This window comes from Gordionus sp. m RMFG-2023, chromosome 1 (genome assembly GCF_954871325.1).
Source record: "Gordionus sp. m RMFG-2023 chromosome 1, tfGorSpeb1-WG-v2, whole genome shotgun sequence".
Classification (NCBI taxonomy): Eukaryota; Metazoa; Nematomorpha; class Gordioida; order Chordodea; family Parachordodidae; genus Gordionus; species Gordionus sp. m RMFG-2023.
In genome coordinates this window covers 92,473,244-92,545,332 of record NC_088775.1, presented here as the reverse complement: position 1 = coordinate 92,545,332, position 72,089 = coordinate 92,473,244, and the positions used below count along the sequence as shown (strand labels likewise).

General features: G+C 29.2%; 5 protein-coding genes and 1 non-coding gene across 6 annotated transcripts in view; 1 reads left to right on the top strand and 5 right to left on the bottom strand.

Moving 5' to 3' along the window:
* The window catches only part of LOC135931205 (uncharacterized), a 5,869-nt gene extending 5,694 nt beyond the window's left edge, over positions 1-175 (top strand). The window contains exon 14 of the mRNA XM_065468151.1: positions 1-175. This exon is cut by the window's left edge and continues 168 nt beyond it. The gene's annotated coding sequence lies outside the window, so the exon portion shown is untranslated.
* Positions 176-11,956: 11,781 nt separating this feature from the next.
* Positions 11,957-12,037, bottom strand: Trnas-cga (transfer RNA serine (anticodon CGA)). The gene has a single exon. It is a non-coding gene; the product is annotated as a tRNA-Ser (tRNA).
* Positions 12,038-18,430: 6,393 nt separating this feature from the next.
* On the bottom strand, positions 18,431-28,539 carry LOC135931038 (TATA box-binding protein-like 2). The gene is made up of 5 exons (XM_065467899.1): positions 28,255-28,539; positions 28,131-28,213; positions 23,879-24,046; positions 20,937-21,031; positions 18,431-19,463 (listed from the first exon to the last, which is right to left on the bottom strand). The coding sequence occupies exons 1-5, from the start codon at positions 28,534-28,536 to the stop codon at positions 18,787-18,789; spliced, it is 1,305 nt and encodes a 434-aa protein (XP_065323971.1). The 5' UTR covers positions 28,537-28,539; the 3' UTR covers positions 18,431-18,786.
* A 2,512-nt stretch (positions 28,540-31,051) lies between these two features.
* Positions 31,052-34,502, bottom strand: LOC135930950 (dehydrogenase/reductase SDR family member 11-like). Its single transcript, XM_065467754.1, has 4 exons — positions 34,371-34,502; positions 32,211-32,369; positions 31,865-32,156; positions 31,052-31,191 (listed from the first exon to the last, which is right to left on the bottom strand). Exons 1-4 carry the CDS (start codon positions 34,500-34,502, stop codon positions 31,052-31,054), a joined length of 723 nt encoding a protein of 240 aa, XP_065323826.1.
* A 9,722-nt stretch (positions 34,503-44,224) lies between these two features.
* Positions 44,225-56,780, bottom strand: LOC135922238 (26S proteasome regulatory subunit 8). Its single transcript, XM_065456653.1, has 13 exons — positions 56,599-56,780; positions 56,463-56,540; positions 56,340-56,409; positions 56,197-56,294; positions 55,553-55,678; positions 52,529-52,690; positions 52,156-52,319; positions 51,703-51,779; positions 51,428-51,504; positions 50,801-50,899; positions 50,228-50,338; positions 46,222-46,308; positions 44,225-45,041 (listed from the first exon to the last, which is right to left on the bottom strand). Exons 1-13 carry the CDS (start codon positions 56,692-56,694, stop codon positions 44,988-44,990), a joined length of 1,299 nt encoding a protein of 432 aa, XP_065312725.1. The 5' UTR covers positions 56,695-56,780; the 3' UTR covers positions 44,225-44,987.
* Positions 56,781-67,201: 10,421 nt separating this feature from the next.
* LOC135922934 (uncharacterized) lies at positions 67,202-69,109 on the bottom strand. Its single transcript, XM_065457468.1, has 2 exons — positions 68,967-69,109; positions 67,202-68,750 (listed from the first exon to the last, which is right to left on the bottom strand). Exons 1-2 carry the CDS (start codon positions 68,984-68,986, stop codon positions 67,226-67,228), a joined length of 1,545 nt encoding a protein of 514 aa, XP_065313540.1. The 5' UTR covers positions 68,987-69,109; the 3' UTR covers positions 67,202-67,225.
* Between the last annotated feature and the right edge of the window lie 2,980 nt (positions 69,110-72,089).

The window sequence follows — 72,089 nt, the reverse complement described above, 5'->3', positions numbered from 1 at the left end:
CGCAATCATGAACCACGTCAACCTTGTAAATTTTTTTTTTATTGGTTTACTGAAAAAATTAAAATCATGTTTTTTTTTAAAAAAAAAGAAGGTTTTATTCGTTTTATATGTTTTTTATAGATTTTTTTTTACCTTATAAAAATATAATTTAAAAAAAAAACAAAATATATAAAAACAAAGTGTTTTTTTTTTGAAAAATAATTTATATATTATTTTTATTATTTTATACAATTTTATAAATATAGATATTATTTATAAATTATGAAATTATTTATTTTTATTATTTTATAATTAGAAACGAATTTTTTTTTTTTTATAATAATAGTAAAATAATTTTTTTTTATTATATTTATCGCAAAAAAAATGTAAAAGAAGATTTTTTTTTTTTCCAAAATGATCATTTTTATATTAGTTTTTTATTTTTAGGAGAAATAAAAATTGAATCATGATTTTACCGGGGGAGAATAATGACGGTGGCCACTCTGAGCAGGACTGGCACCCGTGCATGATTGATTTGTCTTAAGATCAAAAATAAGAGGCTGGAAGTTCTTTGTACTAGTGTGGTTAAACGGCTCAGCCGATTTTTAAAAACGGCTAAAACTCAATATTTTATCCAGAAAAATATTATGCAAACCTAAAGATTTCTCTCATAGATGGCACATAGGAATGAACATCTTATTGGAGAAATCTCAACGCTTAAACACTATTTTCCTAGCTATAATGTTGCGTTGTTTAACAACACCATTTTCTACCACAATGTCAGTTTAATCCCGGCATTTTTATATTAGTTTTTTTTTGTGCAGAGAAATAAGAATTTAATCATTGAGGGGGAATAATGATTGTGGCCACTCTGAGCAGGACTGGCACCCGTGCATGATTGTTGTCTTAAGATCAAAAATAAGAGTCTGGAAATTTCTTTTGCCAATGTCAGTTTAATCCCGGCATTTTTATATTATTTTTTTTGGGGGGAGAAATAAGAATTTAATCATAATTTCAGAGTTTGTAACGCTCCTTTTTAAAAGTAGCTAGCTCCAGCTTCCGCTACTACATTTTTAAAAGGAGCTAGCTCCCGCTCCAAATAATGGAGTGCCACTCCATAACCGTTCCTTTGATTTTCATTATTTTAGAAGGTTTACAAAACAAAATCATATATTTTTTTTTATCAAGAAGCTTTATTTATATATTAAATGATCTATCAAAATATTTATAACCTTTTATTAGCCTTTAAAAGTGATAAATTTTCTAAATTAGAATCTAACAAACATCCACGCCTCTCCCCTAAAACCTGTTTTGCAATGCTAAATAGGCACTCACTAGAGGGAAGCTAGGTACTGAATTTTATAAAGATATTTTTTAATTCAGGGAATTTATCGAAAATAGTAATTTTGATTTAAAAAATATTTGTCCATATATTATCTTCCTGATGATCAATTTCATGGAATCCAAAAAAATCTTCCAAATCAATTTGTATTTTAAAGAAAGATTTTTTACTTTTAGATGCTTGAAAATTAAATAGTTTTTTTTTAAACACAAAAGACATTTTGCCCTTAAATTTGCTTGATCATTTGGATCAACATCTTTTAGAAGTTTAAAATATTTTTTGTACGATGGAAATGGAAATTCGATTTCTTCATCCATGATCTCTAAATCCATAATATCTAAAAACTATTTTTTATTATATATCTATAGAATGAATATTAATATGACTTACAAGATTTTCCAAAAAAATTTTCAATATAAAAAGGTAAAACTTGATGTCTACTAATATTTAAAATGATTAGATGAAAAACCAATATAAAACTCGGCTATAAACATTTAATGATGGATAATTTTAAATTAAATAAAATTTCATTTTTATTTGAATTTTAATTAATAATTAATATTTAAAAAAATAATTTAATTTATACATTAAATTTAAAGGAACGCTGGAGCGGCCCTCTTCCACTCCAGCCCTAAAAGGAGCTAGCTCCCGCTCCCCAATCAGGTGTTTTTGAAAAAATGTAGCCCGCTCCTTAACAACTCTGCATAATTTTACAAGGGTGGAATAATGATTATGGCCACTCTGCACTTGTTTATGTACAAATTTTTATTTTTTAAAAAACCCCCCCCCCCTCACCCATTATCCGATTTTTGTTATACGTTTAATTGAATGAATGGGTAATCGGGTAAATTCATAATTAGCTCTAATCAAGATATAAATAAAATTAAAATGAGTTGGCTTTTAAAAAATGGAGTTAGGTATTTATATTACCATATCATATACTATCCGTAGGAATGCAAAGAAAAACTGTTTTTTTATTATCCTTTATATCAGAGACCTCTGCAGGCCTGCCCCTAAGCCAGGCGGTATTTTAATTTTTTTTAAAAAAATATTCAGACCGGGTCTTATATTTTAAAATTAAAACCAAATATTTTAAATGACCATTATTAGTTATAACCAGAGTTGTTAAAAGATCTAGATTCTGTATCTAGATATAAAAATGTGGTATCTGTAACTAGATCGATTTTTGATTAAAATATTGGTATCTAGATATTATTTTAGACGATGTATCTGTATCTAGATCCATTTAAAAACTATCTTTTAACAACTCTGGTTATAACATTCAAAATTATATTTTTAAAAAAAATCCGATCCGGGCCTGAATATATAAAATCCGGGCCGTTAAAATGGTGTCTCTGCCTTATCTACAGATTAAAGAGGTACCATTTATCCGGTCCGGATATTTTTTTTCAAACATTTTTTTCCGGCCTGGCTAGAATTTTTTTTTTAAATATATTTTTATTTATTTCTGATTTTTGCAGCTAAAAATGGCGATTTCAAATATTTGGTTTTTAAAATATACGGCTCGACCCGGATATCTTTTTTTTAAAAAAAATTAAAATACGGCCTGGGTCTGGCCTAGCCGGGCTTAGGGCCGGGCCTGCAGGTCTGAAAGATATTAAAAAATTTAAATGAGGATAATCTCTCATTTTTATTAAACCGTTATTAGATACTTTTTTGAGCCAAATTATAATTATAAAGATCCAGGCAGAATATCCTAAGTAAAACTCGTCAGAATTTAACCGCGCTTATTTCCACCTTGCGTATTCGAAATAATCTAAATTTAAAACACTTAACGCCATCTTACGGAAATTTTTATATCAATTATTATTTTAAAAAAATATATAAATTAATATTTTAATATAAGTTAAGAAATATTTACTATTTTTTTTTGTGATACATATTATACGTTGACATATTTAATATGAACACACAATTTGAAGATGTCAATTTATTTAATATAATCAAAAATCTAAAATAACATAAATTAAACTAAAAATATAAAAAAGTATAATAAATATTCTTCTTAATATTACATTTTTTTTATCTCTATATTTATATTACTAAAATTTACGTCATATATTTTCGTTGTATACGTATTCAAATTTTTCATGAACCCTTACATATTCAACTTTATACATAAAAATATAATTTCCGTACTATTCAAATTTATATGAACACAAACTATTTAATTAAATGCAAAACAAAAATAATACCATTCTAATTATTACAACAAAACATATCTTTAAAAAAGCGTTCTCAAAAAAAATGTTTTAAAGTTTAAAAAATAACGCATCGAAGCTAACATGTCACATGTACACTTAATAGTCAGTCAATCATAAAAACTTTTATATCTCATTTGATAAATTTTTTTAATGTTACGTAGTAAAAAGAAAAAAATTTTTTCGGATTTGAATTAAAAACAATCGATGATAAATTATTTTCGTATTTCACAAAATAAAAATTATTGATTTGACATTACATCCTAAACAAATATACTGCGACACGCCAGTCATTCATACGCTCAGCGTCCATTTCTTCGTAGTTAGAATCTATTAATTATCGAAACATGTCGGAATTCGGCATTGACCCAGCTTTTAAGTATATTTTTTTTAGATTGAAATATCCTGATATTTAGCAAAAAGTCTTTTGATTTGGAGGTCGATATATTAATTATGTTAAATATAAAATAATTTATAAATTTGGTGAGTGAATTTGAATAAACACGAATTTCAGTACATTCTGGTACATATAAGTGACATTAAATTTGCAAGATTAAACATTTTTTTGTTCAAATAAAAGAATAATTTTATATATAATAGAGGCCATCTTTTAGATAAGATAGTTATTGGATAATTAAAACCTTCATCATTTATTTATATTTTCGATAAATTGTATTGTAGCATTTTTTTTTAGAAAATACTATCATATATCGAGATAATGAAAAAATTAATGGTATCCGATATTTAAATAAAAATTCATAATGTAGTTATACATATTTTGGCTAAAAAAAATTAATCATTAGAGTTCTCTAGAAGAAAATCTCAAGGCTCACAGGAACCCCGGGCTCATAAGATCCCCGGTGTTCCCCTTACATATTTTTTTATGTATAAGAAAAATCATCAAAAATATTTATTCGAATATCTTTAGAAATTTTAAAAAAAAAATGCGTCTAAAGAGATTTCAAAAGGTATTATATATGTATTTCAAAATAAATATATAGTAGGTAACAGAGTTGTTAAAGGATCTAGATACAAGTTGTATCTAGATAGAAAAATGTGGTATCTGTATCTAGATAGATTTTTGATTAAGTATCCAGATATTATTTTAGACGATGTATCTGTATCTAGATCCATTTAAAAAGTATCTTTTAACAACTCTGGTAGGTAAGTTGCCTTTTTGATCAGGCTGAGGTTTAGTATTAGTGATAATGAATCCTTTTGTTTCCATTTAAATTCTAAAATTAATTTTGTCATCAGATGATACATTTTATATCCTCTGAATAAAAATTTAGCTATATATTCAATTTTTTTTTCAATTCCGAGATTTGACATATCCTTAGATCGAAGGGTGGGTTATAAAGACATAGTATTTTGTAAATTGGATAGTCATTTGATAAATCACCAATCGTTCACATTGTTTTGAGTCAAAATTAAATCCAAAAGTGGAATATTAAGAGTTATTTTAATGATGATCCTCACATGGGTCCATGGAGAGATTTGTTTTTGTGAATGATCAAAATCATATAATTTCGCTTTCACCTCAACAATAACATAAATATCGAAAAAATTTTTGGATCTTTTTGGTCCTCTAAATATCCATCCCAGGTATTTTAAGGAAAATTATTTTAGGCCCGACCCAGATATATTTAAAATTAACTGCAGGTCTCTTATGTAAAGAAGATATATAGTCTAAAATGGATGTAGGATTTAACTCAATATTTTAGACAGAAAAGTATTGCCTAAGCCTCTAGATTTTGATAATATATGTCTGGACCTTTGTTCCTTCTATTAGCAAAATCTTCAGGCTTGATTAATATTTTTTCTGGATGAAATATTGAGTTAGCCGTTATCAAAAATCGGCTCAAAACGAGCCATTTAACAACTCTATCTAGGATACGTCGCCTAAAAAAATATTATATTATCTAGATTATTATCTTTTAAAATGAATTTAAACACAGATACAATTTCCCCTTTCCCCCAGAGATACATATTATATCATATATATAAGGTGCGCATAATCCCCAAAACCGATCCGACCAATGACATGTAATAATACCTAGACTGACGATTCATTCATTCATTTATTTAAATGCATTTTTTAAGCGTGAGAATTATTATTTACACTTTTTAATTATAATGGTACTCCTTTCATAAATTTTAAAAAGAATAACTTAAATCATAACCACTAACAACTATCGAAATATTGTGAATATAAAAGAGTTATTTTTTAGATCATGAATTCAATTAAAAACCCCTTCATTTACTAAGAATGCATGATTATAGCATTGTTTGACATGAATATGGTTTGCTAAGAATATCTAACTCTTTTAACTTGCCTTTAAAAGGATAGCAGAAAGTTTTATTTGGAAAATAATGTCTGATTGTTTTCAATATATAGATTTGGTCGATGATCAGCAATATCATTGTATTAGATCTATAACAAAAGTATTAATTTCTACGGCAATATATTTTGTCTTATTTCTTCTAAAAATTTAATAGATAACTCTCCAATAAATTTATCCAGCTCCCCTTAAAGGCGCCTACCCCTTACCAGCCCTCAAAAAAAAATTGGATGCAAACTGTTCCTCCCCAACTCCCTCGCTCATTTAAAGGATGGTTGAGGGTTACCATAACTTGGCTGTGACCTATGTCTACCCCATAAATGTAAAGGGTACGGGAAATCCTCCTATCCTAAGGCCGAAATGGTCTAACCTGTTTATATTCTAAAGGACAGTTCAGTCGCCATAGAGTTATTAACACTATAATCTCGAACAAATTAGGGTTAGCCAATTACCTAATTCCTCCTTGATCGTCCACTATCCCTGTCTGATGGGAAAAGACCAAATAAACTCACAAGCAATCCTTGGTTTGGGGGAAAACATCTTTCACTTGTGTTTGTGTCTCCCATTTTTTCTCTAACCCAAATATTGATCCAGCTGAAAGGTCAATTTCACTTTATCCCAATAGTTATGTCTATCAGTGGGTCCTAAATGTTACAATCAACTCAAATCACCGTGAAGTTGTCTCGGATCTCAATGAAGTCTTTTTTGCTCCCCCCCCTCATATATATTAAAGAAATATATATAGTTCTTATTTTTGTCTTTTTTTTTACATGATTTTTTACATGTTGTTTTAATATAGTTTTATTATCTATAATATATATAAAAGCCATGTCACAACAAATTCAGCCATTAGTATTCCTTTAAAAAATATTCGTCCAATAAAAATCATCATAAGCCAATTGCAATTTCTAATATATATTATTTTTAATATTTTTAAATGGTAAATTAATAGAATTGTTATCATGGAAGCAGATTTTAGTTTTGTTATTTAATACAACTCAATTGATAGCTGATATTTTTAAAATTTCGCCATTTATTACCATATTGGCTATCGTATAAGATATTCCATGTTATGCACGCAACTTTCAGCTAAATACCTCTCTTATCTTTTCTGATGATTTGGCCTTTCTATATGCATTCCACAGTTTTGTATATTTTCTCATCACTTCATAATTGTTGAATGTATGTCATTCATATAACTTATTATAACATTTTTGATTAAATGTATAACTTTTTTGGTTTACTTATATATAATTTGGCTATGATGATTGAAGTTAACCTCCTATTATTTGTTAACTTAGAATATCTTTTTATTTTTCTATTGTAATTTAATAACAATGTCTTAAAAATTTAATTTTATATATTGTACCTATGTAATAAATCATTTGTTATTTGGAGGGGTGGTATTTGTGTAAAATTTAAGTTAGATGAACATATTTTCACTGATTTTTATATGGCATGGTACTTTTATATTCATCAGGAGCTAATTAGTAGAATGATGGGTAAAACAAATATTTTCTCTTCATTTGATGATAAATTATTTTGAAAAATTTTCCCAATAATATAAAATGGCAAAAAAAAGTACATTCTTATAAATCCCTTACATCGGATATATTTTTCTGGATAAGGAAAAAATAAATTATTATGGGTTTTGCTGAGCTTGGAAAATATTTTTCACAATTAATATGAGCTTGTTGGCTTGAGAAAAATTTTTCAAAATTATTATGGTCCAGATGCTTGAAAATTTTTTAATTTTAAATATGGGCTAGACATTAGCCTGAAAATTTATTTTCGAAGACATGGCCAGGCATGATCATAAAACCAAGGCCTATACAACTTACATATTCTTATTGTATTTTTAATGCATTATTACTTTTTATATATTTTATTTCAGTTCTCAACTGCCAAAATTATTATGGTCTTTAACGGGTTTGAGAAAATATTTACAAGTGAATTTTTTAAATATTAGATATCAGCCATAGGTGTAATATTTAACACAGAACATTTATATGGAGGTAAACGCTAATTTAAATATATTTTTACTCAAAAAAATGTCGTGTTTGGAAGTTTTAGTATAAATAATAGTTAGATAAATATATTCAATATAAATCTAATAATACCTTTTAAAGATATCACTTCTAAGGATATGACTTAATTATTTCCAAATACAAATCCAAAATGAAAATCGAAAATGAATTCAATTTATAAAAATTACGAGTTTATATATAAAAAAATTTATATGCAAAAAAAAAACATTTTATATGCTAAATTACAATAATCTATAGTATTATTCGTACATTTAAGTTCGTTATGGGCTTTTATATTCAAAAAAAAATTGTTCATGCAAAATTTAAAATAAACAATAATATTCTCCGTACATTCAAGTTCATTAAGGATAACTTTAATATTCATCTCTCATTTAAATATTCAAATCATATCATAAAAAAAAAATACATTTTTTTAATAACTTTAATAGTATTCACTCTAAGTCTTAATGGGTTGGCCTTGATCTGGAATAGGGGTAAGCGGGATTAAAAAGAATAAAAAATAGATATATTTCCAGGCTTGTGAAAAAATTTTGAAAATTACTATGGGTTGGCCAAGCTTAAGAAAAATTATTTATAAAATTATTATGGTTTGGGCTGGGCTTGGAAAATATTTTTATAAATTATATTAAGCTGGGCTTGATGAAGATTTTTCAAAATTATTAGACGTTAGGGAATTTTTTTATTATCAACTAGGGTCAGAAATTGGCCTAAAACAAATTTTTTTGCAGGCCTGGGCTCGGCCTGATCAAAAAACAAAGGCCCATAAAAATCTGATTTTGATTGTATATTTCATTATGATTTTTTAAATATTTTATTTCAGTTCTCAACTACCAAAATTATTATGATCTTTCATTGGGCTTGGAGCAATTTTTTCAAAATTATTATGGCTTTGTACCTTGCTTGGAATTTTTTCTGATATTAAATATTAGGCATAGGTGATCATTAATATTTATTATTTAACAAATAATATTGATATGATCAAGTAAAAGCTTTAAATATATTTTGACTCAAACCATAGTATTCAACTTAGTTTTATTTTAATGGATTGAACCTGGCCTGAAGGGGATAGAGGGTAAAAAGAATATTAATTGGATATTATTTTCAAATAACACGTAACAACTATTAAACAATAACGATGAAATTAATCTAACGGAGAGATCTATTTGGTTTGGTTCGTACTCTTTCGGATAACGATCTTGAATTAAATCTTCTTACTCTCTCTCCTTTAGATTTTCATCGTTATTGCTTATAACGTCCTCTTTATTTAATATCTCTTCGGTTTTCTTTTCTACTTCGGTTCTCTCTTCAAATTCGTATTCTTCAGTTAATAAATTTTCGGTTCTTTTCCTTAATTGATCAGTATGACGTATAATCGTTCCTCTATACTTACTTCATATCGTAGTGATCCGAGTATGCTTTTAATAATTGTCTAAGCAATCTTGATAAACTCCTCCCATCTCGCGAAATCTTTTTACACCTTGATATTTTTTTAATCCTTTACTTATTTCAAAAGATTCAAATGCTGCCATTACAATTATCTCATATGCAGATATAAGTATCATATTAAATTCCTGAATACTTTGATAGCACTTTTCTAAATATGTATATAGTAGAACACAGGCACCAAACATTCAATATCTAATCATTATAGTTTACATCGGACGGCCATAATTTTATCATTTACTAATATAAATTTGTTGTACTCAGCTGTAATAGTTACCTTTCTATTCTTAATAAATTAGATTAACTTTAACTCAAACCCGTTAGAGCTATAATGGCTTTTTCCCCGTTCGAATATTTGGTCTAACAAACCTCTAGGTTTAATTTTTAGTAGTATTTCGGCGGGACTTTGTTCAGTTTCTGCCTCTGGTGTATTACGGTTTGTAGAGAAAATTAGCTAGACTGGTTTGTAAATCCCCCTCGTTTATTTTATTCATACTCTGTTTAAAGGTTCGAACTAAACGTTCGGCCATATCGTTAGTCTGAGGATGGTATGGACTTCCGTGTACTAATGTATTCCGTTTTTTTTGAAATAATTGAATTCTTTGCCTGCTGAATTGTGGCCCGTTATTAGAAACGATTATTTTAGGAAATCTGAATCTGGCAAAAAAATATTTCTTAATATTTTTATCGTGCTTTCGGTTGTAGTACTAATTTATGGCTAGCGACTGGTAGCATCTATCACTACTAACCAATAATGATTTTGAAATGGTTCAGCATAATCAATATGTAAGGTGCCATGCCTTTGGTGGTTTTGTCCAATTTTGAAATGATATCTTTTGAGGGATATCGTGTTGTTCCTGGCATTCTCTACATTTTTCGACCTATATTTCTATATCTTAGTTTATATTAGACCACCACACGTATTGTTTTGCTCTCATCTTCATTTTTACCATTTCAATATGTCCTTGATGTATCATGTCTGACACGTTATTTCGGTATTGTTGTGGTATTATCATTTTAGTTCCCCACAGTAAACAACCTCTCGCTGTTGTAATCCTCTCTCCTTTGGCTATACTCCTTTAAAAATGTATATAGAGATAGCATATCAGCATTGGCTAGTTGTCGACTACTTTTGAATTCTATTTCATATGGGTAACCTGCTAAAAATAAAGCCCATCTATGTATTCTGGCAGTATATGTTGTAGGTATATCTTTTCTTGGATTGATGGCAAGAGCTTCTCTTTCTATTTGGCTATAATTTTTCTCCGCTGCATTTAGCGTTCTTGAGGCGAATGCAATTTGCCTCTCCTTACCCCCTTCTGTATGTGATATTACTGCCCAAATTCCTATGGCTGGCGCATCTGTTGCTAATATAATGGGTAATTTTGGATCATAATATTGTAATATTGGAGTACTACTTATTTCTTGCTTTATTTTTTTTACGTGTCTTTGCATCCATTAGTCCATCCCCAAACAACTGCTTATTCTAATAATTTGTATAATGGTTTGGCTTTGACTGCAAAATTTGAAATAAATTTTGAAAAATATGATGCTGACTCTAGAAATGACTGTTAATTGTTTCAAATTTGTTAGTTCTGTATCTTTTTTTACTGTCTCAATATTTTTTTCGGTAGTTGTAATCCCGTTTTTGAAATATTATATCCTAAGTACTCGACATTTTGTTTGAAAAATTTACATTTTTCTATTTTTAGCTTGATTACATTTTCATCTAGACATTTTAGTACATTTTTTAAATTTGTTTAGTGCTTTTCTTCTTAAATAATCCCCTATGCGTATTAATTGCAAGATATTTTTGAGACTCTTCCCCCACTTTAATTTGAAAATAGGCATCTGAGAGATCTAATATTGAAAATTCCTCTTCTTTTCCCAAACTGGCTAATATCTTCGATTCTTGGTATTGGGTATGAATGAATCAATATTAATATTTTGATCTATAGTTTAAAATCCCCATAAATTCGTAATGTTTTATCTTTTTCGTAGTGTATTGTTAGTACTTAGTAGTAATAGAAATATAAGTCAATTAATAATTCTTGCAATTGTTATTAGTAATAAAAATATAAATGAATAAATAATTCTTGGAATTTTCTTTTCTTTATCTATCAAAATAATATTTTTTTTGTTATTCAAATTCATATTACTCATAATGTAAATAAACATTTTACAAAAAATACAAAAATAACAATTCAACACATATCAAATATCATAAAGGTAAGGATATCATTCTCATTCCCCGTCATTTTTGGCAGGCTATCTACTAGTATTAATATAAATATAATGTTTATAATATTAATATATTGTTTATAATATTAATATAATGTTTATAATATTAATATAATGTTTAAAATATTAATATAATGTTTATAATATTAATATAATGTTTATAATATTAATATATGGTTTATAATATTAATATAATGTTTATAATATTATTATAATGTTTATAATATTAATATAATGTTTATAATATTAATAAAATGTTTATATTAATAATATAAATGTAATGTTTTAGCTTGCTAAGCATACTCTCTAAAAAAAAATTAATTCATCACGAAAATAAAACGCAGTCGACAGGATTCGAACCTGTGCGGGAAAACCCAACTGATTTCGAGTCAGTCGCCTTAACCACTCGGCCACGACTGCGACTATAAAACTTACACTATATAAATATTCTAATAATTTTATTACACGTTAAATTTTTATAATTATGATTTTCATTATATAAATAAATTATTAATTACGCTAATAAAATTATATAAAATATATTCTAATCATCATGTGAGATGAGGCTGCCAATGAAGCTGATGTAATTGGCCCTGTGAATAGCTATTGCGAGTAAGAAGAAGCCTTCACGAGGTTCATCTGTTAGTTTGCGGATTAGCGATCCAAGTTCCTTGAAGAAAGAAAGAGCACGATTCCCAAAGGTAGTCAGGGTAGTGGAAATGATGGGAATGAATAAGTGATCTTGGGATATTTCTGAATATTTTGCAATTTTTAGAAGCTCCTTGTTCTCCAGAATGTTAAGGGATTGATTGGAAGGAGCCAATGGATCAATACAAGAGTAATCCCAGACCAAGAATTGACCTCGCTTCCAGTATCTTATAAATTTTAAATTAATGAAAACTTTTAACAAATTATAAAATTAATAAAAAGTAATATTTATTTTTATCAGTCTCAGTTCAAATAGCAATAATTACATGTTTTAGATATTCGTTGGCAGTAAAACAAAACCAGCTGCACATATTGATCTTCATATAATTCATCTCATTTATACAGTTATTGTCCACATCTATGCTTTGTTACATAATAAAAAAAATTATAATATAAACTTCTTTATCCTATAATTATTTATTTAATCAACGTGCCTAAATCTTTTCCCACAATCTCATACCAATTGCAGCTCCTATTGAAACAAATCTTTCAGACATAAAAAATCATTCCTCATACTTAAGGTGTAGTGGTCATAAAAATATTTCCATTTTTAGCCATCAATTATATTATATTAAAATAAAAATTGATTTAATTATAAATTTTAATATAACATTTATCTGTTCTATTGTAATTAAAGTTTGTAAAACTAAACCTTAAGAAATTTTCTATTAGGTTTTTTGGCCCAGCCCAAAATTATTTTTACCTAGCCTTGACTCCTAAAATATATTTTGTACAATTTCACTGGCCTGGCCCAAAAAATATTTTGCATGACCCAGCCTCTTGGAGCCAATATCTAATTGTAATATTAAATAAGTCATCTCCAATACTTTTGACTTGAAATAGATTATTTCTGAGTCTTATCTAACAACTTGGTACTTTCTTTTACACTTAGAAAGATTTGAACCTTGATTTTACAATTGATTTCAGACCACAAAAAAAATTTTGCTTTCATAATTTTTTTATGAATATAATTTTCAAGAATAACAACAATTTTTAATTAAAAATCTTGGTATCCTTCTCACCAATGAAGAATTTTACATCTCTATTTCACTTTGACTTGGTGCAATACCTCCCTTTCCAGGGGCGGACTGGGCTGGCCAGTAAGCTTAGTGGGAAAATCTCCCAAGAGGGCTCGAGATTTTACAAATTTGAGGGCTCCTTAGTAAAGAAAAGAATTTTTTTTTTTTTAAATTGGCAAAAATTTCAATAAGTTTTAATAAAAAAAAATTAAAAAGTATCTATTATAAATTTAAATAATTATTAAATATTAATCATCTGGTGGAATCATAAGGCCGTGACTGCTACTAACGCCCGTGATATTTAGTGAAAAAACTAAATATCACACCTGCGATATTTAGTGAAAATACTAAATATTAGTGAAAATACTAAATATCACACCCTCAATTATTAAATATGTGTTTAATTTAATTCTTCCATTTTTTATAATAATTTTTATTTACTTGAGAAAAACTACCAATGTAATATTTTATATTAATAATCTAAATGTAACAATGAAGAGGATAAACTGAACCATATTTTCAAATATCTATATCATTTATAAATTAATTTCAGCTGAATTCTATGAAAAATAATAGCCCGGTGTAATTCTGATATTTCAAATAAAACTATGATATAAATTTAGGAAGCTTGGAAGGATTAGGAAATAACTAATATAAAGTAATTATACCAAGAAGACCTACTTATTAACCTAAATTTACAAAATTAGAGTTATATATGCACAACACAATCTCTATAATAGCAAACAATCCATATTGAAAAACTAAAAAAAATATGAATATGGGTTTATAAATGCAATAAATACATTTTGATTATGCTTATTAATTGTAAAAAATAATTTGAACCCAAGTTTTTTTAAAAAACACCCTAATATTTAATCAAAGAATATTAATTTATAAAATTTTAATTGCCATATATAAATCTAAAAGACTCTAGTTTTTTTTAATAAATAAAAATTACAATTTTTTACATTTATCTGGTTTCCTAAATTTTAAGCCTCTACTTCTAAGGCATAAATTTGCATGTTCAAATTAGATATTTACATTTAATAAATATGACCAATAGTCAAAACTGATAATTAACCTTCTAAAATTTAATAATATATTATTCTAACTATTTTTCTTTACTTTTCATAAATAATTTAAAATGATAAATACAAAAAAAAACTTAATCCTTTATAGCATAGAAGGGGGTATGAGGCTAATTGTATAAAAAATGTTATTACTTATTTTTTGTATGGATCTTTTATCTTAATATTTGTAAGTAAAGTATATATCTCAAAATAATTTAATTTTGTTTGATTATTCAACACTTATAATGGTTTTGGGAGGGATTGCATAGACCCCACCTAATCTTGCCCATTATGTGGGTTTTTTTTTACCTAATTTGAAGAATTAAACAATAAATTTTTTTTAAAACTGTTATTGAAATGGATTGATAATAATTTATTTACATGATAAAAATAGGCTTCAACAAATGTACCTTTATGCACAAATACAATTAGTTGACTAGATAATACTTTTTATTAAAATATAAAAAATTATAAATAAATTGATAATTATTTACATGATAAAACTAAACTATAATGATAATTTAAATTTCTTATATAAATACAACCAATAAATTTATTTATATCAGGAATAATAAATAATGGATGAAATAAAAGCCATTTATGATTTAAAAAAACAAAGATATTAGTTTGAAACAAAGTTGCGGCACAGGAAATCTCAATATCTGTGGCCCATGTACCATTGCAACCCATTTTGTTCTTCACAATGTAATTCATTGTGCTATCCCCTATCAACCCCCTAAAGAAGCTGATGTGCTTTTTTTGAAGCATAAAAGAAATCAGAATAGTCCTGATCATTTCATGATGATGCTCAGCATTGCTGATTTTTTAACGAATTATTTATAATTTGTATTTATAATAAAATGGATAATATCGTGAACGAAATTTAGTAAACTATAAAGCAATATGAAAATTTAAAATACATAAATCTTTATATATCAGATTTTAGAATGTCACCAAAAAGTACTACCATAGTAATACTTTACTTATTTCCCAATATTTACTTGACTCAAAAATATTTCATACCAAAGGTAAATTGTTGATATAGACAAATTTATAAACCTTTTTAATAGATTTAAAAACTCTTCTTTTAAATATGAAAGAAGTATATTTTTATCCTATAAAGATTTACAAGATGCTATAAAGCAATATGAAAATTTAAATTACATAAATCTTTATATATCAGATTCAAAAATTTTAAAATCACCTCTTTTTGAAAAATTTAGATGTAAAAGCATAAAATTTCTTTGTATATTTGGTGGAAAGTACAATAAAAAATCCACAGGTCTACGCAATTACATGTCTATAAAACTAGGATGTCAATTCCATTTGTAAATTACATTCATAAAAAACAAATTATTTGTCAAGGATATGCATGAAAATCACAATCATCCCCATGGTAAAGGCACATAATCTTGAAATTATTAAGATAAATATATAATTTAACTTAGTGATATGGATAGGCTTATAGGCTTAATTAAATTTTGATAGAATATATATAAGATAAAAGTATGAAATAATGTTTTTAAAAAAATGAAAAATGCATTTTTTGATTATAAAAATACTATCTAATTTTAGATGAAAATTTATACCAAGCATTACCCAGACAAAGACTTAATGATGCGCAGTATAAATTTGTAGTTGAAGCTATAACTACAGGAGGAAATAAATCCAAAATAAAAAATAAACTATTTTTGAAGGAAAGTTTATAACCCTAAGGGATTTGCATAATATAGACAAAAATACAAAAAAAACTTATGATAATGATTTAATTACAATGATAGATAAAGTTAAGGAAGATAATGATGCTAATATGGAATTATATATTGTAGATGGGAATCTAATTGGTATATATTATGAAACTCATCAAATGCAGTATATTTTTTCAAAATATCCTGAGGTTATATGTGTGGATGCAACATATCGATTAAATAATAGACATATGCCTGTGTATATTTTGGTATAAATTGATGGAAATAATAGATCACATATTATATGTGTATGGATTGTCAAATCGGAGTCATTTGATGTAGCATCACAAATACTTCAAATTTAAAAAAAACTGAATTTGTGCTGGGAGAAAAGCTTAAATTGGGGCATTCCCTCATGTTCATTTGGAATTATGTAGGAAACATGTAACCAGAGCTTGGGGGGATAGGGAAATTACCCACAAAAAAGGAATATTCCTAATGATATGATTAATAATGTGAAGCATCTGTTGTATAGCATGATAGATGCACAGTCTTCTGACATATATTTTGAAAATTAACTAATTTAAATCTAGAATCATTAAATAACTATTTTTCTGGCTGGCATCATATCAGATATGAAGGGTCCGATGCTTGGAAAAGATATCATTTAAACAATATACAAATAACAGGGTAGAGAGCATTAACAAATATTTAAAAATTAACATAACCAAGTACTCTACCCTTCCAAATATTTACTAATTTATGTCAATTAAAATGTTAAATGCTGAAAGGGAACATGATAAAGCAAATCAGCTAGAGCCACCATTTTGGTAACATGTATAGTAATTATTCTCATGTTAAAAATTACTATTAAATTGATAGCTTGCTTCCTTTCGTCTCGATGATCCGGTAATTCTTATATAAAGTTTGCATCAGATATTAGAATAAATTAGGCTCTCGTTTAAAATTTTTAATAATAATTACGGGTAAAGATGGCGTCCCAAGCAGATTCGTATTGATGTATAACTTTTAATGAATGAATCGTCAGTCTGGGTATTATTATATGTCATTGGATCTGACATTTTTTTATGTTTTATTTTTCAACTTTCATTCATTATTTAAGCGCGTTTTTTTTTTAAATTTTGATTTTACCGGAAATGCAATCAATCATGTTTGGAATACCTACTCTATAAATTTCAGACATGTCCCTGAACTTTAGAACTTAATAAAATTTATATTAGATTTTCCATAAATATTTTATATGTTACTTGGAAACTTTAACAGTTTTATTATCTAAAAATTTACCTTATTGTTAGTCATTTATTGAAGTAAAATAAAGTTTAACTGGGTTTGTTTTTATTAGTGGAATAAAGTAGAACAATAATATTTCACGAATCGAATTCAAATATTATGTTTCTTAAATAAAATACCTCATTTTTACCAAATTTTGTATCTGGATACTTTATCAGTTACGACTTACGATTAAAATGATATAGTTTGTAAAATCTGATTATAAGATAATAACTCAACTTATTAATCTTTGATCATATGGTCTGCATTTTAAAATTTAAAAAAAAAACTTTTTCGATTTTTTTTTGATTTAAAAAAAAATCAATGATTTAAATACATTCTGCTATAACCAATAGGCTTTTTATAAATATAAAGCTAAGATTTTTTTTTATTATTTTGGAATTTCTTAGAGGGGAAAATTGTTTTTTTTTTTAACTATCAGCATTATAATACATATAAAATATAATAATTAAATAAATATTACAAAAAATTTTAACGCGCCAATAAAAAAAAAACAAAGTAGACAATTTGCGATTAATCTTTCCGCAATATAAGAACGCGCGATATAAGATACAGCCGAACGATTTATATTATTATACGCTTCACTTTTCGATCAAAGAATGAAGGATTTACAGCGAATATTTATTCAATTTTTTTTTTGAATATAATTGGATTTGTTTTTATAAAATTAAGAATAAATATGAATATATTTATCCGCGCCGGAAATGGATATATTATGTATTTCCGGTAAATTACATTTTTTTTCTTCTTTATTACAAATTAGCTAAAATAAAAATTTTTTTAAAAAAAAACGAGTAGCAAATCGACCCAGGAGTGAGTTGAGTTTTATTAGAGACTTAATACAAATACCGGTTTATTTCGGTTAACGAATTTTTTTACAAGAATTTTAAAAGGCAAATAAAAATGCTTTTTCTTTAAAAAAAAAGGAGAAGAATTAGAAAAGAAAAAAAAGGGAGAAGAATTAGAAAAGAAAAAAAAGGAGAATTAAAAAAGAAATTTTATTAAATAATAATTCACGTGAGCAAATATTTAAGAATCATATATATATAATATTTATATAATTTTTCATTCTCATCCGATTTTAAATTTTAAAAATAAAATGGAGATTGGAAGGGGGGGGGGGGGTTGTTTTGCATTTCTTTAAAATTTTCGTGAGTATAATAAAAAAATAACGCCTCCTAGTTGCGCTGTGGATGCTTTTAAAATTTATACAATTTTTTTTTAAAACCGAATAATTGATTTTGTGGTTATTCCTGGCCATGCAACAAAATAATCCTTTTTTTTCTTCTTTTGACTCCACAAGGTTTTGAAAAATGAAGTCCCAGCCAAATTAGCGGAAGAATGGGTTGAGCGTAACCAGTTAAAACGATGCCCTAAAAATTGTAGAAATGGTTAGAGGACGATTCGATTTCCTCGTTGAGCAGGTGGCTCAAGCTATCCTTGATTTCGCCGTCTTCCTCGATGGCGGTTGCGTAGGCGTAGTTTTGGTCCAACACCGAATTGCTCGCTAATCTGGGCGCGGGTTCGAAGCAATATTCGAATAAAGGGTTGTCGGCTATTCGACCGACGTGCTCGTTGACGCCGACGCCGCCGCCACCTTCTTGATGGTAATAATATGGGGAGGAAACGGAAGGGGCAGCGGAGGAGAGACCGGAAGTGAAGTAATCCGCGAGAAATGACGAAGAACTATCGATTATGTGACCATTGAGAGGCTGTGGCGGTAACACTATTTTATCTATTATCACGTCTTGTTTTGGGTTAAACCCGGGTTGGTCGTTGATAGTAGGATATGTTTTGGGATAATCTTTCGCGTTCGTAAGTGTGTCCCCCCTTTTATCGTGGGAAGACTCCAAAGGTAGACGAGGCGAGAGCGTGGGTGGAAGCGTAGCTGGTGACGTGGAATTCCCCTGGGTCTCCCTCATAATTTCGCCGTCCTCTTTGCGCGCGAGCGGTTGGAGCGGAATGGAGGTAGATGGAACCGGCGTTTTGTATTTGATCAAAAGCGGGCAAACAATTTCGAGCGCCTTTTTGATGTTTCTCACGTTTGGCGCTATAGTATCGAATAAAGATGACATTTATATGTTTTGCAAATACTAGTTTTTAGTGCTACAGGTAACGTCGGTGAAAGTGGACTCGTTACTAAAGGCGTATTTTTTTTATAAGGGAAAAGGAACGCTTACTCGTTACTCGTTTCGAAAAGTAACGAGTAATGCGTTAAAACGATACTTTCGATTATTTCTTAAAAAACAAATTATATATTTTTTAAAAAATTTTTTTTTAAATAAAATAATTTAAAAGCCGAGTTTTTAAATCCCAGATCAACCACCAAATATTTTTTTATTTTATACGGTCAAAATATTATTAAATCTAATTAATATTTCAATCGATCCACAAGGTATAATGTTAATTTGTATTCTTAATTTTATAAGGAATACACTACTACTAGTGTTGCTAAAAAACCGGATTCGGACCGGTTTTAAAAAACGGTCCGATTAAGATTATAAACCAAAATCTAAAGATATTGTGCACAGGCAGAAATGCTTGGAACATCTATGCCAAATCTAGAAGCTTACATAAAATTATAGGTAGCTAAAATCTTAATTTGAAAAATCGATGCAGATAGGACTTTCTAACTACTACTACTACTACTTATTTCCTCGGAGGAAGATGATTTAACTCTGCCCTAGCACCAGTATGAAACCATTTTTTTTTACAACCAATAAAGAAAATTGGGCGCTATAAGCCTACATTTAGTAAGTGTAGATTAAGTGTCCTAAATCAAATATGCTATAACCTCGATGTACAGAAGCTCAAATCTAAATATTAATTCAGATTAAATTTCTGATAAAGATTTTTCTATAAAAAAAAATTTGATGAGGATCTGAATGAAGATTCTTTTGAAAATGATCTGAATGAAGATTATTAAGATTCATGTGAAGATGATCTGAATTAAGATTCACGTGAAGATATTCTTGTAACCTTTTTTTGAAAATAAAAAATCATTTCTTTTAAATATTTTTAATAAATCCCCCCCCCCCCAAATTAAAAATAATTTCTTTATTAAATATTTCTGTATAATTTTATTTTATCCGTGGGGAGAAAGAAAATTTTTTTTAAATATATTTTATTTAATATTATACGAGTAACGAGTTACTTTTTTGAAGTAACGGTTTACGGCGTTAGTAAAATGCGCATAGCTATTTTGCATAACTTCCAAGACCCTCGTTCTCCAGATGATATTTCCCTCACGCGTATTTTAAACTGCCACCATTTTGATACATTTTTAAAAATGATTCAATCAAATCTTTGACCGATCACGTGATCAAAAAATTGCCGTTAATAAATCAATATTTGGTTATAAAATCTAGAAATTTTTTTTTTTAAATTCGTTCGAATTTCGCGAATTTTAATCGCGACGTTTCGACGATAATCATTTGATGATTTATAAAAATATAAAGTCACTCACAGAAAAAAAATGTCAGTAACCTAAACGTTCGAAAAAAAAAATCAATAAATACCTTACCGGTTATCGTTATACTCCCCGTGGAAAATATTTTGAGTGTTGCTTTCGGATCTTTTAATTGATAGGTAGCGCCAGGATGTAACTCGGGTTCGTAACTATAAAAATAATGTATTACACAATTACTCGATTTAAGGAAAAAATACGACGATTAACCACTAAACTATTAGATACCGAGGCCGCCAAGCCCGCTATAAATTTTTCAACTGGTCTTTGGGGACCGACCCAAAAATCTTCTAACCCCGGGCCAAAGGACCGGCTTAGCCGACCTTTACTCAAATATCATTTCTTGCCCCACCCTTCCTTCCCAAATCCCATGCACAGTTCGGGATTTCTGGGTAACGAAGGATTGGGTCTCGGGTAAAGGTCCGCCATGACTTTTACTTAGAAAAATTATTGATCGATCCGTGTTCCCAAAATGTCAAAAAACCTGAATCCAAATGATAAATATTCGGATTCGGGAAATTCCGTGACGAATCTACCAAAATAAAACGCGAATTCCCGACGGCCATTTTTTTTTTTAAAAATGATGAAATCGGCACGAAGGTTAAATAGGTTGTGTATTAGAGGTCTGCATTAAAATAATTTTTTACCAATTCGGTTTGAAAACATTAAAAATTTTTATTTTAATTAATAAAAAAATTGTTCTTACGAACTTAAAAAATAAAAAGCCTTTTCCTGGTATAACTTTTTATAAAATAAATCAACTTTTTGGTTTAATTAAAAAAAAAACTTTTTCTAACAAAAAAAACAAACTTTTTTCCCATATAAACAAATTAAAATCTCCTTTTATGGTTAATGAAATAAAACTTTTTTCTTTAAAATATATAATTTTTTAGATATATTAAAAATTAAAATATATAATTTTTTAGATATATTAAAAATTAAAATTTCCATTTTTGGGGAATAATGAAATTACTCCATTGTGTTATTTTATTTTAGTAAAAGTAATGATTGTTTATCTTTACATTGCCCTTTTTATTTTTATTTTCTTATATAATAATATAAATTTTATTTTTTATAACATAATTTTAACAAAATAATATTTTTTAATTTAATTTTAAAATATGAATAAAGAATCGATTTGCTAAGAAAATCAAAATTAATTTTTATAAGATAAAAAACAATGAAGATAATAATAAAACTTAAATCGTCTATAACAATTTAAAATTATTTTTGATGAGAATGACAAAAAGCTAGATTGGATTAGCTGCAATGATTGCGACTCCATCTTTAAATATAATAGCAAAAGTGGCACCTCCTTCTTCCTTCGGCATCAATGTTCATCTGCAAATCATGAAGATTTGATAGATAATAAAAAAAATAACTGGATATTTTGAAAAAGACATTTCTCAATTAAACAAATCGATAAAATCTGGTCTAATAGCGAATTTTGTAGAATATTGCGCTTGAGACATTAGGTATTATTATAATTTAATAAAATATTCTTTTATCTTTTTTAGGCCATTTCAAGCAGTTCAAGGACCTGGATTTATATATATTTTACAAAGATTTGTCGACTTAGGGGCAACATATGGTAAATTGGATGTTAATAAGATCATCCCTTGTGCAAGATTAGCAAGAAAAATATTAGCAATTTCTGCAACTAGTGCTACTTCTGAAAGAGGATTTAGCATTGCCGGAAGGAAAGAAGAACGTGTTTGAATCCCGAAAATATGGATTCATCATTATTTTTGCATTATAATTACTTATTATATTTATTTTATATTTTGTAAAATATTTTATTTGATAAAATAAATTGTCCATAATTTAAATTGAATATTTTTTTTAAAAGCATAATATAGTAATTTCCTAATCTATAAAACTTATAGAGGAGATGTAATGTTGAAACTATTTTCATTAGATGTTCAAAATAGCGGGGTTGGTTAAAAAATTTTTTAAACATTGAGTGAGCGGCCATATTATCCAAAAACCCGCCCAATATAGACCTCTATTGTGTATATTATGTACAAATCAAAATTTTTAATGCCCCCAGCTGAAATGTATCTCGAGTTATGGTACCTTCAAAAGTTCTAAGAAAGCCTTTTTTCCTCTCAGAATCTCTAAATACTCAAAAAAAAAAAATTTTTTTTGGTCTAAAGTAAACAAATCACATATAATTTAGTAGCCCTCTAAAAGCTTCTCCTTCAGAAAATGCGAAAAAAATTATTTTTAAAAAATATCCTCAGTATCCTTAGTATTGCTAAATGTCTAGTTTTGAGCCGATTTTCAAAAACAGCTGACTCAATTCTTGATCCAGAAAAATGTAACGCGAGCCTGAATTGCTCGCAGAAAGAACAAAGTTCTAGACATCGAAATCTCGAAGCTTAGATAGTATTAGTCGTTTCTAACAATAGGCTCAAAGCGAGCAACAACACTACAGTGTCCTCGTATTTCCGGTAAAACAAAAGGGTCCTAATACGAAACGACGAAACTCACCAAATAAAATAGGTTTTTTTACCAATATACACCTATATATTTAATCGAAAGTACTGATGGAGAAAAAAAAAGAGAAAAATTTAAATTTTTTTGTTGAATTTTAGGGGATAAATAAATCAATTATAGAGGGCGCTACTTTTAAAGATAATTATGATGGCGCAATAATTCTTTACAATTTAAACAAAAAAAAAGATTAATAAAAATTTAATCGGTATGTTTTATTCATTTGAGATAGTAAACATTTTTTTTTGTCTACAGATATATAATAATGATTGCTCTTTAAGTTGCAAGAAAGAAAGAAAGAATGCAAGAAAGAAAGAATGCAAGAAAGAAAGAAAGAAAAGAAAGGATAATAAATTAAAATCAATACCAATGTAAATACAATAATGTCGTTTAAAAAAACCAATAAAATAGTTTGAAATCGATTACCACGTGGTGTAAGCTATCGCCCGACCGCTACCCGAAATTTTTTTATAAAAAAAGAAAAGAAAATGGCGGGCTCTAACCTAGCTTGAGGTCTATGCTCTTCGGCGAACGTGTTGATCCTAAGAGGGAAAGGCATTTGGGTCGTGGCTAACACGTTGACAACCCGGAAATGACAAAATGACACGTCGAACCCTAGCCTTTGAAGGGTGCGAGCGAATTTGCGGCACGCTTGCTTGGCTTTATCTTCGCTGTTCGTTAATTATGGTATTTTTATTTTTTGATAAAAAAAAAAATGTAGAGGTTTTAAAAGCCATTTACTAACGTGGGAATCAGTGATACGGCCATTTTAAATGGTCCCGGCAAAATTAGGAAAGAGAGATTTGAATTCTCGTTTAATAAATTCGGAATAAACTATGGCTCGAATATTATCTGTTCATTTTTTCGCTGGAAACATATTTAGCTTCTCTCTCAAAATAAAAACTATGGTTATCACCCTCCTTTCCCCATAATCTAAAAAGGAAAAAATGGAACGAACGAATTTTTAGTGAAGCATATGTTTTGATCCATGAAAAATCTTTCCTTCTATTTTTTCGCATATATAATCAAATCTCATCTTCAAAAGAAAACCAAGAAAACTATAAAACCATATGAAATATATATTTTTTTTAAAATAATACTTAATTTATAAACGCTCCTGCCAGGATAAAATAAAAATATAAATAAATTATTTTTCATATGGCAATTCCGAAAAAAAAAAGATTAATTCCCAGATTGCGGAGGAAGGGGAAGAGGGGAATGTGTTTTTTTTAGGTGGATTTAGTGGAATGATCTTAAGATTATATAATGATTTTGGTTTTTGATGCCAACCTGACAAAATTTCAGCCGCGGCTTCGGTTTAAGTAAAAAAATAAAAGGTGGGTTCGGTTCGGGTTTAAGAATTTTCGAATTGATATTAAAAAACTAATAAATTTGGTATAAAAATAAATTTAGGCAAAATACATTTAAAAATACAAAACGGTCATAAACCTTGAAATAAAAGAGTTAATGAGGATAAATTTTAAATAGCAATGATTTCATAGAATTTAAAAAACAGATATATATATAAATTTAATTTCAATTATAATATACACTTCATTCATTCATTAAAAATATAATATATTAAAAATTAATCTGAACAAAAAATAAATCAATATATTATAATTTTTACTTTGACTTGTTCATTCCCTTAATTAGTAATCTTTGAGACTAAGTTAAAAATTAAAAATAAATGGCGTGAATGTATTTGATTGTTTTAAATTTATTTGTAACATTCCAATAGGAATCTTCGAAAAAAAAATTTAAAAAAAAAAAATTAGAAAAATGGCGTAAATGAATTTAGGTTGTTTAAAATTTATTATCACTTCACTTAAAAGGTATTGTGATAATATTATAAAATCTCAATTAAATTATTACTATTTGTATTTACAATTATACAAATATCTTCGTAAATGATTTTAAACAATACACTGAACCCGCTAAAGCCCGGGTTCATAAAAATTCCTGGGTTCGGGGAAATTTTATAAGTGGGGTTCAGGTTCGGTTCGGGTTCAGATTTCTTTATCAAAAACCCGGGTTTACTCATCCCGGTTCAGGTCCGGTTCAAATCCCTGGGTTTTTTTTTACAAAAGAATGATGGTTATATTATTATAACAGAGATGTAACGGTCCTGCCGATACTCACCACTACTTCCCAAAATAAGTCTCGGTCGATACAAAATGGATGATGCCCAAAAATGATAATTAATAAGGGTTAGACCGGGTTCGAGGTTTACCCCTCTTTCGTTTTTCCGCCGCAACTTAGAAAAATTGGCCTTCCAGCAGAACTTTCCAGTTTCTAACTCATCTTTCTTCTTCTAAATAATAATTCTTAAAAATAAACACGCATTTATATAAAATGTTTATCTGACACGGAAAATGATAATGGCGTTACGCGAGTAAAAATGTCAAAAATCAATTTTTTAAAAAAATAATCTATTTTAATTTTATTAAATTTTCTATAAAAAATATTTTCTAGGTTTTGGGCGATTTACTTGTTTGATCACGTGATTTTATTTTAGTAATTTTCAAAAAAAAATCTTTTGGCATGAATATATTTTTTTTAAAAAAAATGTCTCGCATGTATCGGCGGATACTTTTGAATTTTACCGATACAAAGTGTCATATGCGCAAAAATCATCATCTAATTTCGAAAAATAAATTTAATGATGACCTATAGAATCGGTTTTATGTGCAAAATCTTCAAAGATTTTTAATCTCTGAAGATATTTTAAAAATGAACATTTTTTAAAAGAAAATGCTTAAAATTTTTGATCAAATTTTACTCAATATTCCAAATCTTTCTTCTATTATTTGATTTTTGAGCATATATTGTGATGACTAAATCAAAAATTCCTTTTCTAAAAAAAATCTTCAATTTTATAATATTCAAAAAAAAAAATCGAAAATTTTGGGCACCAAACTATGCTACGTATAATATAAAAAATTTTTTTGCTAAGTATTAGCTATTAGAAATTTTTGACTAATAATTAACGGTTTTGTTATTGGTAAACAAATGTGGTGTCATGTGCTACTCTGATATTTATTTATTTTTTGTTTACTTTTTTATTTATTAAAGATATTTTAGATTTTTAGACATAATAAATAAGGCAAAATAAATGAGTCCATGAAATGTAAGGGTTCAGTTAGGTTGATTCAATCAATAGATACTTTATCTGCCAAATCATTAATTATCCCACTTTTTTAAGATATCTATTTTAAAACAATTTTATTCAATCATGTTGACAGGGGTCACGATGTACTGACCATTTTAGCCCATTAGGTAAATCATATGATGTGATATTGGTTAAATAATGCATATTTATATTTAAAAAAGCAAATACATCACTCATAAGTATTATCATTTTTTTATTTATTTACCATATGATTAATTTTTTATTCAATTTATGAAGATTATTTTTGAGGATGGGGTATTAAAGCATCAGCTGATACCAATACTGACTGAATAGAGATCTGCAAATGACAGAATCTTCAGGCCCAGATTGGTGGGAATTTGGTTTTGCCTGACCTGGCTTGGTTTTCAAAATACAAGGTCTAAACAGAAATATAAGTTGAACACCAAAATGAACAACTATATATAATACTGGGGAGTAGATGAATTAAAAACACTATGCATGGATTATCACATCCATGAAATATCCGAATTCATTAAATATTTAAATATATCCAAAAAAAATTTTTTGCCATAAAAATCAACGGGCTTTGTAGACCTATATAACTGACCAACCAGTGCCAGTGCATCTCAGCATGCCAAGTTAAGTGTTGGAGAGCTGTTTTTTTAAAGACTCAAATTTATGCTAGCTAGCATCGCACCACATATACAAAGGCACGTAAAAGATTATAGCCACATTTTTTTTCTCAAGGTCAATTTAGGCTCTTATATTTGCTCATTATGGCTATCTATTTCGTTCTACAACATTCTATAAATCAATTGTGTTTTATATCTAAATTGCTATTGTATACATTGGTAATTTGAATGATATAATAAATAATTATTAAATATTTAGTGAATTTATAGTATTATTGTTAGGGAAGCTCTTAAAATACAAAGAAATAAGCGGATTGTAATTTAGAGTATATTGTTAGGGAAGCTCTTAAAATACAAAGAAATAAGCGTATTGTAGCTTTAAATTCAAAAAAAAATGTATAAAATTTTTATGAAATTTTTTTTAAAAAATTTCCCAGCCCATGCATGGGTCAGGCTGGGTCAGGCTTCGTAGATCTTTATAATATGTACAAATTTATACATATTTTTTTTAGTAGTCTCTATGCTTCAGTAATGTTGATATCTTTTTGATATTTAAAAGTCATGAGGTTTTATTCCAATTGAACTCTTTTTTTTAAAAAAATACAAACTAACATGATTAAAGATTAAGGAAACAAGCCAAAAGGTATGGTACTTATAATAATTTTTTTTAGAGAATATATTGATGCATAGAAAATATAATAATTTTCTAGGAACATTGTTATTAAATTTTCTAAGCCAGCTCCAATACAAGTGAGCAAAACTTTTACCCTAAAATTTGACTTAAAAATAAAGGTAGAACCTCAACTTGAAGATTGTGACAATATTTTAAGATATAAACTTTGATAAAACAGTTTGAAAGTGACTAAAGATAGGCAATTTAATCCTAAAAAAAGATTAGTTAAAATTATAAGCAACTTTAACCAGTTTTGGCTAATATTATAATTGTATTTCAATACAAAAAAATGATTTTAAATAATACACTTTTTTTACCTAGTAGCTCCTGTAACAACCAGTTTTCCAGAAGACCATATAGTGGCAGTTGTATAAGGATCTCTCATTTTCATGTACACCAACTAAAGCATAACTAGCTAATAAGTTTACATTAAAAAATTACCCCTGCTTCTTTCCTATATTCAACATGCAATGCCTCTAAAGCGATTTTTCTCAAGTTTAAATGGCACTTTGTACTAAAGGCAGATACTACATTATTCACGTTTACATTAATCGATGGAATATTGGGCAAGTCAATTGTAAACTTGGAAGGTAAACTATGTATATCAGGATCTAATATTGCATCGGTATTCGGATTGAAAATAGAATATTCAATATTTGGTATATTTTCGGGCGGATAATTATTTACTGAATTTAATTTGATTTCTTGATAAGAATTATCCATTAATTGCATTATAACCCAACATGCGTCAAATAACCTAGATAGAGAATAGGATTGATGCTTGATTTAAATTCCTAATCAAAATTATTGTTAAGTTTTTCTCCGCGGAAAAAAAAATTAATTTTATTTAAATTTATTTACAAAATATATATGTTTTATGGGTGTATTTCATCTAGTACAATGATTTTGGAACAAAGGTTGTTAAATATATAACCAACTTGGTAGAAAGTTATTTGCTCAGTATTTTCCAACCAAAAGAATCCACTTATTTAACTGATTTATAGTAATTTAAATTTAAACCCGACTTGTATGTGCAATTTATGGACTAGCCTGTGATATACTTTTAAGTAATACCCACTATTACTTGTACAAGTACGTACGGCTCACCCAAAAAAGTGTGAAAAGCTCCACATTTCCCCCCCCTATATTAAGTATCGAAATTTATGGATTTTAGAAAACCTTAGGACAACTCTATAGCTTCTAGGTGGCTAAATTCTGAAATCACCTATTACCTAAAAAATTTAACATTTAATCAATGAAGAAACTTCCATAGAAGCAAGTAAAGCAATGTTTACATTAAATTTTTCTTATAAAATTCTTAAATAAAATTAACAAAATCTTTCTTATAAAATCCAAATATGACAGTTAAAACAAATGAATATTAAATTTTTATAACGGTGAAGAAAAAATACATATTATTTCAACTTAAAAAAAAATTACTACTATTTTTTACTACATTAAAAAAATTATATACACGAGGGAATCAAATTTAATATTGCCTTATTTTTAAAAATAAATAAAAGAAAAAAAATCATACTCACAGGATATATTCTATTCTTTGTGTCGTTTTATTTGAACATAGGGGAACTATAGGAATTAGGTTGACATGTGTTGGGTATAGATTAAATGGTTAGTATTAAAATGATGGAATTTATCAATTCAACGAGAATTTTATTTTTAAAAGTAATAAATATTGTATCCGATCAATTATTAATATCACAGTCGCTGTTGTATAGACAGAAATTAATATATATTTCTTATGTTAAATTTAAATTATGTCGATTTTTATATCTCAATATTGTAATCATCTGACAATCAAATATGTATATAATTTTAAAATCAATTAAACGAAATAATAATATTAAATATTATTTTACTATTATCAAGTAACTGCAGGAACTAAATATTAAATTGCTTTTTTTAAAACTTTTCAATAAATAAATTGAAATTCATGCGAATAAATTGTGTAAATTTTAAGTTTTCATTTTTTTAAAAATAAAATGTTAATAATTGCAATTTTATTATTTAAATTGATTTCAAAAAATTATTTAGCTTGAGAAATTTTTTTATTGTGAAGAAATTGATTATCGAAAAATGGTAGACCAAAAAACCAATTTTACAAATCTTGATGATAGCAAATAAACATGTGCATTCTTAACTTTTCTATAGACAAATATGAAAAATATGAGTGGCATGTAAATTTTTTGAATTCTCTATGTTGTTGATCATCATGCCTATTATTCCCAAGATAAAAAAAATATATTTTAGAATAATAAAGGATTTAAGTTTATGAACAATTTTTTGAAGGCAGCTTAACGATATAAAAATCTACTTATTAGTAATCGATAATTCAATTAAATACAATTGACAAAATATCGAATTGAACATATGATCGATTCGATCCACAAAATAAATTCCGCTTAAAAATAAAAAAATGTTATTCAACAGCTCCTGTGAGTGTACCGCTAAAAAGCCCGATTTGGACCGATCCCTCAAAACGGTCCGATTAGCTAAAATATTATTTTAGCATCGAGATTTGGCAAATAGACGTTCCAAACATTTCTGCCATCATTTTACTCTTCCGCCATAAAATAAATATCTGTCGATCACCTTGAATCCCCTACACCGAGTTAAAATCACTACAGAGTATTCTTGTCCTAACGAATTCAAAATCCCTACAAACTTTACATAAATCCCTACACTGAGTTAAAATCCCTACAGAATATTCTTAGTCCTAACGAATTCAAAATCCTTGCAATTATATAAATCCCTAAACTGAGTTACAATCACTCTAGAATAATCTTAGTCCTAACGAACTCCAAATCCCTAGAAACTTAATTCCTAGCCGTTTATTTTAAAATCGATCCCGAATCGTAACTTTTTAACATTACTAATGTGAACAATAAAAACCGATAAGAAAAGAATTAAATTTATTCATAAATTTTTACATAACTTTCGCGGTATAAATGTTAAATTTATTTAAGATTTTCAAAAAAAAATTGAAATTTTACATTTAGAATAATTTATTTTATTTTTATTACCTTGATAAATTAAAAGACCTTATTTATACATTTTTATATATATAAAATAATTATATATTTTAAAGAAATAATGGAACCATATTCTGCAAGCATTGATTTATTTATATAATAATAATATAAATTTAGTAACAATTCTTAATTCTTGATATTCAAACTCGAAATTATGCAATATATAAAAATAGGTAATTGTAATTTAATCACAATTTTCCAGGATGTCGCACTGGAGTTATCATCATATCATCTATTTGTACATTGTTATCACATTTAAAAACGAACAGAAGAGCGTCGCATACATCCTCCGGGGATAAATTACTATATTTTTCATAGATATTCTTTGCTGAAATTAATTTTATAATATTTTAAATACCCCTTATAATTAAAAATATTATATATTATAATTTGTAGGGTTATTTTCTATTATGGGAAACAACTTAAGCGATACTGTGTATATAGAGTCTGATCTTCATACTTATAGGTTGGTTGGTCATTTAATGGGATTCGTATATAAGGAGAGCCTATAATGTTTAGGTATATATATATATATATGGGAGCTGAGGCGCCAGCTATTCTCACCAGGGGATGATGAAGGATTCGACGGTTCAGAAAGTAGCAGCAATCAACCGTCTTCGCCGCATGAAACTCCCGACGGAAGTCACCCCCCCCCCCCCCGAATATCCAAAGTCATTTGTTATATTATATATATATAACAAATGTCAAAATTGGGTATTGTTAAAACATATTTGATGTAATATTTCTATCTTTTTTAAAGAGTACAATTTATCCTGAAAATGTATATAAAAAGAGAGTAAAAAAGTTAAAAAGTTTTATATTGAGGTTAAGAAATTTTTATAGTGGGGTCTGGCTCCTAAGTTCGCCCGTTTTCTATTTTTTACAAAAATGGTCAGAACATTCTGGAAGATCAAAATAGTAAAATGACAAATGATCACCATGGATATTATCCTGAAATCCTGTCCGCATTAAGCCAGGGTAGAGAGTTATTATTCTCGTACCACTGGCGTAGGTTCTCCGCTGTATCTCCAGTCTCAGACACTGAGTCAGAGCTGTAACCGCGTGTTTCGTCGCTACGTACATGTGATTGTAAAAACCGAACTCCTCGTCTAACGTAGATAAAGAGACCTGCTTTCCCATTACGCTACTTATGTTAACTATCAGTCCATCGACCACGCCGAGCTTGGTCATCAGATTTACCGCTTCTTTAGAACATATGGCTACACCCAATACGTTCACTTCCAATATATATTTCCAACTTTCGTATATCTCGCTTTTTTCCGATTCTTCCCTCTCCCCGTCATATTCCCCGCCTTGGCCTTGCTGAGGTAAGAAATAGTCCGGAACACCAACGGCAGCGTTATTTACGCACGCGTGTAATGTCTTAAATTTTTGTTCTATGTGACAAAAGAGTCTTAGAATATCTTCAACCTTAGATATATCGCATTTGACGGCTTCGATAGATCCGGCTTCGCCTGGTTTGCCTTTGTAGTTCTTGACCAAGTCCTGAGAAAGTAAATTTTTTTCGTATTTTTATTGTATATTCTTAGTTCCACTTTCTATCTTTCTTTTCTTTTCTTTTCTTTTCTTTTCTTTTCTTTCTTTCTTTCTTTCTTTCTTTCTTTCTTTCTTTCTTTCTTTCTTTCTTTCTTTCTTTCTTTCTTTCTTTCTTTCTTTCTTTCTTTCTTTCTTTCTTTCTTTCTTTCTTTCTTTCTTTCTTTCTTTCTTTCTTTCTTTCTTTCTTTCTTTCTTTCTTTCTTTCTTTCTTTCTTTCTTTCTTTCTTTCTTTCTTTCTTTCTTTCTTTCTTTCTTTCTTTCTTTCTTTCTTTCTTTCTTTCTTTCTTTCTTTCTTTCTTTCTTTCTTTCTTTCTTTCTTTCTTTCTTTCTTTCTTTCATTCTTTCTTTCTTTCTTTCTTTCTTTCTTTCTTTCTTTCTTTCTTTCTTTCTTTCTTTCTTTCTTTCTTTCTTTCTTTCTTTCTTTCTTTCTTTCTTTCTTTCTTTCTTTCTTTCTTTCTTTCTTTCTTTCTTTCTTTCTTTCTTTCTTTCTTCTCTTCTCTTCTCTTCTCTTCTTCTTCTCTTCTCTTCTCTCTCTCTTCTCTTCTCTTCTCTCTCTCTTCTCTCTCTCTTCTCTTCTCTTCTCTTCTCTTCTCTTCTCTCTCTCTTCTCTTCTCTTCTCTTCTCTTCTCTTCTCTTCTCTTCTCCTCTTTAATCTTACTCAAAATTCCAATCAATTTTTTTTTGTGATTTTTAAATATAAAATATTATATTTCTATGATAACATATTTTGTTCCGTGGTTTTTATCTTTAAGGTTCTTAAAAACTTGAGTAGATTTCTCTTTGAAAATAAAAAACAAAAAACTTTAAAAAAACATTTTTGGTATTGAATAAAACACATTTTTTAAAGAGCAGTTTAAAAATCGCCAGTAAATTCTCTCAAAATTTCAAAATATCTTCGAGTTAAGATTAAACCATTTATTTTTTTGGAAATTTTTTTCGAGCAATGATTATAGGGTATAAATATCAGAACAGGTTGAATCTTTTTCGAACCGGTTTTAACCCCTAAACCGACCCACAAGTTCATGTATATTGGACCATATTTTTGATTTGAACTTTATGAGAACGAGAGTTTCGTCCGAATCCTTGAAGCGGCCTGACTCAGAGATGCCGTAGACGCCTCAGGGTTGGCCACCGGGTTTTTACCGGCCCGGTTCGAGTTTTTATAAAAAGAGGTCAGGCCTCTGGACCATACAATAAAAATCTTTACTCATATCGAAATCTCGAGGATTTGGGCAATATTTTTCAGGGCTAAAATTTTGAGTTAGCCGTTTTTTAAAAAAAACCGGGGTCAAAATGAGCCGGTTAACAACACTCCCATCGGAGTTGTTAAAAGATAATTTTTAAAATGGATCTAGATAGAGATACATCGTCTAAAATAGTATCTAGATACAGATATTTTAATCAAAAATATATCTAGATATAGATACCACATTTTTATATCTAGATACAGGATTTTAACAACTCTGCTACTCATATAAAGATATACAGAGTTTAATTATTTCATTTTACTTCTCATATTTTTAAAATTTTCTACCCTTTTTTTGAAACAAATTTTAACAAGATTACAAGAAAAAATATTTAAATTTGAGTGTCGGGGCCCTAAATTTAGACCTCCGCAGATTCTCTGATATAGTCATTAGCAATATGATCAACATGGAGTCTAAATTGAAATAGGAAAAAAAAGATGCTATAAATTATTGGGCATCAAGGGTTGAGCTGGTTCAACGATATTTAGAAAATTCTCAGAATAGCTTATCTTTAAAATTAAAAATTTTCTTTAACGATTTGGGCTAAGATTCAGATAATTATGTAAAGAATCTTGAGAAGGATAATCTTAATAAACTCCAAATATTTTAGATACTCTAAGAGCGATCAAAAAAACAGAAAGAAAGGCGATCTTTTTGAACGCATAAAGAACGAATAATAATATAAATGTGTATATATATATACCTCTAATTTATCCGCGCGTATATCGCAAGCGACAACGATCATCCCATTGCTGGCCAACGATTGGGCGATACATTTACCCAATCCCTGCGCGGCTCCCGTGACTAGGACTACTTTATTTTGCCATTTTTCCATTTATAAAAATTAAAAATTTTTTTTTTTAAAATTATTAATTTTAAATTTAAAAAAATATTATTAACAAAAAAATCGATTTATTCTAAACAATAACGAGGTTAAAAATTTGAAGGTAAAACTAAATATAATCCTTTAATACCTTTATATGGGTAAAAATTTGACCAATCGTTGGCCAGTAAAAATGGGATGACGCGTTGTCGCTTGCGATACACGCGCGGATAAATTGCAGGTATTACATATTATTACAAAAATAAAAAGTTAAGAAAAATTTAAAATGCAACAAGACCATGAAGTCGGAATAGAACTCGCTACTTAATGCGACATCTAAATATTCGCCACAGCCAGCAGCTTGACCACGCCCCCCCCCCCCCCCCCCCCCCAAAGGAGAAAGAAAGAAAAGAAGGAAGAAAGAAAGAAAGAAAGAAAGAAAGAAAGCCTATGGAGTAATGTATACTTATTTATCATTTTTATACTATAAATAATTTTGAAAAGTTTGAATAATAATTTAATATTTTATACTACACTGTTCATAATAAAATAATTTAATGATATTTTTTTTTCAAAAAAAGGTTCCATCTGATAAATATATATATTATTTTTAGCGGAATTTCGATTTCATATAAGAGGAGAAAAAAAAATTAAAGTCTTTGATTATTTAGATTTTGGGCGTAATAAGATATTCCTACTGGCTGAGATTGAATGGTAATCTTTAATCCCAAACTCTGTTCTAAGAAAGATTACAAAAATATCCCCCAAAAATATATGTTTTAATGAAATTTGATTTCATAGTTTTTTTGGGAGTATATTATCTAGAAGTTATTCATTGTTTGCTGAGGATGAAGCGCGATACTTGTGGTGTTGTTAAATGGCTCTATTTGAGCCGATTTTGAAAAACGGTCAACTCAATATTTTGGCCAGAAAAATATGAGTCTAAGCATCGAAACTTTGATAATACACTTCTAGACCTGTTCCTTCTATGAGCAGAATCTTCAGACTTTCGTAGTTCCGGATAAAATATTGAGTAAGCCATCACTAGATACTTGAATTCGAAAGCTGCATGTGAGAAATATTATATGATATTTCAGATAATTTTAAATTTTTATTTTAGCTAAATTATTTGACACTCCTTTATAAGGGAAAATAGGTTTTTGTACCAAAAGGTTTTAAAATATTTATGCCTTCTCAACTTACAACAATTGCAATCAGCCTCTGAAATTTTTTTATATCATGATCCTTTATTAACAGTCCCAGACATAAAAGATAGGTTATCTGTAGAGTTATCTGTAGAGATCACTTTTTTATTTGGCGTATAAACAACTTTAGAATTTGTGTTTCATAATTAGAAGAATAGATATATCGGAGACCAGCAGGCTCGGCCCTAAGCCCGGCCCGGCCCTGAATTTTTTTTAAAAAAGATATCCGGGCCGGGCCGTATATTTTTAAAATATATTTGAAATCGCCATTATCAGCTGATCGAAAAAATCTGGGCTGGGTTGCGTCGGGCTGAAAAAAATTTTCGAAAAAAAATCCGGGCCTTGCCGTACAAATGGTACCTCTGCAGGTCTCCGAAATATATTCTGATGTTCGGCGGAAGAGGAAATGGGATGTACTTAAAATTTATATAACCCGCAAAATTTGATTTATAATAATTGAAATTATTGTACCACTTACCGTCTAAAATTTTTGAAATTAATTAAAATTAATGATCTCTCTTAGATAATATATATATATATCATTGATATATGGGGCCAGTGTTGTTAGTTCAACTCAATATTTTGGCCAGAAAAATCTTATCTAAGCATCGAGACTTCGTTAATAGATTTTCAAAACCTTTGTGTCCAACCTACGAGCAAAAAGTCCTAAGGATTGCATAATATTTTTCCTAATAAAATATTGAGTTAGCCGTTTTTTAAAAAAAATTGGCTTAAAATGAGCAGCCCTTTTAAACAACACTTGTATGGATTCAGTATAAATGACATCAAGATACAAAAATACAATGGTTTGAATGTGTAAATTGTTATCAGTTTGAAGTGACAAATATTTTATCATAAAGAGGTCCAATAATTTTAGCTAAAAATCAGATTAAAACCTTTTCTGAAAATATCTTAGATTTCTCACTGTACAGAGCTTTCACTGTCAAATATATATCTAACTATCATCCTTCATCAAACCAATGAATGCCTTTATTCTTCTAAGATCTATATATATAAGCCAGATAACTTTGAACCGTTTACATTATGTGGCACTTGGTTTATTTTATCTTCCATTCTCTTCTCATCTGTCTAGTCTAGAATGATGAGAAATTCAGACTTTTTTTCTTTTCTTCTTTATATGAGTGGATTCATCCAACATCAAATTAAGGAGGAATATTTTGATTCCCCGCCAATCACAATTTTAATATATTTATTTTTTTAACAAGGAAACCTTTTATATATTTTTATAACCATTTTTTTTCGCGCAAAGATTTAAGTCATTTTCATAATTTAATTTGTATTTTAGTAGGGGGGTGAGAGGTATTTCTCACTCTACTCAAATCCTTTAGGTCTTGGAGACTCCTAGAAACTTTGAGGGAGGTCAGCGCAATAAATTTGGGTACACCAGATCCAGCATAAAAGAAATAAAATTCTAAATAGAATAATAATTCAAAAATAATATAAAATCTAAACGAGAGGAAGGGTAAGGGAGAGTGCGTATACTTCAATGAATTAAATTTTCATCAGGTCTTTTAGCATTTCTTCTTTAAAAAAAAATCCCATGGTTGGAGGCGACATTTCAAGTATACATTTAATGAGGAAGGCCAGGTTATTGAAGACACGATATCGTGAGGCATCATGATCAGGGAGGCAATAGGTGCTTGGAATCCTTAGTTTTCTAATGAGTTGGGATCCTTTATCTCTGAAACCTTATTGTAGTGGTTAATCGGTGATTAAAAAAGTGATGGTAGAAAGGTTTAGAAAAGGATATGGGGTAAAGATTGATATATTATTATAATATATATATAAAGTAATAATTTAATTAAAAAAAAATTTTAGTCCAACTAATTCCATACCTACTTGAAGTAAAGAAACAACATAAAATTTCCAAATATTTGGAAAAAATATCGAAAGATCACATCTTTACCCAAATGATTATAACCTTCTTGCCTGCATTTTCCTTCTTCCGGGATTTTGGGATCTCACATCGGCAAGCATACTGGAGCAGAGACCGGCTATAGCTACCTTTAAAGAATTATTAAAAGTTTCAAATGGCGGTCTTCCTTCCACAGACCCTCGCTAGAATTCACTTTTTCCTTCCCTTATTCCCTTATCAATTTACATTTCATATATCAGTATTATTATTATTTAATATGGAATTTATTAAAAATTTTCTGTCTTATTATTATTTTGATAAAATATATAAAAAAAAATTACTAAATTTAATAATTTACTAAAAATATGAAATAATTTATCCCAAATTATACTTACATAATAATTAGTAAAATCAAGAATTTTTCAATTTAAAATTGAATGGAATGAATAAGTAGATTAGAGATCTGCAAAAGTACCGGCCCGTACCCGCCCCGAACGGGCTTCGTACCGGGTTTAATATTTTTTAAGAAAATTTGGGCCGGTTTGGGTCGGGCCTTAGAAATTTTTTTTTAAAATATATCTAAATTTATCGATTTTATGTTGAATTTTTTATGTAAAATAAAAAATACGTGATTTTTTTATTGTATAGAAAGTAGACGCCAAATAACATGTATCGTTTATTTTGAGTAATTATAAAATTTCTGTATTTAAATAAATTCGGGTTCGGGCCGGGTCGGCAAAAAAAATTTCGAGTTCGGGCCGGGCCGGATTATTCACTAATTTAAGATATTATTTTTTGACTTAACAAAACTATCATATTTATAATTGTTATCTTATTTTCAATACTTAGAGTTTAAAAAAAAATGGGTGTAACTATCGCTGCCACCCATGGGTGTAGGGTAACAATCTCTTATAACTGCGAAAAAAGTTTGTTCAACAATTTTAAACAAATTAATACACTACTTTACTATTAGAAGTTTAATTTCATATTCTAAAATACTTCCTTCCTTCCTTCCTTCCTTCCTTTTTGGGTAAATATTTGCTAAATTATATTTTTTTTTTATATATGATTGAATAAGGATATATCGTTATAAAAATTATAAAAAACAAAAAATATGTTTTTTATTTGTTTTTTTGTTTTATATATTAAAAAAAAAACAAAATATAAAATTAAAATCTTTTCCTGTTATTTTTTAGGGTAATTTTTTTTAAAAACTTTTATTTTTCCCTAAACTTAATATTTACACAATTTTAATTACTAATATTTTATTAAACATAATGTATCTGTATTTGTATGTTATACCATAAAATATTTATTATATATATAATTTTTTAAACACTTTATTACTTAAAAATTAAAGATAGTTATTACAGTTTTATTCCAAAATATTAGGAATTCCTTATTAACAACCGACTATTCCGTTTTTTATTTTATATTTCAAACTTTTCTCCAAAAAAAAAATTGTATCATTCTTTATAGACAACACCTGAAAAATCGAAATAAAAAACAAGTTGTTTTTTTGGAGGGAAGATTACCTTAGAAAAAAATCGAATATTTGTTTGGGGTTTTTGGACTTAACCCTTTAAAATATACAAATTTTTTGGTAAGTTTTACGTATTTTTATATTTTCTAATTTATATACTATATAGATATTTTTGTTGAGCCAATCAGAGGCCACTTTCTTTTTGTGTCCAATAAAAAATATAGATTTTAAAAAAATGGTTGGTAGCCAATATCTCCGAGAGGCCATTTAAATTTAATTTAAAAAATATATGATATAACATTGTTATCGGAAAAGGTTATCCATTATATTGTGATTGAATGTCGAATGATCAGGAAAAGCTGGACACATTTCTAAAGTCAAATTTTTGTAAAAATCTTTGAGATCTAGATCCCTAAAATATTTGGATTCGACTTCCTGTGACCGATTCCTTCCAACGATAATATTATCAATAAAATGACTTCCCCCCTCCACCCCCTAAAAAAATATGAAGACTTTTTTTTAAGGGTCACATGACAAAATACGGAATTAAAAATAATTGTCACCGGATGGCGGGCAGGCTCGAGTTAAATTTATATTTTTTGATGTCTGTCAAATTGTGATATCTATCCATCATTTTTGCTCCCTCCAAAAATAACCCATATAAAAACCGGGTCTGGAAACAGAGGCTGACTCAAGATTAATAAACGCAAGCAAGCTTAGTAACAAAGGAAATCGCTGACTCTAATTCGCAGCGTTATTTTGGCAAGTTTATTCTTCCTGTTATATGAAACGCGCGGCAAAGAAACACGGAAATAGATTATTTCGAAAAGACAATTTAAACTTATTTTTAAAAAATCTAACGTTCTTAAATTATACTAAAGAGTGGTCGGATTCTTAACAGAAGGACCAACTTAAAGGAGTCCTAGGTAAGATAATTTCGGATATGAGTTGTTAGATGAGAATTTAAATCGTTTTCTTACTCAATTATAAAATTTTGTTCTGAAAATGTATAAAAGAAAGAAAGAAAAAACTCTTTAAATTGAACAAAAATGAATTATTAGACAACACCATTAGGGCTTTAGAATAGATGTATGTGCTGAAACGTAGGAGTTTATAGTTTTTAAAAAAAAATAGAAAAAATTGACATTGGAATTTGATATCTACAAATCAATGTTGATTTGTAAAAATAAATTTAGCTCGAGTTTCAAATTTCCCGACTCGACCCGGCCCGACCCGGCTTGGCCCGGGCTTATAAAATTTCAAATTTATATTTTATATAAAAAAGAAATATTTAATCAACCTTATATATATTTATTTATATAAATGAAAACATTAGGTTTAAATTTTTTTTTTTCTTTAAATAAAAATTAACTATTCAACCATTTTACGGTTCGGTTTTTTCAATAAATATGAAATCCCATTATATATTCTTTCCCCCCCCCCCCTTCCAAAAGAAAAACACACAGTGAAATAACTTAATTTTTTGAAATGTAAAATCTGAAAAGTGAAATGAATTTGATATATATTCTGTAATTCATTCTTTTTTTTTTCTTTCTTTATTTTTTTTCTTTCTTTCTATCTATCTTTCTATCTTTCTTTCTTTCTTTCTTTCTTTCTTTCTATCTTTCTTTCTTTCTTTCTATCTTTCTTTCTTAAATACCCCAATTTTTTTTAAATATATTTTATTATAAATTTTTTTTTTCATTATTAATTATTATATAAAATAAAATATCACAATATATTTTGGACTGCCCTGGTTTTTATAAAAAAAAATTTTAGAGCTCAACCCGAGTTGGTTTTAAAACAATAATTTAACGGTCCGGTCCGTGTGATTAGACCGGGCCGAGCCCTCGGGTGTCTCAAAAAATTAAATTTATTATTTTTTTTTTAAAAAAAAGTAGCCCAATAGATTATTCAGTCGCAGCAGGTGTTTTCTTGAAATGAAATCAAAATATGGTATAATAGGACTAATGGTTTTCATGACGTTATATTTCATTCTATCATCATTTAAAGATAGATTTACCATCTCGTTTGACAAAAATATTTTGATAAACTATTCGAACAAATTGGGGATGGTAGCTTTTAACGAGCATATTCATCGAGAAAATCATGGCGCGGTTCAGGGGGAGAGGAGTCAGCTGACAAATTTGGAACTCGCGTTGGAAGACGACGAATGCCTGAAACAGCTGAAATCCAATTACACCATGTTGAACGGATTTTTCTTGGAAAAAAATGTTTCTCGCAAGGATTTACCCGAGGATTTCGAATATCTGATCAACCCGAAACACACGTGTTTCGACATTGTGACGCGTAAAGATTCGTCGGATCCGCTTACCCCCAAAAATAAAACCGTACCTAAAGATATATTTATCATAATAATAATTCACACAGCCCCGGACCATATAAATTTGAGAGAATCAATCAGGGAAACGTGGGGGTCCGTCAGGGAATACTACAATTACAATATTCGTCTCGTGTTTATGTTAGGAATACCTAAAATCGATTCAATCCAACAACAGATAACTATCGAGAGCACGAATTACGGCGACGTTGTTCAAGCGTGGTTCCTGGACGACTACGTCAATATGACTTACAAAATGTCGATGGGATTCAAATGGATTTCCTATTACTGTTCCCACGCCAAATTCGTTCTCAAAATGGACGACGATATTTTCGCGGATATTTTTCAAGTCATCGATACTTTAAGATACTTCGATAAAAGATACGGTGCCTTTTTGATGAATAACGTGGACAAAATCAGGCCTAAAGAATTGTCGTTACCGTATACTTATAATCAGACCTCTGTCATGCCCATAGAAAGTTTCGGGAACATTATAGACTGTTTAAGGCTCAGCGAAAAATTGGCGGATCAAGCGGCAACGCCACCTGTCCCTAATAAGGTAATGATAAATCAGAGTAACGCTCAAGGCGTCGCGAATTGCGATCAAAAATCTTACACCATGATCAAAGTAGATCCGAACATTTCCGCCGAATTTAGCAAATTATTTGGAGACGAAAAACTTATAAGGGACATCATAATATGCCCCCTTCGAATCAATTCGCCTATCGTAAGAGTACACGGTTTCAAATGGTACGCAACGGAAAAGGAATACCCGGGAAATTATTACGAACCCTATTGCTCCGGCTGGGTTATGATATTGACCCCGCCTACCGCTTACAAGTTGCACAAGGCCTATTTTACCCAACCCTATTTCTTCGTAGACGATGTTCACGTGACAGGCAGATTAGCGAGAATGACAGGTACTCTCATGATCGACATGAATAGCGCGATTCACTTGGAGGGTAATTTTGATAACTGGATCAAAGAGGAACAATTTAATTTCACCGATCACCAGCGATCGAATATTAAATACGTATTTTGTAACAACGTCGGCGATAGACAAAAAATTAGATCTTATTGGAATAAAACGTTGATTGGACACAATCCCTACGGACAATTTCTAGCAAAAAAATGATATTATAATCTAACCACGATACAACTTAAAATAATTTTTAACCAAAATATTGTATAAATCCTGACATTTATTCATTTTTAATTGAAAAGGACATAATGGCCGAAAAACTCAAAAGATGTCCAAGAGCTGAATTATTATTTCTAAATTTTGATGTAGTGGTCCTTTTATATATTTTTTAAGTCAGTTACAAATAAAAAGTAGATTAGAGCTAATAAAAAAAGGTTAATTATAAAAAAAAATAGATAGTTTTTGAGGAGTATCGTTTTGTATCTGTTGATTTGTGATTGAGAGATATGGACGTTTTTCGATACATTTTCGAGAAGATACTATTGTACCATTAATTGTCTTTGTTTAAAATTGAAATCATGTGGAAATAAAGAATATTGTTATACGAAATAAGTATAACGTAATTTTATAATAATGATCACATTCTCTAACAAAAAAACTAGAATTAATCATTTAGTTTTAGTAAATTTAATATTGATAAACGTCGGGCCTCTTAGAAGCCAGGAGTTTCTCTGACTTTATAGGTTAGGAACTAGAAAATTTTATTCTAGAATTATAATTTTTATCTTCCTTGTGCATATACACGCCTTTGTTTATTTTCCATGGCATATAATTTTTCCGTCTTAAAAGAAAACATTTATCTCCTCGGATCAAATCGGTCAGACTTGAAAGGAAAAAATATGCCGGATGTATAGGAATCTATGGAATAGATGTATGTTGCGCTCAATGACATAATAATAATACATAGACGGACGATGCATTCATTAAAAGTGTAGATAAATCAAAACAGCTGTTGACGCCATTTTGATTAGCCATCATTATTAAGGAAATGTTAAACGAGAGGACCAATTTATTTCCTATATCTAACGCAAACTTTATTTAAAGAATTGCCTGATCATCGATGAGATAATAAGGAAGCAAAGTTATCGATTATAGTAGTTTTTAAACATGAGAATAATTACTATATGTTTGGGTTCCCTATATGGTGGGTCCAGCTGATTTGCATTCAACGACGCTTTCAAGTGCATTATTATGAATGTATCGTCAGTCTAGGTATTATTATAAGTCATTGATTAATATAGACTAAATTATATATCTGTATACAACAGCGAAACCTCGTTACTTAAACCTCTAATGGCTCATGATTTAAATCAAGATACATTTCATTTTTCTTTGGGTTAGTGTGATAAAAATAGAAGAATTTTCTTTCTTTTTTTTTAAAATAAAATGAGATGCTTATTATTTTATCGCAAAAAATAATTTTTTTTTGAAGTAAACTATAAACGAAGTTTTTATGAGATAGGACAGAGAAAACAAAGTTCAGTTAACAATAGAGCTAGGAGTTATCTTAAAAGTTAACCGAATTCGTTTTGAGCCGATTTTAAGAAAGGCTAACTCAATACAGAAAAATTCTGCCCAAGCTTGCTCATAGAAGGAACAGAGGTTCTAGACATATACTACAGAAATCTTGAAGCTTAGGACAATATTTTTTCTGGCTACTAAAATATTGAGTTAGCAATTAACGAATAGTTTAACAACACTAACCGAATTGTATCACACCTGTCTCTCTAAATCAATTTTCTTCATCCGATATCCTAGAAATCTGCATCTCTCAATCACATTTGATTTTCAGATCGCAATTATCCTTATCGCTACCAATTTTTTAAATTCCGAAATCCCACCCCACAAAAAGCAAAATATATTTTTATTCGAATAATAATAAATGTATTATAAATATTATTATATTATATCATTAAAAGATCGTTTTGCCATGAGGTTTCGCTTTATCGAATATTAGGATAAAGTTATTTTTTAAAAAAACATGGTAATAAGGGGAGTTTAAATTTTATAAACGAGTGTTTTTTATAAATATATAAATTGTGGAAATATTAATAATAATAATATATATAAAATCATTCCTATTTTTTTTAATATGTGTTTGATACGCGAAATTATATCAAAAAATAATAAAACTTTTGTCGTTGTTTTTTTGAAAAAAAAAAACAGAAAAAAAAAACAAATTTGTGCGAGAAAAAAAAATGAACGAAGAAAATAATTATATGTACGATAAGGAAGATTTTTTATAAGTAAATGACAAAAACATCGAAATCAAATCCATAGAAAATCAATTTATCGATAAAAACAAAATGGTGGTGGGTCAGTTTGTTGGTTTAAATAGAGGAGGTAGAAAATAAATAAATTTAAGTTAATAAGTTCTCAATGTTTTTTTTAAAAAAAAGGAAGGTTATTTAAATCGATAGGGGTAAAATGGGAAGGGGTAATGTGATCGTTAGTTAATAAGAGTGTATTATTTTTTTTTTCCATAATGGTTTCCTTTGGTAAGGAACTCGGACAAGAGTTATGAAAATAAATAATTACTAAAATTAATAAGATATTTCGAAATGAATGAATGAATTATTTGTAAAAAAAATGGAGGAGTTGGAGGGGGGGTTATTTCCACAATTTCTTGATCGACATGTTTTTTTCGGTGTCTTTTTGCATGACCTTTTAAAAAATTTTTTTTAAAAAAACAAAAAAACATATATAAGTTTGGTAAATGAGGAAATGTAAATTTTCCTTTAATATCTTCCAAGTTAACTTTTTTTTGGTTAGAGAGTGATTTTAAAACAAGTTTACGTAAAATATGTATCGACTAATAAATATTCGTAATCGAATGAATCGAATATGAATGAATAATTTTCGAATGTTGGCCAGGGCTATAACCCGCCCCGGTTAACATTTTAAGCGATCGAAAAAATTTAAAGGGCGTCAGATAGTTAATAAAATTTGGGTAATGGCTAAAATGTCGGCTCAATCCCTAGGGGGGGGGCGTCTTCCGGAAAAAATCCGTTAACATTAAGGCGTTTTAATTAAATATTTAATTTCTTCTAAATTTGAACTGCCATTTTTTTTATTAAGAAAAATCCCGAGGCCGATGTGATAGATTTAGGCTAAAAATGAGGGTTTAGCCGAATAAAAACCGGTCTAGACATCTAGAAACCCGGTTTAGGCGGTTAAAAACTCGAAAAACTCCGTTTAGCCGGCTAGCATTCGTAATTACCCGACTTAACCAAATAAATATTCGTAATCGAATGAATCGAACAAGAATATAACGAATAATTTCCGATATATAGGCCCAGTTTACGAAACCCGCGTTCCTTTAAAAATTTTTACGACCGGAAAATTTGAATAGGGTCAGGAAGCCAACGTTTCAAAAAACCTGGAAAATCCAACTTACAAATAAATAAAAAAGAACGGTAAAATATTTAATTACTAGTGACGCTAAACGGCTCAGTTTGAGCCGATTTTTTAAAACCGGCTAACTCAATATTTTTAAAAACCGGTTAACTCAATATTTTTAAAAACCGGTTAACTCAATAATTTTAACAGGAAAAATATAACGCAAGCCTCAAGATTTTGCTCATAAATGGCACAAAAGTTTGAACATCTGTTAACGAAATCTTGAGGGTTAGACAATATTTTTCCAGCTAAAATATTGGGTTAGCCGGTTTTTAAAAATATTGAGTTTACCGGTTTTTATCGAGCCGTTTAGCAACACTATTATTCAGAAATAAAAGTTCGTAAATAAGAAAATAATAATAATGATATTTAGAAAAATGCAAAATGTTTTGACGTTATAAATAAATGTCCCAAATAGTATAATATTTTTTTTAAAAAAATTTACTTTAGCGACGGCCATTTCGAAATCTTCTTGATTGACGTGCACTCTCCTTTCCCTCAAGGCGTACATACCAGCTTCAGTACAAACACCCTTTGTTCCGTTAAAAAAATTTTTTTTTAAAAAACATTTCGTTACATTTCATTCTAAATAATATGAGTTGAAATTCGCAAGAGAGAAAAACGGGCGGAGAGGCAGGTGTCAATTCACGTGAAAAGAATGAGCTATAAACCTGGGAAAAGGGGGAAGGTGATGGTGGTGGATGATTCAGTTAAAATGAGTAACCCATCTAGCCTGATATCATATGGAGGGAAATGGTTCGCCCATGAATGTTCGGATAAAAGACGCTATATCAATGTAACGTAGTCAATGGGTCTTAAAGAGCATTTCAAAATGGCGAGAAAATGTGACAATAAAAGAAGATTCTAAGGGAACAGCTAATATTGAAGTAAGATAAGCCGTGTCCCCTTTATTTAAGCGAGTTAAAAAATATACGAAATTTCAAAGTTTTGGATTGACAGGGTTTCAATAAAAAAAAATTCTTGAGATCTGCAATAGATCTGGACCTAAATTTCTTTTTTTTTAAAAAACGCCACAAATCTTTTAAGGATCCGTTTGGACCGAGATCGAAACGGCAGGAGGTCACCGCAGCGGCACACGACACAAGAAAGGGTAGCATTCATTAAAGTATCACCTAAGACTAAAGAAGGCAAAGGTCCGTATTTTCGCGGGTATACAAAAGTTATGAACGTGACAATTTAATTAAGTTCTGTAATCGGTATTGGGAGAAGTATAAAAAAAGAATATTTAAAATAATATTAACAGTACGGAAGTATAATTCTTGGTTCAGATGATCAATTTTTTAAAGATTTTCCGCCGACGTTATAAGGTTTAACGTAACCATAAGCGCGCAAAAATTTTAAACTCCTCGTAAAGTCTTATATATTTGATTTCATATTTTTTTTTGGCTAAAAATTAGGTTCGGTTAAAATTGGCGTGATTTAACTTGAAAGAAAAAAAAAATTATGTGACTTTTGCCGTGATTGTAACAATGACATGTATAATACCTAGACTTGACGATTCATTGGTTAAAAAGTGCAACATCAATGCAAATCAGCTGGAGACGCCATCTTGGTTACACTAATCACTATTAAAAATTTTATATCTGATGCAAACTTTATTTAAAGAATCACCGGATCAGATGATAAGGGAAGCGAATTTATCAATTTAATAGTAGTTTTTAAACACGAGAATAATTACCAAAATGGCGGGTCCAGCTGATTTGCTTTCAACCGACGCTTAAAAAAAATGCATTTTAAATGAATGAATGAATCGTCAGTCTAGGTGTTATTATATGTGTCATTGGAATATATTTAATTTTCGTAAAAGTTTGATCCATAGTGAATCTATCCATTTTTGCCTTTATCTTATCCTTAGCTTAAATCGTTATTCTTAATAGATTTGAAACTGGTATTTATTGTTTAATTCTTTCTTTCTTTTATGAAAATAAACTTCAATTCAAACCTTTTATATTTCTTCGTATATTTAAAAACTAACCATTTTTTTTTATTGAAAAAAGATTTTATTATTCTTTTTATGCATACTTTAAAAATTATTTTACATATAAAAAATTTTTTTTACATATAAAAATTTTTTTTTAGTTTTCTTTTATAATTTATATTATAAAAAAAACACATAATTTTATTTTGGAGTAACCATGTCAAGTACAATTTTTTTTTAAAAAAAAAACTTAAAATTGACCTTAAAAATGTTTTTTTTTGTTTTAAATTTGTCATATTTTATTTAGTAAGAATTTTATATTAACAATGCTTAATTTATTATCAAGTTTCGATTTTATTTTCTTGTTATTCACACTAGGGCTGTGCCGATATTAAATATGGATCGGCACCTATATTTAGCGTTTTCCAAAAATATCAGATCATGCCGATACCTGTAAAAAAATATGTAGATCGGCACAGCCCTAATTCACACCAATGCCACATTCGAACATGGCAACCAAGGAACTGCCATTTAGATGGCCGAAAACGAGGCGGTCGGAACTGACGATGTAAAATCGCTCCGTTTGAGTCGACTATTAAAAAAACGGGGGTATTGTATCCAGAAAAATATCGCGCAAACCTGAACTGAAGATTTTGGCCATAGATGGCACAAAGGTTGTGGATATCTATTTAAGAGAAGGATAAGGTCCACTCAGTGTCTTATTCAATAGGTTTAACTTAGCTTCAGATACTAAAATATAATATTACAATTCTCAGACTTTTATCGTGGAGAATATAGTAAATCCATTTGAGGGATCTGTTATAATCGACGAAAAATAATAGGAAATGTGACCTGTATGTGAGAAAAAACTATTGGTGGTTAGGATTAGTGCAAAAAAATGGATTTTTACAAATGAACCCATCAAAGACGACTGGGCCGGCTGTCCACATAATTTTTTGCAAATCGAAAAATTATCAAGTCGTCAAAAAAAAAACAACTTAATTTGGCAAAAAGTCGAAAAATAAGTAAACATAATATCTTTCACGAATTTTTAAATTTATCTACTATTTTATATTCGCAAAAATTAAATAATTTTTTGGGAAAAAAATAAGTATTATAATCGCAGCATAAATAATTTTATTCCAATGAATGTTAAATGTTGGTAAAATCTAATTATTTATTGTTTAAATATGGAAAAAATTCAAAAAAAAATACAAAATAATTTTAACAAAACTCATCTATATCTTTGTCGCAATAATAACTAAATAGTCCATGTCGGTGCCAAGTTAAAAAATATAATAAAATATTGGATTCAAAGAAATTCTGATAAGCGAAATACCTAGAGTTATTTCAGGTTCAAAAAATAAAAAATAGGAAAAATTATTATTTTAACATAATATAAACTAATCTCAAGGTCATTTTGGGCACTTTTGACCATTGATATCTCACTATGAAAGAGGTTAAAATTCTGGATTCGATACTTTCTATGATGTTCTCTCTTAAATTTTTCTCAATGATGCTTTCTAATGATGTTCTATCAGTAAATTTTTCTTAGGAACTTATGAGTACTAAGAGTCTAAGATGATTCGATGCTTTTTAATAATGTTCTCTCTCAGTAAATTTTTCGCAGGAACTATGAGTACTAAAGAGGCTAAAATTCTGGATTCGATGCTTTCTAATGATGTTTTCTCTCAGTAAATTTTTCTCAGGAACTATGAGTACTAAGAGTCAGATGATTCGATGCTTTTTATGTTCTCTCAGTAAATTTTTCTCAGGAACTGGATTCGATGCTTTCTAATGATGTTTTCTCTCAGTAAATTTTTCTCAGGAACTATGAGAACTAAGAGTCAGATGATTAGATGCTTTTTATGTTCTCTCAGTAAATTTTTCTCAAGAACATATGAGTACTAAGAGTCTAAGATGATTCGATGCTTTTTAATAATGTTCTCTCTCAGTAAATTTTTCGCAGGAACTATGAGTACTAAAGAGGCTAAAATTCTGGATTAGATGCTTTCTAATGATGTTTTCTCTCAGTAACCATGAGTACTAAGAGTCAGATGATTCGATGTTTTTTATTTTCTCTCAGGAACTTATGAGTACTAAGAGTCTAAGATGATTCGATGCTTTTTAATAATGTTCTCTCTCAGTAAATTTTTCGCAGGAATTATGAGTATGAGGCTAAAATTCCGGATTTGTTGCTTTCTAATGATGACTATGAGTACTAAAAGGCTAAAGTTCTGGATTTGATGCTTTCTAATGATGTTCTCTATCAGTGAATTCAGGAATGAGTATACTAAGCGTCTAAAATTCTGGATTCGATGCTTTCTAATGATGTTAAAAAAAAGTCGGGCCGAAAATATATAGGTTTGGGGAACGGAATTACCCTAAACCAACCTGTTTAAATAACCAATTATTCCCAGATAAAGCGAGAAAATTTGTAGGTAGGACGGTGGGTTACGATTCAATCGAGTACGAGCGCGTAATCAAAATATTATATTATTAAAATAATTACCTTAGCTTCGGCTCCAGAGGCGCCCGGCATGGCTTCCGCTATTTTCCTGAGGTCTATACCACGTGTTAGGTTCATTTTTCGGGAGTGGATTTTCAATATATCTAGTCGGGCCTTTGTAGATGCAAATATGATTTTTAAAAAAATTAAAAATTATAAGTGCACATGACGTGAACATCGTAATGGATTCCAAAATGTCCCCAAACCTTAGATTTCAGAAGAGGAGCTTAAGGAGAGAGAAAGTAAACATGTAACCTCTTATTAATATGAAAGCTATCTTACACTTTTTTGTGGTAGATGCACCAATCTCAGGAGTCCCGCAAGCTGACAACTTTGATTCTCCCAAGTCCTGACACAAATGATTGATAAAAAAATCAAATCTGTCAGTCAGGCTTATTTTTCTTTGTTTTTAAAACATCCTAACTAACCTCCTCCCCATCCACTTTGCAACTCAGTGTCAATTTTTTTTTGAGGGATTTTAAGAAATTACTTAATTTGCTTAATATATATACTCATCTAAATGTGCATCACAAAAAAATGAATATAATTAAGAAACAATAGGGTAACAATAATTACTTCTTCGTTGGGTGGGGGGAACTCGATTTTTCTGTCTATTCGACCGGGCCTCAAAAGAGCGCTATCGAGAATGTCTATCCTATTGGTCGCCATTATTACCTTGTCGCGGATAAGAATATCGTAAGATTATATAAATTTAATCTAGTCGTCGATACGTATTCCGATTAGCGTTGTTAATCGGCTCGATTTTAAGCCGGTTTTCAAATACGGCTAACCCGATATTTTAGCCAGAAAAATATTGCTAAAAACCACGATTTCGCAAACAAAATCTGCGAACAAAAATCTTCAGGCTTGCGTAATATTTTTCTGGATAAACCACACCATTTCCGACGATGATTTAGAAATTCTTAGAAAAAATTATACCATATAATTTATCTATATATCTCATGATGAGTTACGATTTTATATGGCATAACAATTAAATCTAAATTTTGAGAGTAAAGGATTTGGCAACTTTACCCATTCCACACCCTTTGAATATTTTTATGGATAACCAAAAGGGGATGGACAGGGCTTTTACGAAAAGAATGAAAAAAATGATAATTATCACTGCATCCTCCCTTTTACCCGAATATTATAATATTAACAAATAATACGATTTAAATTGATCATTTCAAATTTTTAAACCTTAACATTGACTTGCGCCTCAAAACCGTCCAGCTGATTCAGCAATTCCAACATGGTTCTTTGGACTTCACTGTCGGCTAAAATATGTTATAAATTTAGAATTTTAAAAAAATAAAGAATTCCTGGAGAAATTTCTAAGATTCTAAGAAACATGTTGGGCTTCCTTTTCCTATAACTTGATTTTATGGAAAAAAATTTTTATTTTCAATTAATTCCATATAACTACTCGAGATAAAAAAAATATATAATATATATAGTAGAAGGAATAGGTAAACCTCCAGAGCCGGCTTCGAGTCGGATGCTACCTATAGAATCGATCTCGTCCATGAATATGATGGATGGAGCGTGTTCCCTGAATTTAGAAATTTATATTTATTTTTTTTTAACTCCACATAAAAAAAGTTAATAAGTCAGTTTGTCACTCAATTCGCTAACCTTAATGTTTATTTTGAAACTACTCCCCAAAATTCAGATCAAGATATTAAGTGGTCAGCTATGCCCACCCATGGGGTAATGTTTGAAAATATTTTATTTGGGCAAGGGCTAAAACAAAGTGTAGTGAAATTGGTGGTGGGGGGGGGGGGTAAGTTTCAGTTAAAAGCCCAAATACAGATATCCTCCTGATAACGGATATAGATTTAAAAATTAATTTTCTAATGAAACTAAATATGTCTGCCTCCACGTGTCTCCTTGATGTATATGTTAAATGAATAAACGATATATTAAACCTGGCCATGACGAAGAGTTCTCTGACCATCCTGGAACCTTCTCCTATAAACTTTTGAACGAGTTCCGAACCCGAAACCCTTATGAAAGTGCATTCAGTGTGATGGGCTACGGCCCTCGCTAAAAGAGTTTTTCCCGTTCCTGGGGGACCGTAAAGCAATACTCCCTGAGAACCAATAAAAATAAATGAATGAAAAATATTTTGGAGTATAATCTAGTGAAATGATGTTTTTAGGAGTGTAGAAAAAAATAAACAGGTGCAGGATATTCGAGAGAGGTTTTAGAAAATGTCAAAAAGACGTCAATCAAATCAAAAGAGGAACAAAAAAAATGGGATGGATGTGTACCCAAGAAAAAAAAGATAGATAATATTACCTTAGGCTGGGCTATTCCAAGGGCTTGGAATAACTCGGGATGTTTGACTGGCAGCTCGATGACCTCCTTGATTTCTCGGATCTGCTTTTCGAGACCTCCCACCATGTCATAAGTCGAGTCCGGCACTTTTTCGACCATCATGAGACTGACCAAAGGATCCACCTAATTAATTAAAATGACATTCATAATCACCGTTCGCTATTTTTGTCTTGTATGCAATGACATACAATAATACCTAGATTGACAATGCATTCATGATAATGCACTTGAAAGCGTAGTTGAATACAAAGCAGCTGGACTCGCCATTTTTGGTAACCCATATTAGTAATTATTCTCATGTTTAAAAAAACTATTATTCGATTGATAATTTGCTTTCCCCTTATTACCTCGATGAACAGGCAGTTCTTTAATAAGGTTCGCGTCAGACATGGCGAATAAATTGGCCTCTCGTTTAAAATTTTAATAATGATATGGGTAAAACCAAAATGGAGTCCCAAGCTGTTTTTCATTTGATGTACACTTTTAATGAATGCAAGTCTAGCTATTATTATTAAGTCATTGCATGTATGGTACACTACTTTATTTCATTTTTTTTCCCTTCTGTCAATCTTTAACTAACCTTTGCAATCAATCTATCCATCATAAATACGTTAATCATGGTTACAAAGTATTAACCTAAATTTTAACTGGTACGAATGAAAGTGCAAATTTTACTCATCTACGATTGGTACTCTAATATAACGTGGAATTTATAAATTACGCTAATAAAAATCAACCAATAAAATAATTTTAAAACATTAGGTTGGAGGTAAATCGTAACATGGGCGAGTGGGTAAATAAATTTGTATAGTGAGCAGGAGGAATGTATTCGGGTATTACATTTGATTCCCCTGTTCACGATGATCATATCCTCTCTCACTATCACAATCCAAAATGATAATTCAATCAAATCATGAGGCATTTCACAGGTTAGAATAACAAACCAGTCTACAAATTAAGGTTACTACTTAGCATCAGCTGACATAATTTTTCTTACTTATCTTGAGTCACCCCTTCCTTCGTTTATCTTTCCCCGACTGACATTACCTTAGGAACATCAACAAAATTTTAATAACTAGTGTGCAGTTGTTATACATAGCTAAGTCAAGCCACATAAAAAATCCTGACAGACATTTTCAAAATTAAAAGTAGATTCCAATGATCAAATCCTCTAAAAAAAATTAAGCCAAATGTTGGTGTAAAAATGCGAGGTAATTTGAATATAGACATTTAAAATAAAGATATCGATAAATGAGATACGTATTATTAATTGGCAAGCAACTTTTGAGTTTGATATTAAGTAAATATTTAAATTTGTCAATTATTATTTTATCGGAGTTTTAGATAATATTATAAACTTAAATTTTCCTAGGGCTTCCTTTCCCAAGTGTAAAGGGTGCCTTAATAATGTTAAAAGATACAAAAATTTTAAGTTTCCAATTTAAAATAACAAAAAACACTTTTATTATTTTCAAAGCTTTCCACAATTTCAGTGATTTTTAGAGCGGAGCGATTTTTAAAAATTCTATTTATAAAAGTGATGTTTTTAATTTAATTAAATTTGGTTTGATTTTTTATAAAAAAAAATCACACTATAAATTATATCCAAAAACGAATTCGATTTGTATTATTACGAATACGATAATGATTTGAATTGAACGAGGAGAATATATTATCTCACAATTGTGATTTGTATTTTTACAAACTTAAACCTAAGGTCCAGGGGAATTCAATAGAAAATGGGACTAGGATTTTCGATTGACACTAACGTGACAAGACATAAAATTATCAAATAGACCCAGAAATCAAGACATAGAACCCGAAGCAATTTTTTTTTCTGCAGAAACCATGTTGCATTGCTAAACATCCTGCTTGTTTGGGAATCATTGTTTTTTAAAAAGTTTCGAAAGTCTAATAATAGATTTTTTTGCCCCTTCATTCCACGGAATCTTGTAGTTGCGATTATTTCTTTATTGTTCATTCTTTCAACGAATAAAATTAATTTTGGCAACAAAAATTACGCATTAATGAAAGCCATTTTCTTTTTAATTTTCAGGGGGTTAATATTACTTTGGATGCTCCAGAACCACAAGAAAATAAGGGAGGAGGATTAGAGGGGAAACTGGCTTACCCAAGCAAACCCGGAAAACTGCCATTAAATGGAGAAGGAAATAATTATTTTTGGGCATTAGCCACTGGTAACAGTTAAAATTGAGAAACGATTTTTAACGCATCTCTGGCAAAAATTTGATAAATTTTTGTTGTTGTAACATATTCACTGTTGATTTTGTGGCAATATAATATATTCGTGTTGGGGAAACATATTCAGAGAATTATTTTTACATCATTCGTTATAAATTTATGCGAATATTTTGCCATCGTAATCATTATCATTTTGGCAGTATTATAACTATATGGATCTGGGCTAAATGTTTACAAAAAAAAATTCCTGCAAAATGGCTCCATTTAAAACTGATTTTCAAAAAGAGCTAACTTAGTATTTTTTCCAAAATATATTATGCAAGCCTGAAAATTTTGCTCATATATGCATCAAAGGTTTGAAATTGGGCATCTATTAGTAAAATCTTAAGCTTTAGGGAACTTTTCTGGTGAAAATATAGTTAGAATTTTTTTTTTAGATAGGCTCAAGAGTAGGAATTTTGCACCGGTGTGTTTTAAAAAACGGCTAACTCATTATTTGGTCTATAAAAATTTTACACAAGCCTATAAATTTTGGTCATAAGTGGCACACACGAGTTGCACATCTATTGGCAAAATCTCAAGGGTTTTGGCAATATATTTCGGGCTAAAATATTGAGTCAGCTGTTTTTAGCAATCGGCTCAAGTCGACCTGTTTAAACAACACTAGTAAAACCCCATTAATAATATTAAGCTATTAGTAGTCGGCTAAATGAATAAATTAAATATCGAAGAAGAAAAAAAAGGGAAAAATATTCTTTTAAAAATGTTTTTTTTAACACTAACTTTGCTAGGTAAAATTTTGTGGAGGGTATAACTGTCATTTCTCAAAGCAACTCGGGAGTTTGGGGTCACTTTGGTTATATCGATAGTTTTATCTATATCCACGACAAACTTTCCCTCAGGGTGAACCTAAAATAAAAAAGATACAAAAAATTGTAAGTGTATAAACAAATGTTTGTTGAATGTAACATGATAAATTAAGTAAAAATTTTGTTGTGTAAATATAATTTAAATAAATGATGGATAATAAAAAATAAATTAATTACATAAGAACTTTAAATAAATAAATCAAATCAAATTAGTTATATTTCTTCTTTTATTTAAATTTACAATTATTAAAATTTTTTTTTTTTGTAATTGGTAAGTCAGCTGTTTCTTTTAATTTGATAGTTATAAAATACACGTATTGTAGGAAGAGCATAAATTTTTGTAATTAATGAAATGCCTGTATAATTATACATTCATAATGTTAAATTAACTTTGCTATAGAATGAGATATTATTTCTAAAATATGAACATTAAATTTATCATATGTAAACAAAGGTTTTTATTTGATTGAATATAAGTCAAGGTGCGATAAATTTATTTTAAAAAATAATTATTAACTAAAAAAGTGATTTTTTTATATAAATTGAATTTCAACTCACCTTTACTAACACTTTTTTCTTATCCATGGCTTTAACTACTTCTCCGACATATGATCCTTGTTCTTGCAAAAGTTGTAATTCCTCTTTTAGAGAACGCACTAAAATTTATATAAGAAAGAGTATAATAAAAATATATATAATACCTTTCGAATTTAATTCATTTCTTTGTGCTTGCAACCTTCTCAAATTTTGTGTTTTTTCTGCTACAATCAACTTTTTTTTTTCAAATTGTAAATATTTTTTAAAAAATACATAATAATTTCTACCTGAAGTTCTTCAATTTTTGATATGTAATATTCTTTGATACCCTCCTTTCTTTTGCTATTATATTCATCAGTATCCATCTAAACCATATATTGTTATATTTAATTATAATTTAAAAAATAAATAAAATGTAAATACCAATTCTGGCTCTCTATTAGGCATTCGTTGAAACTTGGATCTTGAATTGATATTTGTTGAATAAGTAGCTGGTTGTAATATTTTAAGCGCGTCCATTATGTTAGATTTTTATTATTAGGAATGATCAATCCTTTTTATGTATGATAAATAAAAATAAAAACAAATTTTCAGATCCAATCCGTTTGCAGCAAGATAATAATTTTTTCAATAAAAAAACTTTAAACGCTACAAATCGAACCAGTAAACTCTAGGCTACTATTTAAAAATTTATTTTTTTTTATTATAATCTAGGAAATTTATTAATGATAAAAAAATTTTCGGTTACATTTTATATTATATATCTATTTGTATATATAAAAATTAAATTATATAAGATTTGATGTATTATTTAATATTTATTATATTTTACTGGAATTTAAATGATCAGTGTTGTTAATATATGTGTAGCAAAGCCTCTCCATCTTTAAGATATCTGTAAATAACATATTAAGCGAATAAGACTATTGATGGTAAAAATTTTATAAATACTCCCTCACCCTTATAAAAAATTACCCCCCCCCCTCCCCTTTTCCTTTAATTATATTTTTTAAAGTATTAAGGAGTGGTGCACAATATAATTCCTAGCAAAAAAATTGTAAATATTTTTTTTCCAATTTAAAGTTAAGATAATGGAAATGTAATTGATAAAATTAATTATTTAATCATTATTAGATAAAATTTAGAATAATTGATATATAAATATATAAACTATGTGATAAATAAAGGGCTATAAATATGCAAGATAAAAAAAAGGAACATAATATATGGTAAATTATTTTACTATTATACCTACCTTTTGCCTTAAGCAAAAACAAAATAGTGAAAAATCAAAATAAATTATTTATGAAAAAAATGGTATATAATATATTGATAATTACCATACCCAGGTTCACGTGTCTTTAAAAAAGAAACGTCTTACTTTCTTTGCCCATATTTTAAGAAATCATAGCAACAATAGCCTTGTTATTGATGCCATTAATTGGTTATACTCCTTTAATGGGAAAACATATTGCAAATATAAGACATTATAATTCTACAGAGCCTTGAAGGACATAATGGATCTTAACTTAAATTTGAAGCAATTCCTAAGGCTAAATAAAAACAAAAAATCTATAAAAAAAACTACTAAAAATTAAATCGAACTACCTAAACCTCTCATAATTTTTTTTCTGGATTTTTTCAGGTTATTTAATTTCTTCATCTCTCAATTTTACCTCTTGATTTTGTCTTTCACCTTTTCTGTGAATTACTTACTTCACTGACTTCATCTTTTATTTATCTTATTTTCTGAAAAAACTGCATGGTTAACATTATCAATAGCTCAGTTATAATTTCACAAATGTAAAGCAGAAGGGGGTTTTGTACTTAGTTTTTCTGCATGATTATTTTTCTAAATTAATTTTTGGATCCAGTATTTTCTTTTCTTGGCCTGTATATACTTATGTATTTTGGTGTGATGCTATAGGATTTGATGGCTATAGCTCAATAAGCCTTAAATTTCTGTGGTCTTAGTTTTTTGGGTAGTTCCTTAGGTAGGATTTTGATCCATCCCACTGCAGTAGTTCCGCTCTCCCATATTTCTATTAAATGAGGGCAAATAGGTAGCGATATTGTTATAGATGCTATTTATTTTTTGGTTTTTCTGCTGTGATATTATCTGGCCCTGGAGCTTTGCTTTTTCTTAGTGTTTTTTTCTTAGTCTTTTGTTATTTCATTTATGGAGAAACCAGTCGACCGGGGGGTGGCGAGGTTTGTAAATATGTTTTGTTGGTAGAGTCTTTCCGTGAGTGATAGACTATCATATAACAATCAAGCCAAAATGCCTTTTGTTAATCCTGGCCAACAATTACTTTTCCATTTCCTAAAACTTACGGAGCTGGTTCCTATTTCTGCATCATAGTTTCCTTTCTCTCATATCTTTATCATTATCAAAGACCTTTTTCGCTATAAAATCTATCTATCACTCCATAGAGTATTTTGTTTCTCTGGAAAAAGGAAAAAATAACCGTTTGTTGTGTGGTGTTCGTTGCTGGATAGTCATAAACCGATTACTGACTAGTTTTTGCCTATTCACTGGAATTTTCATCTATTTTAAACAATTTGTGGTAAACCCATTTTAGCTTTTCCTTATTTTCATGAATAAATTCTAATCTCAATTGATATGAACACATTCTCAATTATTTGTTAGTAACTATCAAGGCTTACATTAGATGTTAAACTTAAAATTAGCCACCACCCACCTTTAAAGTAATTAAATTATTTTGGCAGTTCATGGGTATAGGCTTTTGTTTTGCCCATTTCTTTTGTTGATTAGCCTATAGACGTTTAAGCGACAGTTCTCGGACTGTTGCGCGTACAAGTACGTGCGGCTTGCCCACAAACGTGTGAAGGGCTCCTCATTTTTTTCTCCCCTAAATTAACTATCCAGTTTGATGGATTTTTGAGGAAACCCTAGCGTAGCTCTGTTGTATCCACAACCAGAGGGCGAAAACGCTTTTATCACGTATCACGTAATATTATTAAATTATTCTAGACATCAAAATAAAACAAATCTAAAAATGGAATATTTTAAGATTCATTAAACTAATTATTGTATATACAAAATGTTGTGCTTAATTTCCAATTAATTTATTGTTCATATTTTCGGTTACATTTTAATTCCCCAAAAAATCCAAAATCAAGGGACGAAATTGGTTTAAAATATTTTTCCAAAATTTTTGATAAGAAAATCTAAAAGATATAACTTTTAGTTTGGGGTCATTTATGGATTTGTTTATTAGTTATTAATGTCAGGCATTTGTGTTAGATTCCACATTTGTTTAAGATATTTTTTAGATTAGCTAATATAATTAATTAGAAGATTATTAATCTATGGGAAACAGCCGACTTAAGGCGCGCCAAAGGGGGTATGGCCATGGGTAAAATGGCTCACCCCCTATTTATTATATATAAATAGAGTTTGAAAAATTATAGAAATTTTAAAAAATATTATAAATTTTAACACTTTCTTTTGTAAAAAGTTAGAGACGCCTCTAGAAGTCTGCACAAGATATCCGAACTCCTAGGGTTCGGATGAAAAAATCTTCCTCGGGCTCCGGGGCGGGTTGTAAAATGTGCCAGACTTGAGGCCATACCCTATAAATAATATTCAATAATATAAATATCTTTTCCACAAAAATGTCAATCAAAAACTGATATTGATATGTCTTTCAAATATATTCATTATTATATTTTCTAGAATTTTTTTTTCTATATACACATTTACATGATCTTTTTATGACACAACCATGTCACTTATTAATATATAATAACAATAAATTTTTAATTCTATCCTATTTAACTTTATTTTTTATAATTAAACTGAAAAAATTTTATATATTAATAAATTTAAAAAAATGTTGATTAAATTATAAGGTTAAATATAAAAAGGTTGCAATATGTGAATATATACATATAATTTTCAATTGTTTCTTAGATATTTTAAAATTTATGCTTAAATTTAAAAATATTTTGAAATCGGGAGTATGGTTGGATCTAAAAATGTTTGCTCGGGTAGGGCTCGGGCAATATATTTGGGCTAGGGTTGAGCTCGGGCAGTGAAAAAAATTACTTTGAAGTCCTTCTGAAATTGTGCTATGAATTGATAAAAATCGATGTTCTGAAGAAGTTAGATATATTCTTTAGAATCGGCAGTATCTATTCTTAAAATAAATTATTAGTTTACCAAAGAATATGAAAACAATTATTTGGCAGATGATAAATGTAGCAATGCTTAAATTTATTCTGAGAATGTAATTTTATATGAGAATACCAAAATTTAGAAATATTGTTTCCTCATTCCAAATTGGCCATAGAGTGATTTAAAAATTAGATAGATTATAACTTATGAATCTAACCTCAAGTAATCAAAAGCTAGAGAATGGTTTATTTGATGAAGTCGTGACTGAAGTAAGAAAAGTACGGAGATAGTGAATTATAGGGTATATCAGTTAATTTCTGATGATAGTAGGAATGAGAAGGATTTAGTGACTTGGAGGAAGGAAATTTCCATTTTTTGAGGTTGGTTAAGGTATGCTGGCAATATTCAAATCTCTACAGGATGTTAAACTATTTATTGTCTCTAAGGAGAAGTAACTGGCCATTGGATGGGTGGAAGAAGTGATTGAAAATTCGGAGTATAGGAGTTAAAGAATATTAGGCGGAATAAAGTATTATAGGCATCAAGACTAACTGAGGCCCTGGAGATAAATTTTAAGAGTGGAGATGTAATCAGTAATTTTATTAAGTGGATAGAACTGTCCTGTCCTGTCATGATACATATTTATTTATCATCCGAAAGTTATTTTATTATTAATTTATAATCTCGAATTGTAATTAATTTTAAAAAATTATTATTTTTATTCATTCGTGTATTCATTCGTGTATTCTTCACGTTAAAAGGAGAAGAATTATTCATATTGATTTTATAAAATTATTTTGTAATATAAGATATTTTATATAATAAAAGGAACATTTCTGTCGCAAGCAACTATCATGTACAGAATCCTTCTTCTTGGGGATCTTAAATATGTTATTTAATTACGTTTTTATATTGATAGCTCTCCCATTTTCTTTATTTAATAGAAAGTAACCATAAACTGTAACTAGTTACTTTTGAAAAGTAACCTGTAGTAACACTGGAGTAGATACTGACACTAGTATTTATATCATATAAATCTAAATATAAGCATAATAAATTCAAATTAATATACTCATAATATTCATTTGACTCATGTTTATCAGTTTAAATTTATATAAGATTAAATATTTTCTCGATCAATTTATCGTGCTAATATTTATTGAATAAGATTATATATGATTAAATGTAAGAAAGAAAAAACTCAATAATTTCGCATTATATAAAAAATCACTTACGTTCACATCAAGCCAATTCAGCGTCTACATGAGCTGGTTGGGTAGGAAGGGATATTACATTATCGCATGATTATAGTTTGATATATTTACTTAATACTAAATTTAATACCTGCATCCTATTTTTTGAGGGGGTAGGATAAATTTTTTGGTGGGTTATCTATTAAATTTTGAGATGAAATAGGACAAAATTTATTGCTGTAAAAATAAATACTTTTATTATAGAATTATTATAAACAATTCCTTGATAAAATCTATATATTGCAAACAATCATACACATAGTTTTCCAAATAAAACTTTCTGCTATCCTCTTTAATTTAAAAGGTTTAGATATATCAGCAAGCTCACAATGCCATCATAATAATTAATTCATTGTAAATAATGGATGTTTTAATTGAATTTATTATCTAAAAAATAAATTCTTTATATTCATATCAATAGTTGGTAGTAGAGATAGATTAATTTAAGTTATCCTTATAAATTCTCTGAAAAGAGTATTAATAAAATTATAAAGGTGAAAATAATAATGGGGGGGGGGGTAGGCAAAGGTTTTTGAAGGGGGTTTGCATCCAGTGAAAATCCTGTCATGTAGACGCTGAGCCAATTATATGTTCCAACACAAAAAATTCAAAATTTCCAATTTTTCTATCGCTTCAGGTCATCAGGGGAACTCCCAAATCCAGAAATTCAGCAAAATACTAAATTATGATTAAATCCATATTAGATGATATCATGCATTTTTTAGAACATATGTTTGCAAATCTCTTGCCACAAAGTATGAAGAACAGGTTACACGCAATTATTTAACTTTTATCAATATATCTGTTAACTTAAGGGGAAGAAGGAAGTAATGTGGCTAAAATGTATTGCCACGCATTTCATATGGTAAGGCTTGATGCGAGGTAAGGTAAAGATTTATTAATGACTCAAGGAATTTGCTATTACAGCAACTGAATCATGGGGACCTGTTTAGATTAGGTAGGTTATTAGTTAAAATGATAGGATTTTATTAATAACTATTTTTTAATTCTATATTAAGTTTAACTAATTCATCTCTCTCTAACCTTTAATATACTGCTTATTCATATCTTACTTTTTTTTTAAATTTAAAATATATTTAATTCAATTAAAAAAATTTATTTGAGATGAGCCCAATGTCATTGGATGAGCCATACTAATTATCGTAAAACGCACTTATAGGTCCACAGTTACCCCCTTCAAATAAATAGCGGGAGACTGGGGCTCAATAGGACCGAATTGTAAATAATAAAATATTGTGATGTTTATCTAGAGTTGATTAAATAAATCTAATTTTTCCGGTTAAATAAATTGACATATCGAAACTAGTAATAATAGTATGTTGGATCATTACACGGGGAACATAGGAGCACCCATAAAATAATCACTGAAAAACACACAACGATTCTATAAAATTATTTCACCCTGAAAATGGAGATTGCTGAATCTAAATATAATTATATATTCTGAACATAATTAACTATCTTAACATGTATAAGAGTAAATATCCCATAAATTTCAGCCAATTTTATAAAAAAATATATTGTACGAGTTTGCTAAGGCGTCACGATTTGACAATTTATTAAAAAATAACCAACTGAATAGCGTATTATTATTAAAATGACAACAATCAATTATTATGACGTCAATTTTAAAAATAGACTAAATTACGGCATAACGCATATTTGTTAACTACATACAATAAGGGGTTAAATTAGATAATCAGTGGCATCCTCTTATTTGGGGGAAAATGAAAAAAATTATAGTCACTTTATTGGTCACGTGTTTAATGTTATATTTAGTTCTATTGTTATATGACGATCGAATTTATCTAAAAAATTTTAGAAATTTGCTTTCTAAACCGGAAGTTGACGAATGTTTAAAACGATTGAAGTCCAATTACAATATGTTAAACGGATTTTTCTTGGAAAAAAATTTATCATGGAAAGACCTGCCTCAAGACTTCGAATTTCTAATCAACCCTGAAAACATGTGTTTTTCGCAAAAAACAACAGTCAAGAAACCGAAAGATATATTTATCATAACCATGATTCACACAGCTCTAAACCATTTTGATCTGAGGGAATCCATAAGAGAAACATATGGATCTGTTAAGGAGTACTTCAATTACAATATTCGTCTCGTATTTATTCTGGGAACCACTAAAGACCAATCAATTATAGCGCGTATAACTAATGAGAGTAAAATCTACGGCGATATCGTTCAAGCCTCATTCGTAGACGCGTACCGAAATCTGACTTACAAAATAACGACGGGATTTAAATGGATCTCATATTATTGTCCTCACGCTAAATTCGTGCTTAAATTAGACGACGATTTCTATGTCGATATTTTTCAGGTCATCACTACTTTGGATTACTTAGATAAAACATACGGCCCTTACCTGATCCATAATATAGACAAAATTAGACGGAAAGAAAGGTTATTACCATACACATATAATCAGACTACCATTGTTCCAGTGGAAACCTTTGAATACGTCATCAATGACCTAAAGTTGCGTGAAGCATTTACGAATCGTACATCGAATTCGTTCACAGATAAGAAAATGACCTCCTTAAACGCCACTCACGATAAAGTTTGTGATCGAAAATCCTACACCATCTTCGACACGGATTCGAATATTTTCAGGGAATACAAAGAGCTCTTCGGAGATGAGAAACGTCTAAGAGACATAATTCTTTGTTCTATAAGGTTTAACTCGATAGTTATGCGTAACCCGGGTTACAAATGGACCACGACAACCAAAGATTACTTGGGAACATATTACGAGCCCTTCTGCTTGGGTGCCGTTATGATACTGACCCCTCCAAGTGCTTACAAACTTTACAAGGCCTATTTTACCCAACCATATTTCTTCATAGATGACGTTCACGTGACCGGTAAATTAGCCACTATGACCGGCGCTCTAATGATAAATATAGAAGACACGATTAATCACGATGTTGGCGCATTAGAAGCGTGGCTAAAAGAAAAGTCACCGAGTTCCATGAAGGACTCCTCATCCAAATTTAAATATATGATTAATGCCAATGGCGCTAATAGAACAAACATGAAAGCGTATTGGAATAGAACATTGATAGCGCATAATCGCTTTGAACGATTTTTCGTATAATGATAATAATAAATTTTTCCATTAAAATAAAATTGAATATAAATCTATTTAGGGCCAGGCCTTCGGGTCTCTGAAATATATTAATCCGTCCCATAATTTAAGCTCTAGTGAGATCCAAAATCTGCAAAATATTTGTTTAGCTTCTTACGCGTGGTGGTGACGCTTGTTTTGCGGATGGATATTTGGGTGATTCTATCATAGAACCTCATTCCAAATGTCATTGAAATTAGAATGAGTCGGATGATAATTTTTCTTAGAGTCCCTTTATTTGTATGTAGCGATTATATTGGGACGTTAAGAAAGGTTTATTGAATTTATATTACTATTAAACTCACTCCCCAGTTTAGCGCTGATATTTAAATCTCTATTTTGTCAACCATATCCCTTTTCATATTCTTCTGGACTATGGAGTATTCAAGATTATAATGCAATCTTGTCATAGTCATTAATATGGAAAAAATATCAGTTACAGTTTAGAAATAAAGAAAGAAAGAAAAGAAAAGAAAGAAAAGAAAAGAAAGAAAAGAAAGAAAGAAAGAAAGAAAGAAAAAAAGAAAGAACGACCTTGATAAATTTTATGGAGAAATTTGTCAAAATGATAAGTTAATGAGTGATAGACGTCAGTATTGTTAAAAGCTCTACTCTTAAAAGTAGAGGCGCCATCGTTACCATTTTCAGAGAGGTATAGCAGCGGGCTACTTTAACTGTACAGATAGCCGCTTATGGTTAATCGAGACATTTTCTAATCCAAAAAATATGCTTAGGGGCCCCATTTATTTCAGTGCCTTGATGACCGGACATAGATAAAGAAACTCATGGGTGTTAGATAAACAGTAAACTCTCTTTCGTCGAAGTCCTTGTATTATATAAAAAAAAAATTATTATTTATTATATTTTTCCCGTTTTTATGGGTGGGGGTGGGGAGTGGGAGGTGGATGGTAGCAATGGGGATTACGGGGGGGGGGGGGGTTAAGTAATAATTTTTATTTTACTTTCAAAATTAACTACATTTAGGGAAACTTCACAAAGTTTATAACGAGGAAATTCCTTACCTCCCCTTCCACCATTGGCCAACGTCAATGCATGTACGAATTTGAAAACTTATCTCTTCTCTTCTCTTCTCTTTCTTCTCTTCTCTTCTCTTCTCTTCTCTTCTCTTCTTCTTCTTCTTCTCTCTTCTTCTCTTCTCTTCTTCTCTCTTCTCTTCTTCTCTCTTCTCTTCTCTTCTTCTTCTTCTCTCTTCTCTTCTCTTCTCTTCTCTTCTCTTCTCTTCTCTCTTCTTCTTCTTCTCTTCTTCTCTCTTCTCTTCTCTTCTCTTCTTCTTCTCTTCTCTTCTTCTCTCTTCTCTTCTCTTCTCTTCTCTTCTCTTCTTCTTCTTCTCTCTTCTCTTCTTCTCTCTTCTCTTCTCTTCTCTTCTCTCTTCTTCTCTTCTCCTCTCTTCTCTTCTTCTCTCTTCTTCTCTCTTCTCTTCTCTTCTCTTCTCTTCTCTTCTTCTTCTCTTCTCTTCTTCTTCTCTTCTTCTTCTCTTCTCTTCTTCTCTCTTCTCTTCTCTTCTTCTCTCTCTTCTCTTCTCTTCTTCTCTTCTCTTCTCTTCTTCTCTCTTCTCTTCTCTTCTTCTCTTCTCTTCTCTTCTCTTCTCTTCTCTTCTCTTCTCTTCTCTTCTCTTCTTCTTCTTCTTCTTCTCTTCTCTTCTCTTCTCTTCTCTTCTCTTCTCTTCTCTTCTCTTCTCTTCTCTTCTTCTCTTCTCTTCTCTTCTCTTCTCTTCTCTTATTGAGATGACAATTAGAAGAAAAAAAAGAAAACAGAAGAACGAAAAAAGAAAAGGTTGAACGCAATATACATACATATAACTTCATATAATTTTGATATTTCATTTTGAATAGTTTTTGGGCCTATTGAAGTATCCCATTTATAGTATGTATGTAATAAGGTAGTTTTGTTAAATGACTCGTTTTGAGCTGATTAGCTAGAAAAATATCGCCTAAGCCTCGAGAATTCGTCAATATTTGTCTAGAGTCCTTCGTTTTCTTCTATGAGCAAAATCTTCAGGATTGCCTAATATGTTTTTCTGGATGAAATATTCAGTTAGCCGTTTTTAAAAATAAACGAGCCGTTTTAACAACACTAGTAAATAAGATATAGCTATGTATGATAAGACACATAAAATCATATAAAAAAATTGACTCTATGAATTTAGATAATATAATTTGTTTGATGTATTTATCTGAACGAATTTACTATATATTAATATCGAAAACATTTTCTGATTAATTTATTCGTCTATAAAATAGGTAGTGAATAGCTAATTTTTTTTTTAATCTTATAAAACATAATCATCCACTTGGAAAATTTAGTATTTTTCCCATACGCCCATTTTTTTACTTTTCGTCAGCTATGTATTTTTTTGACGGAATTATCCAACAAGCAACTCGGAACATTTGTTATCAAAAATATGACTGAAACTAAAGAAAAGTAAATTTTAAGATTTTTTTTTTGGGGGGGGGGGTAATAGCAAATGCAATTCATTTATTGGATAAAAATTGTCCGTAGCGATTGTGCGCGATCAGCGTTTGATTCCAATAAGATTTAATTTTTTCTCTATCGCCATCATTGGTGCAAAATACGTATTTGACAGACGCGGCGGTTCCTATCGGTTTAGCGGTCACAAAACTAAATCGTTCCGCTTTAACCCATTCGAAGTTATCTTCCAGATGAACTGTGTCATGAATCGTGACCATTACGGTGCCAGCCATTCTCGCTAATTTACCTGTCACGTGAGCATCATCTACGAATAAATATGGTTGGGTAAAATAGGCCTTGTGCAATTTGTAAGCGGTAGGTGGGGTCAATATCAGAACCCACCCCGAACAATAGGGTTCGTAAAAAGTTCCCGCATAGTCATTTGTAGGGACGTACCATTTAGAACTGTTGTCGCGTAAAACCGGGGAGTTAACCATGATGGAGCATATGATGATGTCGCGTATACGGTTTTCGCTTCCAAATAATTTCGTATACTCGGCGGAGATGTGCGGATCCGTTTCTAACATAGTGTACGCCTTTTCATCGCAGCGCATATGGCCCTGAGTGTGGCTTATCGGAATAATTGTCTCGTTGATAAAAGGTTTTGGTGTCGTTGTTTGATGCATTAACCTTTCACGAAGCTGAGAACCACTAATGATGTAATCCAAATTTTCGATAAGAATGTATTCTGTTTGATTATATATATATGGCAGTAACTTTTCTTTCGGTCTAATTCTGTCCATGTTGTCAATCAGATACGATCCATAAGTTTTTTTGAAATAGTGCACAGTTGTGATGACCTGAAAAATATCTGCGTAAATGTCGTCGTCCATTTTGAGGATGAATTCGGCATGAGGACAATAATACGAAATCCACTTGAAACCCATCGACATTTTGTAAGACATATTAACGTACGCATCCAAGAATGAGGCTTGAACTATATCGCCGTAAATTTTACTCTCATTGGTTAGCTGTTCTTGAATAGATTGATTCTCGGTGACTCCTAATACAAATATCAGACGAAGATTATAGTTATAGTAATCCTTAATGGAGCCCCATGTTTCTCTTGTCGATTCTCTTAAATTGTTATGGTCCGGGGCTGAATGAATCATTATTATGATAAATATGTCTTTCGGTACTTTCAAATTTTTTTGCGCATGCGGATTCGATGAATTTATATTTGTCACGTATTCGTAACACGTGTTTTCCGGGTTGATCAGATATTCGAAATCCTGAGGGAGATTTTTTCGCGATGCATTTTTTGCCAAGAAAATTCCGTTTAACATGGTATAATTGGACATCAGCTGTTTTAGGCATTCGTTGTCGTCATCACTGGGGTTATCTCCATAAAGGTTACCATTGAAATGCGACATTTTCGATGCATTTTTATAGTAGAATTGGTGGACCGAAAAACGGAATTTATAAAATGATACCACAACGGATAACGCCAAGAAAGAGGACACTAACTTTATTAGACTTCTTTGAGTTTTCTTTCCAAGCGGAGTCGCACTGATTATCCTATTAAGCCTAATCAAATATTTTTTATAATAATATTCGTAATGATAGATATCTGTTATTAAATTAGGAAATTATAAAATGCATAGAGAACATCCACCCATCCACCCGTTGTTTAAAATTTTTCTTTTACGCTATCCGTTGTAGACGGCTAGTTAAAAATATAACATAACCAAAGACAAATTAAAAGGGAAATTACTATAAAGAAAAGAATATATACAAGATTACTTGTTATTAAAATAGGTCATCGAATGAATTTTTTAAGGTATTAAATATCAAAATATCTAGATATTCAAAAAAAAATTGAATTTCTTTTACGATTTCTTTAAAAATTATAATTAATAAATTACCAAAAAAATATAGATAAAACTACAAAATATACTATTATAATATTTATAATATCCTTATATATAAGAAATTTCGTATCATGAGTCCGATAAATAATGATTTATTAATTTAAGGTAAAACTTAGCCAAGGTAAGATAACAAGGTTAAAAATACAAATTTTTGGCCAGTGACTATTTAATAAAACAAATTTGTCATTTATTTGTTCTTAAATATTTTTTTTATTTGCTTTTATAAAAATATTATATTATTTTTCAATAGGGAAAAATGGAATTCCTGCTTGATTAATGAGTGAATTTTTTTTAATAAGTAATAAATATTTCCCTGAAAATTTACATTGAAAAAAGTCTATAAAGATTCTGAATAGTTTTAGTCTCTGAAAGTTTTTATCGATAGATATTGTAGAGATGAGCTGAAAATATATTTAAGTATAAGTTTTAAATATTTTTCTAATAAAATTAGCATTAGTATTATCTGAAATTCATATTGGTTGATATTATAGAGATGGCTGAAATATATTTAAGTAAATTTTAAATATTTTCCCTAAAAATTTACATTGAAAAAGTCTTAAAAAGATTATTAGTTTGGTCTCAGTTATTTCTTAATTTTGGATATTTTGAAGATGCTTTTTAGTTAATCAGAATATTATCAAATATTGAAAAAGATCGATTCCCAGTAAATAATTTAAAATTAATCGAATTTCCTATCCTTAATGTATGTTGGTTAAGCTTATTACACTAACTAATAAAAATGTGAAAATTGTACTTTTCAAATAAGCTTATTTTATGATATAAAAAAGCCAAAAATTTGAAAATTCACTTTATTTAATTTTAAATATCTCAAAAAAAAAATGATTAATCTAAAACCATAATTTAAAAATTTATTATATAGCCTCTATAATTGCCCTTTAATATGACATAGAAAACCGGAAATAGATAACATGAAATAGAAATGCGGGAATTTGAAAACAGGAAATGGCCTATAAAAAGGGAAAACAGATATTATTTTTTTTTTATCTTCCAAATTTTATTTCACAGATAGACATTATACTCCCTAAATATTTGTATAAGTCCATAGACTGTGACGAATACCGGACCCAAGAGTTATTCCATTTTAAATATAAGTTTTTAAGGCTTAAATCATATTATTAAAACAATAATATTTAGTAATTTATTTAATTTAATTTTTTTTTATTTTTTTAAAACGGGGTAATTATGCAAAATAATTAAATCAAAACTAAAATCCTAAAAAAGCGCTTATTATATTACGTTATTTAGTTTTATTAAATATAGAAGAAATCGCAAAATTAACCAAATTGTACTACTTATATTATCATAAAACTCAAAACGCAAATAATTTTGGATGCACTATATAAAAAACAATAATGATTTTGTAAAGAATAATAAAACAATGATATTAAAATACATGTTGTTAAACTGCAACGATTTAAGTCAAATTTCTAACACAATATTTTAGCCAGAAAAATATGGCCCTAAGCATTCGGGATTTCGTTAATAGATGTCCAAACCTTTGTTGTTGAGCAAAATCAATCGCAACATTTACCAAATTGTATACTATATTATCATATCATAAAAACGCAAAAAGCCATTATCCGGAAAAGCACAATAATGAATTTGTGAAGAGTAAACTATGTGATATAAAAAATAGGAGATTTCGTTAACAGAAGTCCAAACCCTTGTTGTCATCTGTGAGGAAAATCCTTAGGTCCTACATATCCGAATAAACATTGAGTTAACCGGTTTAAAAAAATAGTCAATCCGACCCGTTTAACAACACCGATTAAAAAGACGCCACCCAGAAATCTTTTATTTATCCCAGAGACTTGCAGAGGTACCATTTGTACGACCGAGCTTCCGGTCCGGATTCTTAAAAAATTTAAATACGACCCGAACCGGTATTTGTCCGGAACTCAACCCGAAATAAAGATCATTTTTATGCCCCGACATTAATTTGAGATATTAGGAATAATGTCGAGTTTTCGCATTATAACAGCTGATTCAAAAAATCTAGTTTTATAAATCATTCCACCAAACAAATTGAAAACAAAAAAATTTTTTTTTTTAAAAAAAAATATATTTATTTTATTTTTCAAAATTTGTGATAGACACATGTCCAATTTTTTTTTTTTTTTTAGAAAATACTAGGCCATCATAACCCAGAGATCACCAATGACCACCCATGTCTAAATGTTACGATCTTCTTTATATTTTGAAAATTTATATACGATTCTTGGCTTATAGGAGCCAATATTTAAAATTGAAAAATCTATTGAACCAGCGTTTGTCTCAGTTTAGGATTTAGCAGAAATAAGAGTAAGCATGATGTATCTATCTATTAAAAAATTTTTTTTTTTGAGAAATATACTTTTTATAGCTATTTCCGGTTGTTAATTGACTCATTTTTAATATAACATATTTTTGTATCACATTAAAGGGTTATTATAGAACTCAGAGACCTGCAGTGGTTACCATTTACACGGTGCGAACCTGCCCCACCCGGGGTTTTTTTCAGGCCCGGCTATGGCTCGGATTTTAAAATATAAATTTCAATTTTATTTATTTTTCAATTTTTATAGCTGTTAAATATGACTCTAAATATTTGGTTGGCCGGATCGGTTATTTAAAAAGTGTTTTTTAGACCCGACCCGGCTCGAGTAACGGTTGGGCCGTTAGGGCCAGGCATGCAGGTCTCTGATTGAGTTATTTAATAAAAATTTTAAATTACGAGTTTAATTAGCGGACATATTTAATAAATATTATAGTGTATTAAAATTTTTAAAAAATGGTGCTCAATAAAAAAATAATTTAAAAAAAAATATCACATTCTAGGAAAGAAAGAAAGAAAGAAAGAAAGAATGAAAGAAAGAAAGAAAGAAAGAAAGAAAGAAAGAAAGAAAGAAAGAAAGAAAGAAAGAAAGAAAGAAAGAAAGAAAGAAAGAAAGAAAGAAAGAAAGAAAGAAAGAAAGAAAGAAAGAAAGAAAGAAAG

What these genes read in the sequence shown, in the direction of transcription:
- LOC135931038 (XM_065467899.1), bottom strand. Translation starts at nt 28,536, where the DNA reads ATGGATAATTCTTATCAAGAAATCAAATTAAATTCAGTAAATAATTAT. An exon ending in AATATAGGAAAGAAGCAGGG is followed by an intron (nt 28,214 to 28,254) that starts GTAATTTTTTAA and finishes GTTATGCTTTAG; the next exon opens with TTGGTGTACATGAAAATGAG. An exon ending in GAGCATAGACCTCAAGCTAG is followed by an intron (nt 21,032 to 23,878) that starts GTTAGAGCCCGC and finishes TTATTTTTATAG; the next exon opens with TTACGAACCCGAGTTACATC.
- LOC135930950 (XM_065467754.1), bottom strand. Translation starts at nt 34,502, where the DNA reads ATGGAAAAATGGCAAAATAAAGTAGTCCTAGTCACGGGAGCCGCGCAG. An exon ending in TACGCGCGGATAAATTAGAG is followed by an intron (nt 32,370 to 34,370) that starts GTATATATATAT and finishes TTACTTTCTCAG; the next exon opens with GACTTGGTCAAGAACTACAA. An exon ending in GCGGAGAACCTACGCCAGTG is followed by an intron (nt 31,192 to 31,864) that starts GTACGAGAATAA and finishes AATTAATTTCAG; the next exon opens with CAAAGAATATCTATGAAAAA.
- LOC135922238 (XM_065456653.1), bottom strand. Translation starts at nt 56,694, where the DNA reads ATGGACGCGCTTAAAATATTACAACCAGCTACTTATTCAACAAATATC. An exon ending in AGGCGCAAGTCAATGTTAAG is followed by an intron (nt 50,900 to 51,427) that starts GTTTAAAAATTT and finishes ATCCGCGACAAG; the next exon opens with GTAATAATGGCGACCAATAG. An exon ending in TCGAAATGGCCGTCGCTAAA is followed by an intron (nt 45,042 to 46,221) that starts GTAAATTTTTTT and finishes ATTTTTTAAAAG; the next exon opens with GTCATGCAAAAAGACACCGA.
- LOC135922934 (XM_065457468.1), bottom strand. Translation starts at nt 68,986, where the DNA reads ATGACCTATTTTAATAACAA. An exon ending in ATGACCTATTTTAATAACAA is followed by an intron (nt 68,751 to 68,966) that starts GTAATCTTGTAT and finishes ATATTTGATTAG; the next exon opens with GCTTAATAGGATAATCAGTG.